Source organism: Lissotriton helveticus, chromosome 7 (genome assembly GCF_964261635.1).
Source record: "Lissotriton helveticus chromosome 7, aLisHel1.1, whole genome shotgun sequence".
NCBI classification, from domain to species: Eukaryota; Metazoa; Chordata; class Amphibia; order Caudata; family Salamandridae; genus Lissotriton; species Lissotriton helveticus.
This window is the reverse complement of record NC_136068.1, coordinates 1,806,011,755-1,806,083,843: the sequence shown is the minus strand read 5'-3', so window position 1 is coordinate 1,806,083,843 and position 72,089 is coordinate 1,806,011,755.

Sequence of the window (72,089 nt, the reverse complement as noted above, 5' to 3'; positions counted from 1 at the left end):
GGAATACCTCATGGCATACAGTTGCCCCCTCCATCTGCGGCGAAGTGCGGCCACCTCCGTCCCGTTTAAGTGTGTTTCCTGTAGGAGCGCTATATGCACCCGTTGCCTTCTCAAATAGGAGTATGTTTGATAACGACGCGCTGGTGTGTGCATACCCCTAATGTTCCAGGTGCATATTGTTACCGCAGCCATTCTAGCAGTGTGAATTCCCCCCCATCATAGCCACGAGCAGCAGCCCAACGGAGGTCCATTGCATCCCCTTTTCCAGCTCTCCCACAATCACCCCCCCCCCAGCGCACTCAGCAAAGTTCAGGAAGACATTAAGGAGGGGAAAAACAAAGAACAACAATAACCAACTGTGGGTAAACCCCACTAAAATACCAAAAGGGCAGTGGCGAAACGGGCCACCGTCCATACTCTCGATCGAGAGGGACAACCTTTCAAGTCCAGGGGGTATCGTGCGCTAAGCACAGTTCTGGCTGTCCAGGTGATCAGTCCAGGAGAAAGATCCAGGTCCCTCCCCGAGCCGCATGGGACAGATAACAGGCAGCCGATGGCAGTGTTCCGGAATGTGGCGCCAATCGTCCCCTGGGGGGCCCCGCTCCAGCCCATCACGGCAGGGGAAGGGTATAGGGAGGTGTAGGGTGTTTCTCGGGACCTAGGCAAGAAGGACTCCCCATTAACCGTGGCCTGTGGTCAGAGGCAGCATAGGAGGGGGAGGGGCCAAAAGACAACCCCACCACCACCACACCCTGCTTCCATCCGCACCGTTGGGGCAGTACTCACTGTTCCGGTTGTCCACTGGTCAGTTGGCAGGCAGGGGGGGAAGATGATTTTCCCTGTAGCATCGGGCACCAGCCGCGCCCCAGCGTCCAGTCGGCTCCCGCCGCCATCCCCCCACCTCGGCGGTCGTCTCACAGATGACTTGCACATAGTCAATGAAACAGATCTGCAGTTTGTGGAGTGATGTCCAGCAGGTCCACCGAGATCTGAGAGTTCGGAATCCCATAAATAGCTTCATAATCATCGCTAGGAGCTGTCCGTTGGCCGTCCCCCAGGGCCATTTCCTGGGACGGCGAAGCACTCAACTGTGAGACTCTCCGGAGTGCATCTTGTTGTTCCTGAAGCATTTGGTCCATCGGGGGAGAATGCCGTGCCGCCGTCTCCGGGCGTCATGTTTGCTGTGCTCTGTTTCTGCGGCGGCGCCGCGGCCCGCGGGAGCGCGGCCTCGCCTCTTCGCCCTGTGTCTTTCTAGGCGCCGTGTCCGTGCCCTCGTCCAGCCACTCACTGACCTCCTCAGGGGTGTTGAAGAAGTAGGTCTTGTCACCTGCCACCACCCTCAGTTTTGCCGGGAAGAGCAAGGAATATTTAAGGCCTGCGGCGCGGAGCCGTCGCTTCACCTCCATGAAGTCGTGCCTTTGACGTTGCACTTGAACAGTATAGTCTGGGAAGAACATTATTGTTGCATTGTCTATTCGAATTTCGCCGAGGCGTCTAGCTTCCCGCAGCACCGTGTCCCGGTCCCTATAATTTAGGATCCTGAAGAGCAGCGGTCGTGGATTAGTGCCGGTGGTATGAGGCCTCGTCGGCACTCGGTGCGCCCGCTCCTCTACGAAGTAGGGCGATAGCGTGCCTTCGGGTAACAGGCCCCTGAGCCAGTCTTCAACATGCTGGGCAGGTTGGTTCCCTTCCCATTTCTCCGGGACTCCCACGAGCCTGATGTTATTGCGTCTCGCCCTCCCTTCCGCATCCTCGGCCCGGTCTTCCAGGAATTCCACCCTGTTCAGGAGATCCTGCACCTGCTTGTCCGTCTGAGTGACTTTGGGTTCGATTTCCTTCACCGCGCCCTCCAGAGTCTTGGTCCGATCGGACAGCTTCCGGTGGTCATCCCGCAGGTGGGTCAGGTCCACGGCGACACTGTCTATCTTGGACTCCAGGGAAGTTCTGGTCTGCTGGAGCGACTGTTCCATGCGCTCCATGGCTGCTAGCACGCTGTCCAGCGTCGCAGTTACTTGGTCGGCGGCCATTTTGTTAAGCAGCTTGTCCGTCTTACTCTTCGGCGGGGCACCTCCAGTCCCGGTGCGGGTCCGCACCCCTCCGGACATGTGCAGGATCGCCCGGTCAGCAGCACCCCCACCTGGGTCACTCCAGCAGCACCCCCGGGATCTCTCCACCGCCAAGCGGGGGGTCCGTCAGCCAGCAGCCGCTCCCCCGGTCAGGGCCGTCTTCGTTATGGCGGGGGGATGTCTGTCAGACGGGCCCTCGCTTCCTTCCAGCCCCAACGCACCGTCTCAGGCGTAGCGGAGGGATCAGGGGGCCAGGGCGGCGTGTGGGTCCACAGGGCCCGAGTTCAATGGGTGGGTGGGTAATACAGATCCGGCTGCCAAGTCCAGGCCCAGGCCACAGCTCCCTGCGTGTCTCCCCTGCTTTTCAGGCAGCCGCCGTCCCCGCAGGGCACTCGCAGGCAGGTCCGGTGTGGAGCGTGCTGTTGTGGGCCTCTGTCACAGGAAGGCGGCCCGTCCGCCGTAGCGCGTGGTGTAGTACTCCAGAGGAAAGGCCGGGCAGCTTCTTCTCAGGAAGTGGGTGCGCAGTGCAAGCCCCTTGCGGCGTTTCCGCACGGGTCCCGCTACACAGGCAGGCGCGGGAGGGACTCACCGGGTGGCACCGTCGTCATTGCAGCATCCTCAGGGGGAGACCTGCCAGCCGGGTCCGCCACTCCATCCGCGTCCCGCCAGTGGCGTCCTCTCTATCGCGCCCTCTCCGGCGCACCGCCAGGCGGCCAGGCAAATCCGCGCCGCGCACGGAGCACCAGGTGCGCGGCGGTTGCGATGCAGGAGCCACGCGGCCACTTCTCCCTCGATCCTGGCCCCCCGCGGGCACCTAGCAGCAGGGCAAGTCGAGTTGGGGGCCACCAGAGGGCTTTCCTCGCTCGGCGGCAGTCGGCCAGGGGGCCGCAATTGTTGGGGCGAGGATCGCCGGTCAGGGCCAATGGAGTGGGCCCAAGCCACGTCCTCCCCTAATGTCCCCGCCGGTCGGGAGGCAGCAGGTCCCGCAGGAGGGCCGTAGGACAGGCCGGTGCCGTCCGCGACGGAGCCTCCAGGACAAAGTTGGCCAGAACGCCGAAAAGTGCCTCGGGGAGGTCCGCCCGCAGTTTCAGGCGGCTACAATGAATTGTGGCGGAGAATCGGCTCAGGGAAGGGGAGCTGAGCACGGAGCTCTACCCTTGTGCGACCTCCGCCATTGCGTGCTTAGCCACGCCCCCATGAGTAACTTCCTTTGTCATCTAGCCAATATTTGTATATGTTTGTGATGGTCAGGTGATGATTGTTAAGGTGCCAGTGGTGTTGTTTTTTTCTTTTTCCAGGCAAAGATAACGATATTCGTTTTTTCATAGTTCATTTTCATCTTGATGGCATGACAGTGAGTATATAACATGTCTAGTAATCTTTGGAGCTTTACCGGTGTATGGTTTAACAGGACAACATCGTCTGCATATAGTTGTATAACTGACTGATTAAGTGTAACTTAGTAAATACTTGGGTTAGCGAGTCATGTTTAAATATGTAAATATCTGTATTAGTCTCTCACTTTGAGTATAAGTGGCTGCATGGGTTGGTGAGTAGCTACATGAGTGACTATATGGGTTATTAGTTGTTTTTTTGAGTATCAGTATGAGTGTCTGAGTGTCTGTATGGTTCAGTGGGGGGTATTACTTAGCGCATAGATGCATGAATCATTGACTCACTGTTTGTATGGGTTTTGAAGACAGCATGTGTGCAGGACTCTATGGGTGGATGAGTGTGTGTATGGGTGTGTTAGTGAGTGAATGACTGTCTCAATAGTGTCTTTATGAGTAACTACATATGTTTAAAACTAGTATATGTGAGTATTGGTGTTTATAAGTGAGTATATGTGAGAGTGAGAGATTGAAAGAGTTCCTGTATAAATAAGTATGTGTTTCTATAAGTGCTTGTTTAAGAGAGTAAGTATGTGTACGTTTCTGTAGAAGTAAGTGTACTGGTGTGTGTATAACTGTATATGCAAGTGAATGGATGTTTTATTCTTTATTAGCAAGAGTGACTATGTGTGTGAGTAACTCTATGAATGAGTGGCAGTGTGTAACAGGATGAATAGGTGTATGAGTACATATGATGAGTGAGTACATGTATGAGTGACTATGTAGGACAGTTGATGAATGAGTGGATGTGTATGTAGATCTTGGAATTACTGAATAGGTTGTTGTAACTGTTATTGGTTTGTCCATTTTTTTAAAAATGTTAGTTTGTATTTTTGTATGGTTATATTTGGGTGAGAGGAGGTCTGTCACTTTATCAAAAGGATGATGTCATCAGTGATGTCATTTGAGATGTCATCAGTGATGTCATGAGTGATGTCACTGACCATGTCATGAGTGATGTAATATGTGTCGCCATCAGCAGTGCATTGCGGGCGCGTGAGTTATAGTTAGCTGAATTAACTATAATGGGTGAATTTATTACGAGTGAAATGTCTAGCTAACTATAACGCCCCTGAAGCCTATGGTGTTTTCAGTGAATTTCCAAGGTTTTTTAAATGCTAATTCCTAACTAAAACGTTCCTGAAACCTATGGTTTTTTCAGTGAATTTCAAAAGTTTTTTAAATGCTAATTTCTAACTACGCCTACAGAGATAGGACATGTGAAGAAAGAAGTAAAAACGCACAGAAAGAAAAAAAAGAAATGCAGAAAGAAGCAACAGAAGTCAACAAAGACGAAGAAAAGTGCAGAAAGAAGTAAATCGTGTAGAAAGAACAAACAGAAGAGCAGAAAGAAGTCTAGTTGCAAAATCATCCTGTACCCTCAACTTTTTCAGACGGGCACTTGTGGTAACTGAGTCTGACTAACCAGTCCTAGAGCCAGTGCTTTGTTAAAAGACACTTAGAATACAGTGAAAACACCTACATACAGTAGGGAACACTATGCTTTGGGGTCTCCCTGTGATTAGCATGACCTCCTCTGTAAGCCCCTAGTATATAATAGTGCAGGGAATTTAAAACTACCTCTTAAAATGGGCCAGAGCGTGTGTTTGCACATGTCACCTCAGGCCCTGTCCCCTCCCTTCCCCACTGTGTAAATGCACCCTGTGGACGTTTTAAGTTGGAAGATTAAGTCCCCTTGAATCCTGAGGGTCCCTAGTGTCCAACTAGCCCACTAGGTACCTCATGTAAGCACCACCTAGCTGCGTTGCAGAGAGGTGTGAAAAGGAGCACGGCCTGGACCACTTTGCTGCAACGCAGCGCAGTTGTGCTTACTGGAAGCACCTTGTGGGTAGTTGGCCCCTCAGAGCCCTCCGGATTGAAGGGGAATTATTTCCCCAACTTAAAATGCTCAAACGTTCCATCAAAAAACAAATGTGTGTTACATCATGCCCCTGGTGTGTGTATGTGCACATTATTGTGCACCCTTTTGGCCTGGGTATTGGTGGCTCTAAGAAGTATCAGGAGCCACGGGCAGAGTGCACATCCTAGATCACATGTGACAAACAGTAAACAGCAATGTGTAGATTTCTTTTGCTGTACGCCCTGTTGTCAGGCTTTACCAATATAGTAGCGTGTTATATATGTGAGACCTTCAGATTCACATTTGACATGCATTGCTTGACTGTAATGAGTGTTATCACTGTGTATGACGTAGCCTCACTGCTGATCCTCCCTCCATCAGAGCACCTTTACATGTGTACGCTTTGCGATAGCAACACTTTCAATATTACCGCACACCATTGACATGCGTGTCTGCGCATATCCAGAACCTTTACAACAACATGTGATGTTCGCCATTCAATCTTTTCAAATACCATCTCATTAGCGATACTTGCCGCCCTCCCGACACATGGTACAGTAACCTAATTTGCACACTCTGCGAGGTCATAACTACAAAAGAAACACACATAAGTACACTTCCTGGCCAAGCAGGAACTGAACAATGCCCAAGTCCCCGGAATAATTATTCACACCCCATTGCTTGCCTGGCGTAAGCAAGCCCAGCCCACTTTGCATACGTATAAATAGGATAACCACAACGCCACATGTCCCTCTTCTTCCACACTGCCTCAGGTGATATGGCCGCATCCACCTCGCGTTTTACAATGCACAATAAAAAAAAGGGATCCATGAGGTGTACACCATCCTGGCAATCAACACTTGCTCTAAATTGTGAGCCTTACTGCCTATCATCTTCGAAAGGGATCCATGAGGTGTACACCATCCTGAAATCATCACTCCATCTGAATTGTGAGCACTGCTGCCAGTGGTGTTTGCTCACACAACAATGACAGCAGGTGAGCAGAGCAACCTGGGTGCACAGGGGCTCTAAATGAGCATGGTGGAGTGGTGGGGTGCATCCGCCTGGCTGCGCAGGTGCGAACAAATGATGTTGCTGTGCGTAATGATGTGATTTCTGACCTGAATCAGTCTCATCTCTGTCTCATTTTAAAGACCTGCTGGACCGTACTGTAGGCCTGAGCCAGCGGGCAGCACTGCCTTACAGACACGTGTTGAGCGTGGTGCTGCGGGAGGGGTGGAGTGCATCAGCCTTAGTGCGCACGTGCGAATAAGCGATGTTGCTGTGCGTAATGCTGTGATCTCTGACCTCATTCAGTCACATCTCTGTCTCATTTTAAGGACCTGCTGAACCGTACTGTAGACCTGAGCCAGTGGACAGCGCTGCCCTACAGACACATGTTGAGCGCAGTGCTGCGAGAGGGGTGGGGTGGGGTGCATCAGCATGGGTCCGCAGGTGCGAATAAGCGATGTTGCCGTGCGTAAAGATGCGATCTCTTACCTGATTCAGTCTCATCTCTGTCTCATTTTAAAGACCTGCTGGACAGTACTGTAGGCCTGAGCCAGCGGGCAGCGCTGCCCTACAGACACGTGGTGTTGGCTTTCAGGGCACTGTAGTGAGCTCGTTACTAAGTGCACATGCACACAGACTTCCGCCACTGCATTACACACTCACATTATGCTTCTACCATGTACTCTGTTGCTTTCTATCCAAACCTTCGTATAACATATTATTATTTAACCTTATGTATTCTTGTGCACTCCAACTCCTCTTTGAACCACGATAACCACTAACAGTTGGTACATCGTACTTCAAAAACGAAGGATGCCCTCAACTCCTGTTTTCAATTAAACTTGAAATAAACCTTCATTTACCTCCAGACAATTCCACCATTAAATTATTTCTCCCTTTTCAGACACTGAATTGATTGGCTCAAGATGGGTGGAGCGGGAGCTCACCCCCCAATGATGCCCTGGGCATTCTGATGCCTTCCATCGTGGTATCAAGACACCATCCCCGACCGGAGATCTGCTCTCCTACCGTACAAATGTACCCCAAACTCGGAGCTTGCACCAACACATCATGGGACACAATGGTGGTGGCAGGTGAGCAGTGAAGCCTCCGTGTGCAGGACGTACAATTGAGCACAGTGCGGGGAAGGGGCTGGGGTGCAGCACCCTGGGCGCTCAGGTGCAGGCAAGCAATTTTCCATTAGCTAATAATGTAGCACCATAGTTTCCTGCTGCTAAAGTGGCGATAATGTTATTTCCGTTCCTTGATAATATTGCCCCTAATCTCTGGCCTCATAAGTTTTATTTTAAGGACTTACTGGACCACACTCTTTCTCGCGGACCCCAGCTTCCTAGACAAATGGGTGACAGGAGGGTAAACACTGAGAGCTGGGCGCAGTAGGCCGACGCTCTGTCTCCTCCTCCCTCTCTTCTTTTGACTCTCCCTCCCCTTCTCCCTTCCACCCACTCCCTCTACCTCCCATTCTCACTATTGTCCTTTCATTCGGACTACCTTTCTTTACCTCTTCCACATAGCACACATGCTTATTTTTCATTTTTGTCTTGCAGGTTTTCTACGCTGCTTCCACTGAAGTCCAACCCATGTTTTTTTTATTATACTGTTTGTTCTATTAAACTTACGTTTCTAGTTATTTGTGTTTTAATAAAGGTTACTTTCTTTTTCAAATAAATAACTGAGTGTATAGGTCTCCTTTTTCGGACACTTGTCTATATTTTATTGTGAAAATAATCTGTTTATAGGAGATTATGTATTTGTAATATCACAGTGCACCTACCAAACATAATCCAACTGACTATTACACAAATGAAGTCTGGGTAATTCTACAACTGTAAGAGTTCTATGAGTGTATCACTTTATAACAACATGAGTACTGCCCGTGTGATTACAGAATCAATAAGGCTCTGCCTAGGACCACCGAGGCTTCAGGTACTGCTGAGGCCAACCCTGCTTATTTAAGTAAAGCCCTAGAGGGTGGAGATCCCCAGACTTCATTTGGCCTCGAATCCCCCGAACAATTAGTAAACAATGCCCGAGAAGGTTATGGTCCCATAGGCTGTGAAACGTCTCTGTGCCCTCCAGCGCCTAATTTACATGTGACATTAAGATCTCCAGTCCTACAGAGGCCTTGCAATATAATAATTGGATTGGCCATGGAACATTAACCACCAGGGGCCTAATTTAAATGAATGGATAAGACTCTGCTTTTTTTTTCTCTCCATTTTTACAATCCGCGTCCCCTCTATTAAAGCGGTACGAGGTTTTCTTCCTCTCAATTCAAGTAGTCAAACAAGGATTTGCTATCACAGGGTGAAGCCACGCACTCGGACATTGTATGAGCTGCGCCTGAGAGGTCACCCTCCCTAGGACCATGATGCATTTGTTAGTATAAACGCATACTAGCACTGCTAACACACTTGTAGTACAATGACCAGAATGTAGTGAAGAAGCAGAGGAAGCGCAAAATCTAAAAATATAACTCCTACCAGAAGTCGGATGAGATAGTTCAATGAGCCGACGACCCTGGCATGAGTAGAAACAGCTACACAAAGAAAACGGGTCTTCAGAACAACGCAAGCAATTCTGAAATATTGGTGAGTGCTGCCTTCTTTTTACCTTCTCCCGCTCGTTGCCAAATTTATGCAGTGAAGAGGCAGATAGAAGTGGATCCGATAAGTACATTTATTACAGGAAAACAAGACACCTAAAACAGCCACCAAAAGGAGCAGACAGCAAGGCAAGCATCTTCTCCAGCACCGTGTACAAACACCACAAGGTTCCCCTCATGACAGCCCTACATTCTAACATTACATACTTACATTCTACTAGAATTGCATACTAATATTCTACTATGACTTACATGCAATGCTGCTGAGTTTAATTTATTTTTCCGCAATGTAAAGGTGATAATAATACTAGTATGGATGGATTACATTAGATAATCATGTATATGCCCACTGGGGCAGGATTTAGTGTAAATAAGATTTGCCAATGTGTTTTTATCAGAGAACTACACTTATGCCCATTGTGGTAGGCGCATGATTTATGCGGTATCCAGAATGTGAAGTTCCCTGTGTAAATAATGTTGCGACGTGAATCATGCAACGCATTTAAAAGTATTTAAAGGTTAGGCCCACTGGGGCGAGATGTAAATCATTGTATTAAGTAGTACAAAATATGTGCAATATCAATGGCTTAAGGGACTTGTGCAATGTTGCCATATGCAATTATCAAATGACTAGGCAATAATGGCCAAAATGTAAACAAAAATCAAGATGGCCGATACTTTTCACTGAAATCACACGGTGTTTTATGCAGTCACCTTTTCACTTTCTATGTGTGTATTTAAAAATGAAATGGTGATGTGAAAAATGTTATTGCCGTGAGCAAGGCGTAAAGCCGAAAAGCGTCGGGATTGTCATTAAATTGACTATTTTGAAATATCCACGAGTGTCTGGACATTCTTTCTTTTGACAAAGCGAGTCCTTTTAAAAGAAAAAAAATATATATATATGTATATGCATATGTATATATATATATATTACCTACTGGCGGTCACCAGTAGGTAGTTATAGTTAGGACCTAGTTTCCATAGGAAATCCGCAACATTCTATTGAGAATAACTTTGGCGCCAGTGGACGAATGTTTGCGAATTTCTCAAAGAAGATGGCTCGGTCCGCTGCGCTCCTTCCCTGAAAGTTTTGGGGGGATTCGTCTAGTGGGGGCTGAGATAAAAGGGGGTCCCAAAACGTGTTTTTCCCATGGTATTTTCCATAGGACGTTTAGACACGGCTACAGCTCGAACGACTGAATGGATTTATAAGAAATTTGGTAGAAAGGTAGAGTCCGGGTTGCAGATCACGCTTTTGTTTAAATGGTGTAAATCCGTTCAGTAGTTGCTGAGATAATTAAAGTTGAAATCAATTATATATCTGTAAGCGCGCTCGGGTGCGCGCACTTATGCGGCTGTGCGCGAGCGGAATTGTGATTTGCTGTTTAACGTCTGTCAACATTCGATTCGGAGGAAATCAGGAAGTGTTGACCGCCATTTTGTTAGTGCGAGTGAATATATTGTACAGAACAAAGGGTTAGAACATGGAAAGGGGAGAAGGTAGAGATTGTCTGGCCGGGTAGGTTTTCTCAGGGGGTGCAGTATGGACCCTGAACGCAAAAAGAACATTTTTTTTTTGTGAAAAAAGTTGCGGGTTGCGCGCACTCGGTTGCGCACCCCTAGTTACAAGTCTGTGAAAAACTATAGGGGAGAGAATGGAAAGGGAGCAGGGTGGAGACTGCTTGATTTCGTAGGTTTCTTCAGGGGTTTATTAAGGATGCCGAAAGTCTAAAAGTAGCTTTTTTTTTTTCACTGCACCCGGCCGCGCACGGCGAACAAAAAACATAAAGAAAGATGGAGATAAATTACAAGTTTGAGTGTTTAGATCTAAGGTGGCTCTTAAAAGAGCCCTTGTGTTAATTGAGTTTTTTCTGCACTTATAAGTAAGTTCCGATGCAGAGTCTCATGTTACAGAGGAAAATTCTATTTCCTTCATCCGTGAAATGAACACCATCTCTCCGATAGTTGCCTTCCATGTTGAAACGCAAGTTGTTGTTGTATATAGAACCCATGCTATATTCTCTGAGGAAAGCAGAAACAGATTTATTTACATGTTTCCTTGCTGTCTCAATCTGTGGACAACGTTGATTGGACCAATTCCATTTTTGTCTTCGGCATATATTGGAATACACCGAGACAGTTTGAGGAAAAAGTGTCATCAATTGACGAAAGGTGTCCTTTAGAAGCATTTCCAAACCTACCCCTGTTAATGTGCCTAGATCATTCCCACCACAGTGCACAATTATAAGGTTAGGTTCAGGGAGATGCATAAAAGTTTTCACCAATGGTATCAATTGGTGACATCTCAATCCTCTTTGGCCAATCCATGTAATGTGCACATTTGGTAAGTCAAGGTTAGAAATTCGTCTGTTTGCAGCATATTTTTCACTCCAGTGAATATAACTGTGTCCTACAAACCAAACCTTCATTTTCAAGGCAGATGCAGTAGTACTCCGATGGGTTCTGGAAGTGGAATGGCAAGTAGATGGTGAAAGTCACGATAAAAAAGTGTATGAGGTTTGGTGTTAATGAAAAACTGAAAATGATTGGTTGATTGTTATACCTCAAGATTGAAGAGTACGTTGTATGTTACTGTTTTTTTAAAACGAAATCTTTTATTGGTTGTGGAAAAAAAAGAAATGTAAAAAAACAGTGGATAGGCAGGTGTGTTTGCAGGGAAATTAGGCTTTTTGCTTTGATTTAGAACGTTGAGATATGAACTTTTGACCTGTGCCTTCAGCCAGGTGTAGAATGAGCTGTTACCATGGTAACAGCCAGAGAAGGCAGAGGGTGAAGGGTGACCTTTATGTGACTTTGAAAATATTGAAAGGGATAACCAACTGAAATGTTAATTTGATTATGAAATTGTGCAGGAACAAATATGATTGGTTGAAGAGACATATATGAGTGTGTATTGACAGGAAATCTATGCCATTATTCTTTGGTTGCAGTGATAGAAGTATTATTGAGAGCTCCGTCAAATGGCTATCGTTTTGCTACTATCATTGTTCTACATCTTATAAAGCATTGGTAAAGGTGAGTGTCTAACTGTTTCTTTTGTGATGTACCGTTAAATGTGGTTTGGTCACTATATTTGATTATTTCCCTTACAGACTCTGAGCAACCAAATTTTTGACTTTGACACGGTTTTATATGTTTTTAACTACTGTTCCATTTCATTATATCACTCTTTTTAAACATTGTTTATTTGTAATTATTAGTTTTAAATTACGATTAATAAATTTGATTAAGGTCAGTGGACTTCAGTCATGTTTTTATGCTATCCTCTACTGTTAGTTCTTTTAATTAAATGTCAGTTAGAGACGGAACTGCAATGAAATTTGAGGGGGGGAGGAAAAAAATTTTTTTTTGCTAGGGGGACATGAACGTTTAATCAGTAGGTAGAGTGAAGCTGGAGGGGCTGTTAGAATGGGTAAAACAAGTGCAAGGCCTAATTAACATTCAAATGGTTCTTTATAGAGATGTGAAACGTTCAGGTGCGGAACTCTGTGTTTATCTGGGATGTATGTTATCTTGGGCTTCCACAGCAGACGTGAGGGGGGAGGGGGCTGAAGTTCTGTGAAGTTAATGGGGGTTGTGCGCCGTTTCTTCACTTTTTTTCAAGTGTGAATTATAGATTTGGAGGTATTTTTGGTATACTGAATAAATGGAATATCAAATATGATAAAATAGACAGAAATTAATTGAGAGATTTGGGAGCGTTTCCATATAATCTGTAAAGTTGGTTACAGATCAAAAAATGGAATTAGCAGAGACACAGATAATGCAGGTAGAGAGAGAAATGGTAGATTATATGTCATGTCGTCGACAAAAAGTGCAAATGCTTTAGGTATTATAAACTTTATGTTGGAGGATAAAATTACAGTGTGGTTTGTGGCCGAGGGATGCACTGGTGGGGGTGGGGTGAGAAGGAGAGGTGTCCCAGTACAATCAAATGAAAACTTGTGAACATGAGGTTGTACACAGGTTCGTGGAGTATATGCCTTCATAAATTGATGTAGAAGACCGAATGTACCTAGAGGTCTCTCTGTATCGCCGTGTGACTCCATTTGAGATGGTTTTTGGAAGCGTTAGTCAGTGAATGTCGAGTTTCAGAATTACCGCTCGGTCGGCTGCACAGAGCAGAGGGTTTGTCGTATTTCACTTCTTGGTTCCTTTGGTTTTTCACTTTGTTCTCTGATGGCTGGCAAAGAAGTGTTTGTTATAGTGGAGATGAAAGGGTGATAAGTAGTGAAATACGACATAGCGTGTGCTCTGTAGAAGCGGGGGAGCAGTGATTATCAGTCTGAGTGAAGCAGAACTGCGGCGGTGCTTGGTTACAGTAATAAATTATTTTTTTTCCAGAGGTACGATTGTTTGCATGGTCCGCGACCCGCTAAGAAAGGCTTGACGGGCCGTCGCAGGCCAGCGGGTTGCACCATGAATAATTCAGGTTGAGAAAAGAAAACATGAACTGAGTACAGCTGAGATTACGTCAAACACATGAATACAGTTTTAGTATACAATAATTTCAGTTGTGAATATGGATTAAAAGAGGAAACGTATATATTTGAAATATTTATTCACTGATGCAGTGCTTTGAAGGCGAAGTTTATTATCTAATACGAGTAAAGATATTATAAAGAAAGTAATCGGTATAGTTACTAGTCCATACAACACAAATGGTGGAAGTATAGTATGATGCAAAATGAATAAGGTTTAAAAAAACATATTCTACAGCTTCCTAATCAAATATATTAAATTATATTGCATGTAAGAAGGAGTCTTTTGATTTTAAGTTCAGTAATCATATATGAAAATGCTAGTGGTTAGACATCACCTCATTAACAATTAGTTTTCTGCATACGAAGCACTATCAAGTTTGTTGTATGGTATTGTGTAAGGAAATAAAAAACGCGCCAAAGTGAGAACTTGGCTGGAGGTGCATGTATGCTATCTGCAGGGACGTTCGAAAATCAGTGTTCAGAACAACTACTGTATTGAGATATTTTTTTGAATGGTTTCAGTACTCGATGTGACATGCAGCTCGATAAGCAAGGGTAATATCAGTGTAATCATATACTTTTCAGTTATGAATCAAAAATATTTCACTAGGCAGAAAACAAAAGCAGCACGTGTGTGTGAGGCGGGAATAAGGAGTAGAAAGGGAAAATGGTGTTTAACCATATAAAAAGTCATTGTAACTATACACATTTATCACGGCACATTTAACCATATTTTACCCAGCCTTGCTTCGAGAATGTTTCTAATAAGATAAGATAACATAAGCCAGTGATTTGTTGAAATTAGAGCATCATGAAATGTTTTGAACAAAATCGAGGAGGTGAGGAAAAAAAATTAACTCCACATAAAACACGAAAATCTCACCAGCACGAAATTGCAATGTCCACTGTTAGTAAAGCCAATAGGTCTGTTTATATAAAAAATAAAATTAAAAAAATAATAAGAAAAATAGGGAGGGAAAAAACAGTTAAGACGTCAATGGCTTGCATAAGAGTCATCCAACCATTGAGTAGGCGAAGTAAGTAGCAACCGCTTCTAAAAGGAAGTCATTGTTATCGTCCGAAAACAAGTCAGCCATCCAATTGAAAAGAGGAAATGAACATACATGCTCTTTAATTACCGGAGGCTCTAGTACCATCAGAGGACAATTTGGTGAATTTTCAATGTAGCTGTGTGCCAAGAAATCTTGCGCCGCTGCGAATATATTCCAATGACCCAGAACTCCTTGTATCGCTGCAAAGGCCATAATCCCTCCGTCGGAACAAAGCTGTTCGTGATCAATTAACGGATTCATGAGATGATTGTAATTCACTTCAGGAGATACCGAGTTGCAGAGACATAAGTCCAGGGCCCACATGAAATCACAGCTCAGGCAATGCAATACAGGCTGCACACAGGTGAAATAGGGAAATCGAAATGATAATCCATATGATGCACTCAAAGTCGCGAGTGGTAGGATGCCATAGTATTCAAGCATCCTGTGGCGAAACAGTTCTAAGTGCTCCAGCTCGTTTGCAAAGACAGGACGGACATCCATTTTGTAATAAAGAAAATAGGAACAGAAAAGTAGCAGCTGCTGGTAGTAGATCAGGAAGTTCAGAAACATAGGTCAGAGAATATGGAGTGAAGAGTAGCAGAATGCCTTTAAATAATTTGGTGCAAAAAAATCACCAAACCATTGGTTAGTAGTTGCAAAAAAAAAAGGCCAGCTGCGAAGTGGAGGAGCGTTAAAGATTATGGGAGTCACCTCAGAAAATTGTAAAGAAAGGTCACTATTTAATAAGGTATGCAGTTCTCTGCGAGTGTTAGCTAAGTGAATGAGATATGTTTGTGAACAGATGCTCGGGTAACTTCATTTTGTGACAATAAGGCTGTTGTTCAAGTCTTGGGATGGAACTTTGAATTCAAGGCCGGATTTCGCGGCCAGATGGAAACATCAAGGTTCCCATGCGGGGGAGGATAAACTACATTTTTATAGAGAGGCATATGCAGAGTGACTATTACAGAGTAAGGCTTGTCGTTTAAAAACTCATAGTAATTCTCATTGCTTGAAAATAAATAATCACTGCTGAGTATTAAGGTAAAATTCGGCATTATTGGAGGTACCGGTGTACCTTTGAAAACACATGCAACATTACAGCGCTTCCTGTTAAATAAGTCATGCAATTGGTAGTGCCTGGATGTGAACGACTAATTCCATGTTTCAGTACGCTGATATCTATACAAATAACATTTTTAGCCGTCTCTAAGGAATTAGTAAGTAAAAGGGAGCGACTTGGTTTCATGTTACTAAGAGGTACTGAGCCGGTGGTGTGTATTTTTGTGAAAAAAATCTGTGGAATTTAAACATTGAAAAAGCGCGAAAGATAGACTAATTAATTCGTAGATTAGGCATGTTGGAGGTGCAGCTTCTGACTAAAAAGGGTAAAGTGTCTAGGCGTTGAATGTGGAAAACCGAAAAAGAATCGTGTGTGATGGAAAGGAAACGTGGTTTGAAAATAAAATTTAAAGGTGGAAAGGGAGAGGAGACATGAAGATAGTTTCAGGGCTTTAAGTTTGCCGGGTCTTTTCGGGTGTCAGTAGAGGCACTTTCTTAAAGCTAGGCTGGGTGTGTATTGGGGTGCACTTTTGAGCTCTGGCATAGGTAGATTGTTTTTTTTGCCGGCCTACCGTGACAGCATGGTGTTGCAGTACTTCAAGAAAAACTGGCAGAGCAAAAACATAGAGTGCAGTACAGACACGTTCAGAAAGTACATGTAGATTATGTGCGGTATTGATATTTTTGACACTGTGTACTTATGAGTAGTGGAGAAGTGATGCAATGAGATGATGGTATGTGAGTGTAGTGTAGTAACGGAACGGAAAATCTCTAAAGAGAGTTATTTTTAGTGTGGGATTCTTTTTTTTTTTTCTGAAACTTAGGTATGAGAATATTGTTGTGGTGTCACCCGGACTGTAAGTTGAAGTTTTCTAAACATTATTGAGAGGAGTAAATTAATCTTTATTTAACTTGTGCAGCTATCAATCTGTGTCAAAGGCAATAGTCCACAGTCTTGTAAATAGGGGTGCGCGACCGAGTGCGCGCACCCCGCAACTTTTTTCACACAAAAAAACTGTTCTTTTCACGTTCAGGGTCCATACTGCACTCCCTGAGAAAACCTACCCGGCCAGACAATCTCTACCTTCTCCCCTTTCCATGTTCTAACCCTTTGTTCTGTACAATATATTCATTCGCACTAACAAATTGGCGGTCAACACTTCCTGATTTCCTCCGAATTGAATGTTGACAGACGTTAAACAGCAAATCACAATTCCGCTCGCGCACAGCCGCATAAGTAACTAAAAAGGGTAAAGTGTCTAGGCGTTGAATGTGGAAAAGAGGAAAAGAATCATGTGTGATGGAAATGAAACGTGGTTTGAAAATAACATTTAAAGGTGGAAAGGGAGAGGAGACATGAAGATAGTTTCAGGGCTTTAAGTTTGCCGGGTCTTTTCGGGTGTCAGTAGAGGCACTTTCCTAAAGCTAGGCTGGGTGTGTATCGGGGTGCAGTTTTGAGCTCTGGCATAGGTAGATTGTTTCTTTTTCCGGCCTATCGTGATAGCATGGTGTTGCAGTACTTCAAGAAAAACTGGCAGAGCAAAAAATAGAGTGCAGTACAGACACGTTCAGAAAGTACATGTAGATTATGTGCGATATTGATATTTTTATGATATGCACTGCTACACAATCTTACTTAGTATATTTGTTACCCAATACATGTAGCTTATGTGCCGGGTCTTTTCTAACAAAATGGCGGTCAACACTTCCTGATTTCCTCCGAATCGAATGTTGACAGACGTTAAACAGCAAATCACAATTCTGCAAACTGAAAATTTTTTGCAATTTTGAAAAATAGGCAAAATTGCAAAACTTAAAGCCCTGAAACTATCTTCATGTCTCCTCTCCCTTTCCACCTTTAAATTTTATTTTCAAACCACGTTTCCTTTCCATCACACACGATTCTTTTTCGGTTTTCCACATTCAACGCCTAGACACTTTACCCTTTTTAGTCACTTATGCGGCTGTGCACGAGCGGAATTGTGATTTGCTGTTTAACGTCTGTCAACATTCGATTTGGAGGAAATCAGGAAGTGTTGACCGCCATTTTGTTAGAAAAGACCCGGCACATAATCTACATGTATTTGGGTAACAAATATACTAAGTAAGATTGTGTAGCAGTGCATATCATAAATATTGCATGTAGTATCCTGGCAATGTGTGGGAGATTAGACTGTAAATGAAGATTGATTTTTAAAAAATCTGGGTGAAAAATTTGATAATTGGATGTGTTTAATAAAGAAATATTAAACTTAGTTAGGCTTTAGGATATATAATGGAGAGAAAATTAGGGAATGTATCTGTTAGGCTTGATATTTGGCACAATGGGTGTATGTTGTCTAATAAATATGTCTGTAATATGTTAACTAAAATTCAGTTGTTTATTTTGAAGTCAACGTGACAGAGTTTACAACAATCAAATTCTTTTTTACAGGTGAGTTGAAATTTTTTTAATGACAATTTATTTTTGTGCAGATTACAATAATAAGCAAGATTTTTTAGAATATTTGCACTGCTTCTCTTTTGCTGGAGGATTTTATCTTCTATTTTTACCATGTCTGTACCTGCTTGCAGTACATATGTATTTTGAGATAGGTTTCCACTGTTTGTTGGTACTATCTTTTTATGGGCCGGGTCCATGTGTTATTTTCTATGCAGTTCTGGTTCATCTATTCTTTGACTGTAAGAGTTTGCTCTTTACGTGGATTAATTCTTGCTAAGTCATCATTATCTCTCTAAAACATGCTGTATCATTTGTGTACAGTCGTTTTTCTTGATTAATAGAGGTGAATTATGATATGGCTGTTGGCGTGATGGGCATCGCTGGTGCATTTCTGTGACTGTACTATCTATTTGCACCCTATTATATGCATTTGCACAGGTCTATTATGATGTGGTCAGTCGGAGGCCGTGGAGGGAGTTACGGTGGGGCAGGGAGGCGGGGAGGGGAGGTGCAGGGTGGAGAGATCTAAAATCTGGCATATGGATAATTGCAGGTAAGTATACAATTTAATTAATAAAACAAATTTTGTAGCATGCACAGCATTGCATTTTGCGATGCAGTGGGCACTACAAAATTTGTTTCAATAAATACATTATGTATTTACCTGTAATTATCCATATGCCGGTTTTTAGGTCACCCTACACCTCCCCCTCCCCGTCTCCCTGCCCCACCGTAACTCCCTCCACGGCCCGCGGCTGGATGTGGTTCCTTATGGTTATGATGAAATGTTGTACATTCGATGAAATTTACATCTTGAGTATGCTGTTTAAAGGTAAAAGCAACTGTCTCTGTGGGAAGTAGCAATATGTTTAGTGAATGTTTTAATAGGTATATTGTGAGTCCCCCGTTCAGTTTGCATACAGTTTGAATCATAGTTTGTAGTGGTGAACTCAGAAAATAGATCCCTAAAAATAAATTAGAAAGTTTATAAATAGTTCTACAGCACACAAATCCTAAAAACAAATTTCACATTAAGATGTGTTTTTACAGCACACTTTCAATTAAAAAATTAAAAGGGATAGTGCTAATGTCTAGGATCATAGTGTCAGTTTCTTTCTAAAATAAAGAGTAAGGTGCTATCTTAATCTATGTAGTTAATGTCTTAAAAAGTATGAAAATGTATGTAGTTTAAAGATTAGTAAAGGTAATTTTTGGTTATCTATTCATGAAAAAGATATAATTTTGTCTTTATATTTTCTTAAAAGGACACAGAAGACAGAAAAGGAGTACTAAAATGGAACATTATTCCAAAAATATAAATGTAAATTTTGGAATTGCAAATGAACTTATAGAAGATTTATTAGAAGGAATATTTGAAGAGGAAAATGGCACAGAAAATGTGGACTTTATGGACCGCACTTTTGATAGTGCATACTTAGAAATGGTGGAAGGGGAAGAAGAAGAGAATTTGGAAGAAGAAAATAATAATAATGAAGTACTGGATGAAATGATGCTACAAGTGCTTTTAGAATACGAATTATTAAATGAATAAAATAATTTTTGTTTAAAAAACTATTCTTGAAGACATTATTGTTGTACTATTCGTCGGTGTTCTACTTTTTGAGAATGAAAATAAAAGTTTTCATGAAGTGTATAACAGATTAAAGTTAAAAAAATTAAAAGCACTAGGAACACCTACAATGCTTGAAAATTAGTATAGTATATATATGTCTGAAAAATTAGATTCATAAAATACCTCTATAATGATGACACAGCTATGGACTGTCATAAATTTAGAACCAATATTCACTATAGGATTTCCTACTCTGTTCAGAGACTGTTTCTTTGTCTTTATTCTAGTTATAAAATGAAGCAGTGGTTATAATTTGTATTTTATATGCTTGTAAGGGTCTATAATATTTTTTAACTTTTTTCCAAACAGATTGTCATTTTTATCACAAACATCAATCACTATGCCGACCAGAAATGAAAAAAGAAAGCTGTATAAAAAGACATACCATTTGAAGAGGAAAGAAGGACAAGAATTACATAATCAACAAAGGACGGAGAAAAACAAGAGTGCTCCTGGTAAGAGCAGCAAGGATTTTAAAAAAAAGTTGTGTCAAAGGAAAAGTCAATTGGATAATGTTCAAAAGGAAAAACTGTTTTCAGTATCTACAAGGAGAAATGGAAGAAAAAAGAAAAATGTGTCTGAAATCAGTGGTGAGGAAAATATGTACAGTAAAAGACGTACTAATCAGATTGCGGAAATAAGGAAGCGTATGTTTCATAACAGAGTAGTTTCGAATTTATTAAAAAAGGAAAAAGTTTCTAAAAGGAAATCTGCTTTTTATAAGAAGAAAAAATATATAGAGGAAGTTGTGGATCATGCGTTTGAGACAAAAATGTTTTTTAATTTTAGTACTTAATAGAATAAATACACTAAATAAGGCAATCAGAGTTTTAAAAGCTAAGAGTAAATGGAAGAGACACATAAATAGAACTAATTTTTGTAAAGTCTTTTCTGGGAAATGAATGCATACTTCAAATTCTGAGCCATTTTTTAATGAAGAGAGTTACTTTCAAAGTAACGAATTGTTGCATGCAGTTGACACCAGTGGTCGAGCTTATGAGGTGAAGGATGGCTGTCCTATTGAGAAAGAGAAAATTGAAGTTAGATATCCAGAAGGGGAAATAGGTGGAGAAGTTTTAGAGGGACGTGTTCATGCTCCTGTTTATAGTTGGAATTGTAGCAGTATTTGCAGTGTACGACAGGATTCAATTGATTTATTTCGCAATTTCTTACGTAAGTCCAGTAAGGAATGTCTAAAAAAAAAATTGTAATGTTGCAAGAATTAGATCGTTGCAGAGTGAGAGAAAAAACAGGTTTGGAAGGCCATTCTCTGGCTTGTCTTTCTAAAAAAATATGCCAGAGTGTTTTTCATCACTTCAGGATGTTAGCAGTGCATCATACCAAAATGAGAAAATTAGTGAGAAAGTTGTATTATGCAAAAAGTCCAGCACTTAAACTTAAACAGTAAAATAGTGCTCTTTTGCATGGATGTGCATTAGATGTGATGAATATTTGTGCAGAAATTGAGGTAAGTTATTTTGGTCGAGATGAAGACAATGCAGAAACTGATATAGTTATAGAAGGAAATGTGTTAGAAAATGTTGGACATTTTAATACTGAAGATTTTGAACAGGAAATAACAAAGTTTAAGGTCATTGCAGGTGAAAAACCAAATTTAACTTGTGTGTGTTGTCGGCGCATTCATTACAAAAGTCAAACTAGGCTAGTTGATTTATATTTAAAAAGTGAAGATGAAGATAATACTCAGTGGAAAGAGTTTGCGACTTATTTGCTGGTAGAAAACTATTTTGATTTGGGTTTTGAGCAACAAATTTGTAAATATTGTTATAATAAATTAAATGAAAATAGAATGCCTGCTAGAGCTGTATACAATAATCTTGAGTTGATAAATATTCCATTGGAACTGAAGGATTTAAATACTTATGAGACTATTCTGATTCAATGTGTACATCCTTTTCAGGCTATTGTTCGTATGGAGCCTAAGACTGGGAAATTAAATCCTTCAGATTTACAAAGAGGATTAAAGGGTAGAGTTGTATATTTGCCACTTGATTAAAAAAAATATGGAGACAATTGGTATTGAAAATGTAGAAGAGGAACCTCTAGTTATTCTAGTTAATGGTGTACCTACAAAGAGTAAGAAAATCTGGCAAGATTTAGTGGATGTTAGGAAAGTCAAAAAGGCAACGTTGTATTTAGTCAAAAATAATAAATACTATAAAAATGTGTACGTAGAAGAAGAGGATGTTAGTGAAGAAGAGGATAATGATTTGTCTATTGGACAAATTGAACAATTTATGAACATTACAGTGTTCATCCACTGCATTCGAAAGAAGCAATGGGGAATGCTATTGAGTCATTTCAGATGAAAAAAGCAGAAGGAAGTCCTATTAGTGTATGGGAAGAATGTTTGGAAGGTCGTTGTTTCTCACAGTTATTCCCAACAGGTGAGGGTGCGCGATATGATGATCGATCTATGCAGATTTCTGCATCTGAGTACCGGACAACAAGATTATATACAGAAGATCCGAGATTTCGTCAATGTATTCCATATTTGTTTCATCTTCTGTTTGAGAGTGACTTATCTGGTCTTTCTTATGCAGTAAACCATATCTTAAAAAGTGGAGTGCATCTGCAAAATGTTTCAGCAAAGGAATTTATGGATAAAGTGCAACAGAAAGATAGTGTTTTGGATTCTCACCTAATTAATTTAATGGCATCTCAGCGTGGTACTAATGAGTATTGGTACCGTCGTCATGGAGATTTAAAATGCATGCTAAGAAACTTAGGAGCACCTACATGGTTTTTAACTCTAAGCTGTGCAGAGTATGCCTGGGAAGATTTACTTGAATTTCTTCGAGAGGCGAATGCAAATATTGAAAATATAAACTACAAGACACCAGGAGAATTGTGTTTGTTGGATCCAGTTAATGTTTGCAAATATTTTAATCATAGATTTAAAGCTATGATGTCTTTTATTACAAACAAGAAAAATCCACCTCTTGGTGAAGTTCTGGATTTCTTCTGGAGAAAAGAGTATCAAGCAAGAGGTGCTCCTCATATTCATATGCTACTATGGATCAAGGATGCTCCCAAAATTGGAAAAGACTCGGATGACACTGTAGTGTCTTTTATTGAACAATATGCCACTTGTGACATACCTAACAGTACAACTGATAAGGACTTAAGAGGAAAAGTGTTACGGTTTCAAAGACATCGTTGTGGAAAATATTGTCTGCGAAAATTCAAATCAAAGGATAAATTCTATACTAAATGTCGTTTTGGATTTGCACGACCGGTGCTTTCAAAAGGAAGAGTCAACAATTTGATGTCATCTTTGTGACATAATATCACAAGAAGATCACCCAAAAATACCTACAATTTAAGAAGAGGTGAAGAGTCCAAATATATAAATGACTATAACCCTGTCATTTTGACCATGTGGAATGCTAACATGGATATACAATATGTTGCGGACAACTCTATTGCTGTGGCTCCATATGTAACGTCTTACATCACGAAATCTGAAAAGACGGAACTGAAGGAGATGTGGGAAGATATTTCTCATGAAAAGAGCCTAAGCAAGAAATTGTATACGTACAGTTTGAAGATGTTATCTCATCGAGAAATTGGAGCATATGAATGTTGTGATCGATTATCATCAGCAAGTCTTTATGCGAAATCTCGAAGTATCCTGTGGGTGAGCTTAGGTCTTGCAGGAACACAAAACCATGTTTTGAAAACTGTGCAAGAAATTGAATATTTAGCACAGAAAGAACCAGGCAGTACAGACATTTTGAAAACAAATATGTTGGATACATACTATCCAAATAGAAGTACTCTGCTTGAAAGATTTTGTCTGTATGAAGTACTTGAAAAATACACTTTTAAAAGGAATATTAGAGAGAATGTTGAAAAAGGTGTATACACTGTAATTGGACAGGAAGGATGTCTGGTGAAACAAAGAAAAGGACACTTGATTAATCACCAAAAACTGAGTTGCGAAAATCCAGACAAAAGAGAATTTTACTATTTAGCTCTTTTGCAACTCTTTAAACCATGGCGTACTGAAGAGGAACTACTTGGAGACTTTGTTAGTTATGAAGATTCCTTTAACGCATCTAAAAGTAGTATAGAATGTCCTGTTTTTAGTAATTATCTCAAAATGTTGAACGACGAAATAGAGCAAGAAGCAACAATTGCAGCGGAGATTGCTAGAGAAAGTTCACAAGACACTCAAAGTTCTGCATCGTTGAGTCAGGATCCACTGGGAGAACCATTTATTCTAAATGAAGCAGCCACTGCCATGGATGAGGTGTAAAGAGCAGTGCAGCAAGCTCAAGAGGATATAATAAACTTAGAAGAATTGGAGAAGGAACTTAATCTTGAGCAAAGACAGATAAATGATGAAGTGACAGAGCACATTGAGCATGGTTTTCGTCATGACAAAAAAGAATGCTCGTGTATGTCATTTGAACCTATTCGACTATATGTAAGTGGAGAAGCTGGAACAGGGAAAAGTTTTCTTATAAAAGGAATTACTACATATCTACAGCAAAGAACTGAGTCACCACTGTCTTGTGTTGTTACTGCTCCAACTGGATTGGCAGCACATAATATTAAAGGTATTACTTTACATTGTTTACTGATGCTGCCAGTTGAACATGAAAATAAATTACAATATCACAAGCTATCTGGAGACGCTTGTTATGAAGTTTCTGGAGTCCTTAAAGAAATGAAACTTCTTATTATTGATGAGATAAGCATGGTATCCAATTTAATGCTTGCTTTTGTACATTTAAGAATGCAACAGATACTTAAAACTGACTATGATGTGTTATTTGGAGGGAAACATGTCATAGTTTTTGGAGATCTACTGCAACTAACTCCTGTGAAAGGACAACCTGTATTTGAAACTGTTACACATGAAGACACCAGAAAGTGCCTCGGCAGTATTGGAAATGTTAATATATGGTCACATTTCAAATATACTGAACTGATTCAAAATATGCGACAGGCAAAGGATACTAAATATGGAAATATTCTTCAAGATATAAGGATTGGAAAACTAACTGAAGATGCGAAAGAAAGAGGTAGAAGATAAGTCAGTCATATGCTTGATGCCAACTCTAAAAGAATGCTCTGTTTTCAATGAGGAAATGTTGAAGTTGGAAAATCAAGAAATTAAGAAACTAAAGATAAAATAGAGCATGAAGGAAGTACTATTATTTTGTCTGAAAAATTGAAGTTAAAATTGGATTCTCTTCAGAAATCTATATCTAAAACTGCTGGCTTAGAGAAGAATCTGTATGTATGTTTAAATTGTCGGATTATTTTACGGAGAAATTTACATGTAGAAAGAGGTTTGGTGAATGGAGCAATGGGTAATATATTTGGTTTTGTAAATTACCCAAATAGAGATGAGATTGCATTTTTACGAAGAAAATTTGATGGAATTGAGGAAGTACAACAATTCAGTCGCTGTTCAACTCGTTTTTTGCTTGTGAAAGACTTGTATGTCCGTCGGAAGCAATTTCCAATTTGTTTGGCATTTGCAGTGACTATTCACAAATCTCAAGGTTTAAGTGTAGATTGTGCTTTGGTAAATATTGGAAACAGTGTATTCAAAGAGGGTATGGCATATGTTGCTTTATCTCGAGTTAGAACTGTATCTGGACTTTATCTAATTGATTTTGATGAGACAAAGATTAGTGCAGATTTAAAATGTGTGAAGGAGTATAATAGGTTAAGAAGATAATATGCTCCAAGTTTACCTCAATATCCTTTAATTAAAAAGAGTATGGTTGGTCAGAAAAGGAGAAATGAGGAACAATGTAGTGAAGTAGTAGAGAAACGAAGAAAAAAAAATGAAGCTGTCATTGGTAGCAGTAAGAAAAAGGTTAGTCCTACAGAGATTGTTGGATATAAATTTGAAAACAGGTCTGGTGTCAACTGCTATGTAAATGTAGTGGTTAATGTGTTTTTTTTTCTACAAAATTTACAGCAACAGATTGTAGAAAATCAGGAGCAAACATTTTGTTGTTCCTTAAATTCTGTGTTTGAAAAATGTAGCAGTGGTAATAGTGAAGTAGCAAGTGTTTCAGAAGTAAGGAATGTTTTAGACATATGTGCAGGACTAAATCAATGTATTATGTATACGCTTACAGTTTTGGAAGAAGTAGGTGTAGGTATTGATAGTCTTTTTGGCCTTTCTTATAAATGGGAACATATTTGCGATAATTGTTCATTTTCAAGTAGTACTGACATACACACAGAAAGATTTATATATTTAACATTACAAGATTGTAAAACAGTGTCCTTTAATAAACTAGTTAAAGATGCGTATCAGAACATGGTCTGCTCTCAATGTAACTCAGAAATGTTGTCAACATTATTTATCTACAGATATGGACAGTATGTAATGTTAATGCTTCAACGATGCAGAGCTGATGGAAGTAAATTGTCAACTTCAATTAAAAATTTTGTGGCTTCTCAAATATCTATTTCTAGAAGAACATTTGTAGCTGTAGCAATTATTTTTCATGAAGGGCCATCAATATCATCAGGACATTACATAGCTTATTTGAAGTGTCCAACTGGTTGGACGCTCTGCAATGATAGTCAATTAAGTTTTAAGAAACGTTTGCCTTTTGACTTAACAAATTCTTATCTGATATTTTTGCAACCAAAATTTCAGTAAAATTACTTGGTCTAGTCAGATTAATACTGTAAAGATATGAAACTGTGTTGTTTAGAAATATCATGTGATTGAGGGTGTTCAGATCTAGAAATGAAACTTTTATGTGGCAAAGTGATAGTATCAGGTAAGGTTTCCTTAATGTTTAATGCTACAGGACACGTTGGAATTAACTCATACTATTTGGCCACGCGGAAAATAATGAGATATCAAAATGTGGACTTGAGATAAATGTTTTTAGAACATACTTACTCGGAAGTTTGTTGAGAGGTACTCAAAGAATAACGAATTAACTCATACTATTTGGCCACGCGGAAAAGAATGAGATATCAAAATGTTGACTTGAGATAAATGTTTTTAGAACATAGTTGCACGGTCATTTGTTGAGAGGTATTTAAAAGTAACTGGTATAGTTTAATTAGTTTGTAACTGTGGAGTATGTGCTGTGCTTACTCAAGAAATTGCGAATTAGAGAAAAACATTTAAGACATGTTTTTTTTCAGGTATTTATATTATGTATAGAGATCTTGTACGGGTTTTTTAAACACAATCATTTTGATTGTGTTTTTTTCCCCCGCTGTTACATGATGATTACTATTGAAATCACTGTTTATAGTGAAAATCAATTTATCTGAGGACAGCAAAAATAAACCATTTAATATGTTGTCTAAGTTATTTTGTTACATTGGATTTAGAAATATGTATTATAACAGATTTCTTTATTGTCTTCCGCAGATATTACATTTATAAGGTCAGTACAACTAATAACATCCGAGAGTTTCTTCTACCTCTCTCTTATCCTTATTTCTTTCATCCTCTTCCTTTGTAAGTGGTGTTTAGTCATGGTTATTCCCTTTAACTCATGCACATTTGCATTTTTTAATTTTCTTTCCTGTTTCTCTTACATCTTTTCTGTCACTATTCTATTCAGTCTATCTAACGCTTCAGTTTGTTACTTACGTTGTTTTATGCTGACTCACCTTTATTGACCCTGTATCACCTTTGTTTCCTGAATCTTAATTTCTTTATCTTACTGTACCTTACAATTTGTTCCCTTACTCTGCTTTCAATAATTATGCTCAATTCCCAAACTTAAATCTATAGTTCAGTTCTCTTACCCTACTTCATTTCTCTTTATCTCTCTCTTACACTCCTTGTCTGTTTCTATCCCGTTCATCTACTGTTACTCAGCCTTTTTCACTCTGTTTCTCTTAGTGTTCTTCCTTTATTTTATCTATCTCTTTAAGACATTTCTGTACTCTTAGTCCGTTTCTTTTACAGACTGTTTGTTTTGTGTATTATCACTGATCATACTCTCATTTTCTCTCTCACTTTACTTTCCTTTAGACAGTCATTCTTTCAGTGCTATTATTTCTTTCAAATAAATCTTTTACTCATTGATTTATATACTACATATTCTGTCTCGGTCTGTTTCTCTCCCTCAGTCTTTTTTTCTTTCACTTTCTGTTTCATTCACTTCTACTTTGTTTTGTTTTATGAAATGACATTATAACCTTATTTTTACTTTTCTTCCACAGATACTATGTTTTTTAAAGATTTTTAGTTTTTCTTTATTACTATTTCTTAGGTAAGTATAAAAAAATAAAAATACTTTTCCATCACTGTGTCATTTCTTTGTGTATCCTGGTCATACCAGTGTTGTGTTTTATGTGAGCACTTACACGGAGGATTGGCTGCACTGTCACAAGGAGCCCCTTAAAAGTTAATTTAAGAAATCAGCAACATTTCACTGAGTCACTTCACTAATGCTGATGTGTCAAAACATTGCAGGTAAATGATGTGTGTTAAAGAACTTTGGGGAAATTATCAAGGAGGTTTTACTCTGCTTTTTTAGCTTTAAAAGCCAAGAAAACGGAGAAAAAATTATCTCTTTAGTACGTAGCTGATGCTAACAGCAGTTAGTGACAACTATTAGCAGATAACGACTATATTGTGACCTGCATTGTTTGTCTGTGATATTTATTACTATTGACATGCAAAGTTAGCGTTGCAAGATGTTAGTGACTGGAAACAGTTCCTAACATTGCTAGCTTATTTTACCCACTTTTGACCACATTTGTGCTAAGGTGGAAAATGTCCAAAACGTAATAGCTGCCCCTGAGCAGTTCTTAGCTATGTCATGTAATGGTAGGTAGATAACATGACTCAGAGCCATAGCTCGGTAATGCATGAATATTGCTGACTTTACAACAATATTTATGTGTTTGGACCGATTTCTATCACTTCGGACAGTGGTTTACAAAGTTTGTTGATCTTTGGTTTCCTTGACCTATTCAGCAGTTTAAAGTGGCTCCCCACCATTTTTTTTAACGGTGGGTAGGTGGTATGTATGTCCTGTTATTTTTCTTAAAGTAATTGGGACACATTCATTCACACATGCAATCATCCGTTCACTGTTCCAGCCATCTGGTCTCTTATCCATCCACCCTTTTAGTTTACTGATGTATCCATGGTTTTGGACATCTACACCCTAATTAATCTTTACAATCACCCTTCCACTTATCCTTTCATCTACCATTTCACTTATCAATTTATCCATCCACGCATTCACTTGCCCATCATCTATCATTTCATTCATTAATCTATCTATCCTTTCACACATCCATCCACTAAATCACTGATCCATCAGGTGGTTTTTGCTCATGCATCCATCCTTTATTACATCTATCCTTCCTTTTAGCCATTTATGCACTCTTCTAGCCATATATCCATCAATGTATCTTTTCTCTCATTTATACTTTCACTCATTCATTTATTCATCCATTTTTTCTTTGATTATCTAACCTATCTCTTTTCATTCATCCATTCATCCTTTTAGTAATCGATCCAGCCATTTAGACATTCCATACTTATTTACTCACCCAGCTTTGTACTTTATAATGTGAGTGTTTGTCTGCAAAGTTGTAGGGAGAAGAGGCCTATGAAGAACAAAGTACAGCAAGGGGTGGGGTGCGGTGGGAGAGAGTTCACAATGCCTCCGTACATAGGCAGACTGAAAACATAGAAGTTATCAGTCACACATGATGTACAGTAACAGGATGTGAGGTTACTGTAAAACGGTGTTGTTTCCACAGCTTTAAGCAGTGTTAAAAAAAATGGAGGGGTCTTTTCAAAGGGGGTGTTGGATGTAATTCTGAGGGCAGTTTAAAACACCTAAGCTACAAATATGCGTTTAGCATAGTGTTGTGCTCGACTGGTGTTATGTTGTATGTGTCATTGCATGCAGATATGTAGAACAGCAAGTATCTTTACACCAACAACAAGCAAAGACTATTGGCTTTGTCAATGGGTGCTAGTTCCTTTAAGTACAAAAGCAGTAACCATGGCATTGTTGAATATAATATTGAAAATACTGCTGTTCAAAAATGATGAGAGAATGAAAGAACGTTACTCTGTTTTTTTAAACATTTTTTCATAGCCTTTTTTAAAGGAAGTGTTTTCTAATATTGCATCGTGATGGTTTTACTTTTTTAATTGAAAGAATGCCTTCTGTTCGTTGAGGCAGGAAGAGTGCTATCTGCTTTAAAAACCTTGACTGCCATATTCTCATTCAGTAAGTGCCAATGAGTTCCATAGAGAATTTCAATGGGCGGCAGGGGCTGCTCCTGGAGGAGTTAAATCCAAGGCCGTTCCAGGAGCGAGTGTGAGCCTTCTCACAGGGGCGGAGCGCGCAGCTCTCTGAGATAGATACAGTTACACATAACAGGGTAGTGATGTCCGTGGAATTTACGGACGGTTGGTCACCCTAGTGTGCACCGTGCCCTTGGCACCACATTACGGCGCACTGGGGAGCCGCGGTGCACAGTTTGGGAATCACAGGTTTTGGAAGTAAACCTTGATAATTGCAAGACTTTTAAGCGATAAAAATCGCCGCAGCTCGATGAAAAAAATATTGGAACTAAACCAACTTAGTGATAATTATTGCTAGTTGTTGGTAATATGCCCCCAGATTTTTAAAGGCAAAAACCGGGACATTTCAGAAAAATAGAAGAAGGACTATGATTTTACTTCCAGTGATGAGAGTGCTCGTTAGCAGAGAATTACAGAAGAGGCAGTCAGAACATAAATAAAATGTAATTTTTAATCCGTGTACGTTGCTTGTCAATTACATTGCATTGTGGAAACAACAGGTAACTTTAACTGCTTTGTAAAACATAAAAAATATTTCTTTCTGTTTTCAGTCGACTCTCTCTAAAAACGGGGACATCAGCAATTTTCATTAAATTTGCTGGGATAGCTGGTTAAAAGAAGGGAAACCGTCCTGGCAAAATGGGGACGCCTGGTGAATCTATACTTGTTGTTAATATGCCCTGAACATCGTACATTTGACTTTCGCCGGCTATCGCCAGAGTTTTCCACAGTGTAACTACGTAATTATTAATTTGAATATATATGTGATAGTACTGCTGTTACAGGCAGCGGCAGTTAACATTACCGCGTGAAAACAAGCGTTGTTTTCACGCACTAATGTGTGCCTTGTAATTAAGAGAGGGGGTTGATTTAGTTTTATTTTCCGCACCCCCATGTTAACGCTGCCAAATGCTTGATCAAAGGAGGCCGTGGCAGTCGTACGATAAACAAGTTTATTTAAACTGTTTTTCTAACAACACCCGTGTTCGTGATAGTATTTTCGCCTCCAAACACATTTTGCTTATAATTTGACGTACGCCTACTATGCATGTCATTAACTATCTGTGCGGCAGACATGCAAAGTGCTCTTACGGCTGGCGCTGTTATGACGTTGTCACAAAGGTGTTGAGGAATATTTACAAGGATACGCAAGACATTATCGCCGCCCTTAACGTCAGGAAGTTGCCGATATAGAGGCGAAAACGGCCTTCATAATATGCTCTATGAATTGCAATCGAACGAAATGTTAGATATAAAGACATCTAACATAAGTTTCGATTGGAATTTGTAAAACATAGGGGCATATTATCAAGGACGGGCGATACATTATCGTCGCTTTCATCGACAGGAAAGTGCCGATAAAGCGGCGATAATGGGCTTGATAATATGCCCTATGGAAATCCTATCGAAGCCCGTGTTAGATGTGAAGACATCGAACATGGGCTTCCCCCCCCCGATACCCCCACTAAACCATATAGACACTCATACTAATATTAAAAAAACATCTAATAACCTATATACATACACATGTGCCTACTCACCAACCCATGCAGCCACTTATACACAAAGTGAAACACTAATACATATATTTAAATATTTAAACATTACTCACTAATATTTATTTTTCAAAAAGACACACATTCACTGGAGGGTGTCATCAGTGATGTCATGAGTGATGTCACTGATCATGTCATGAGTGTTGTAATATGTGACGTCATCAGCAGTGCATTGCACGCGCAAGTTATAGTGAGTCCCACTAACTATAATGTGGGAATTTCAATGGTTTTATGCGAGTAAAACTTCCAGCTAACAGTAACGTGTGTGAAACCTATGGTTTTTTCAGTGAATTTCATAGGTTTTGTAAATGCTATTTCCTAACTATAACGTGTGTAAAACCTATGTTTTTTTCAGTGAATTTCATAGGTTTTTAAATGCTACTTCCTAACTATAACGTGTGTAACACCTATGGTTTTTTCAGTGAATATATATATATATATATATATATTACCTACTGGCAGTCGTCAGTTGGTATATATAGTTAGGACCTAGTTTCCATAGGAAATCCGCAACATTCTATTGGGAATAACTTTGACGCCGGTTGATGAATCTTTGCGAATTTCTCAAAGAAGATGGCCCGCTCCGCTCCGCACCTTCCCTGAAAGTTTCGGGGGGATTCATCTAGTGGGGGCTGAGGAAAAAGGGGGGTCCCAAAACGTGTTTTTCCCATGCAATTTTTCATAGGACGATTAGACACGCCTACAGCCCGAACGGCTGAACAGAATTCCAAGAAATTTGGCAAAAAGGTAGAGTCTTTTGTTTAAATGGTGTAAATTCCTCCAGTAGTTGTTGAGAAAATTGAATTTGAAAAAATGTATATATCTATAAGCGCACGCCGTGTGCGCACCAGGTGTGCGCGAGCAGAATTCTGATTTGCTGTTAGACATCTGTCAACATTCTATTCGGACGAAATCAGGAAGTCTTGTCCCCCATTTTTTGTCCGAGGCAGAGGCCAAAAGTGGAAAGTGTGAAAAGGGGGCAGGGTAGAGTCTCCCTTACCCCTAGGCCTTCTGAGGGGGTCCCTGAAGGACCCCGAAGGGCAAACAAAAAAAAATTTCTTTTTTTAAATCGCGAGGTGCGCGCACAGTGCTCGCACCCTATAGCCGCCATTTTGTGTAGTTTCAGAAAAGAGTGAAAAACGAAAGCGGAGAACGTGGTAAAGGAGGCAGGGTAGAGTCTTCCTGACACCCTAGGCTTTCTCAGGGGGTCCCTGAAGGACCCCTGAAGGCCTAAAATCTTTTTTTTATATAAATAAATCGCATGGTGCGCGCACGGGGCTCGCACCCATTAGCCGCCATTTTGTATAGTTTCAGAAGATAGTGAAAAACGAAAGAGCGGAGAACGTGGTAAAGGACGCAGGGTAGAGTCTTCCTGACCCCCTAGGCTTTCTCAGGGGGTCCCTGAAGGACCCCCGAAGGCCCAAAAAAAATATATATTTTTTTTTTTAAATCACGGGGTGCGCGCATGGTGCTCGCACCCTGTAGCCGCCATTTTGTTTCGTTTCAGAAGAGAGTGAAAAACGAAAGCGGAGAACGTGGTAAAGGAGGCAGGGTAGAGTCTTCCTGCCCCCCCAGGCTTTCTCAGGGGGTCCCTGAAGGACCCCTGAAGGCCTAAAATCTTTTTTTTTAATAAAAAAAACGCAAGGTGCGCGCACGGTGCTCGCACCCTATAGCCGCCATTTTGTGTAGTTTCAGAAGAGAGTGAAAATTGAAAGCGGAGAACGTGGTAAAGGAGGAAGGGTAGAGTCTTCCTGGGGCTAGGCTTCCTCAGGGGGTCCCTGAAGGACCTCCGAAGGCCTACAACATTTATATATATATTTTTTTAAATCACCAGGTGCACGCACGGTTCGGTGCACCCTATAGCCACCATTTTGTGTAGTTTCAGAAGAGAGTGAAAAACGAAAGCAGAGAACGTGGTAAAGGAGGCAGGGTAGAGTCTCCCTGACCCCCTAGGCCTTCTTAGGGGGTCCCTGAAGGACCTCCGAAGGCCCCAAAAATGTTTTTTTCCAAAATAATCGCGAGGTGCGCGCACAAGAATAAAAAACAAAAAAAATTCATTCAAATAACACGTTTGTGTGTTTAGATGTTGATTGGCTCTAAAAAGAGCCGTTGTGTTCATTGAGTGTTTTTTGTACCTACAAGTAAGTACCGATGCAGAGTCTAAAGTTTAAAAGGAAGACTCTATTCCCCTCATCTGTGAAATGTACACCATCTCTCCTATAGATGCCTTGCATGTTGTAACGCAAGTTGTTGTGATATATAGAACCCATACCATAGTTTCTGAGGAAAGCAGAAACAGACTTATTCACATGTTTCCTTGCTTTCTCAATCTGCGGACAATATTGGTTGGACCAGTTCCATTTTTGCCTTTGGCATATATTAGAATATACCAAGGCAGTCTGTGGGAAAAGTGTCATCAATTGCCCAAAGGTGTCCTTTAAAAGCATTTCCAGACCTACCCCAGTCAAAGTGCCTAGGTCATTGCCACCACAGTGCACAATTATGAGGTCAGGGTGTGGGAGATGCATAAAGGATTTTACCAATTGGTGACATCTCAATCCTCCCTGGCCAAATCCACATAATATCCACATTTGGTAAATCAAGGTTGAGAAAGCATCTATTTGCTGCATACCTTTCACTCCAGAAAATTAGCTATGTCCTACAATCCATACTCTAAGCATTCTGAAGGCAGATTTGGTTGTACTCAGATGGGCTCTGGAAATGAAATGGCAGTTTGAAAAGTAGGAGTTTAGAAAAAAATGTGGTTAAGATGCAGTGCACTTGAAAAACATGAAATGATTGGTGGTTTCTGATTATTTAACATTGAAAACTAGGGTGCATATTGCTGTTTTTCAAAAGGAATAATACTATTGGTTTAGAAAAAGTAATTGAAAAGAACATTGCACAGGATAAGCTGGAATATTGAGAAGTCAAACACACTTGCTGCTTTAGTTTGCAACATTGAGAGATGACATTTTCACCTTTTGACTTTAGTTAGGTGGTCTATGGAGAGTTACCATGGTAACAGGCAGAGAGAGCAGTGGGGGAAGGTTGAATATTATGTGAGTTTGAAAGTGTTGAAATGTACAACCAATTAAAATGTTAGTTTGGTTTTGAATTTGTGTGGGAAGAAATTTCATTGGTTATATATAGAGATATGTGTTTAATGAGAGGAAATCAGGGCCATTTGTGGTTGCAGTGTCTGAGGTACATTTCAGAGATTCTGCTTAAGAAAATCTGCTGTGTGATTGACACTGTTCTAAATCTTCAAAAGCATTTTTAAAGGTGAGATATTAATTTGTGAGGGGATATATGTTGTGCATTTTAAGTTAATAATAAAAAGGATTTTCAATGTGGAAGTTAGTCACTCTCCTGCTCTTTCACTCTTCCTCACTGTCTTCCTTTCTCTCCAACACTGTTCTTTTTCCTTCTTCAGTTTCTTTATAAATCCTTCTGTTTTACTTACACCTTTTTCCTTTTTCTTAATATGCTTTTTTTCTCTCACTCTCCTTTCCTTACCCTCATATCCCTTTCCTTCACTCCTGTTTTCTAACTGCTTCTCACCATCTGATTTACTTCCTTTTGTTTATTTCTTCCCTCTCATTTTCTCTCTCTTTCTGTTTCCTTCACCCTTGCTCTCCTTATACATCACTACTAGCAAGGTCCCTTCCTCCCCCCTTTCACTGTAGTAATCATTTGACTGAATTGCAAGGATTTCTGTTATGTGTCTAAGGTCACAGTGTGAGTCTCATGTTTGGATGTAATGCTGGGAAAAAAGTAATGCTGCAAATTGGAAATCTATTTTGAAAATGGCTCAGGTTTCTGCACTGCAATGTAGTCTCTTAATCGTTTTAGTGTGGTAAATGTGTTTTGGTAAAATGTATGGTTTTAAAGTTTTTGTCCAAGATCACACTGTATGTCTGTGTAAATTATAGAATTATATTTGCACCTTTTTGTATAATCTCCTCTGTCTCTCCTCACAGTGTACCTGTCTCTGCTTCCACTCTTTCCTTATATCTTCTTGTCTTTTTTAGCTAAGTTAGCAATGACCCATTTAATATAGATAGAGTGCTGTATACACTATGGGCAGATTTATAATCATATTGGGCCTCTTTCTTCCTGTATTGTGTCTCATGTTTGGATGTAATGCTGGCAAGAAACTAATGGTGCATATTGGAAATGTATTTTGGAAATGAGTTAGGTTTCTGCATTGTAATATAGTGCTCATTTACATAGGCTGTTTTCTGTGTCTTAAACGATTTACTATCGTATATGTGTTTTGGTGAAATGTATGGTTTTAACATTTTTGACTATGATCACACTGACTGTCTGTGTAATTTATAGAAAAATATTTGTACCTTTTTGTATAATCTGCTCTGTCTCTCCTCACAGTGTACCTCTCTCTGCTTATACTGTGTTCTTTCTTCTGATATTGTGTCTAATGTCTGGATGTAATGCTGGCAAAATAGTAATGCTGCAAATTGGAAATGTATTTTGAAAATGAGTCAGGTTTCTGCATTGTAATGTAGTCTCTTAATCGTTTTCGTGTGGTAAATGTGTTTTGGTAAAATGTATGGTTTAAACTTTTTGTCCAGGATCACACTGAGTGTCTGTGTAAAATAAAGAATTATATTTGCACCTTTTTCTATAATCTCCCCTGTCTCTCCTCACAGTCTGCCTCTCTCTGCTTATCTCATTTTCTGTCTGCATAAACCCTCTTCTACTGCCTGCATCCTCTTATGTGCATCTGCAGAGGCCTATTATGATATGGCTGCTGGTGTGTGTTAGACAGCGCTTACATGTTAAATCTTTTCCTTCTCTGCCCGTAGTCTCGCACCCTCTGTGTGTATCGTTTTATCTCTGTCTTCACTATCTCCCCCTCTCTGTGTTCCAATTAGTCTTTGCATGTAACATTTCTCTCACTTTTTCCAGTATTTCTTCTCTGTTGTACTATTTTATTCTCTGTGTGTACCATGTCTGTGTCTGCTTGCACTATCTGTGTTTCTGCTTGAACCATCTCACCCTTTCTCTGCACCACCTTTTCTGTGACTGCTCCATATCTTCCTCTGCCTGTAGCCCTCCATCATTTATCCTTTGATTGTACCAGTTTACTCTCTGCCTGCGGTATCTCATTTTCTATCTGCACCAACCCTCTCCCACTGCCTGTACCCTTTCATGTGCATCTGCACAGGCCTATTATGATATGACTGCTGGTGTGTGTTAGACAGCGCTTACATGTTAAATCTTTACCTTCTCTGCCTCTAGTTTCGCACCCTCTGTGTGTACCATTTTATCTCTGTTTGTACTTTGTCTCCCTCTGTGTGCTAAATCACCTAAATCATGAACTGAGTCATGGTTTAGGTGATGTAGTTGTAGAAAGTCAATCAATCAATCAATCAATCAATCACAGCATTTATAAAGCGCACTACTCACCCTGTGGGTCTCAAGGCGCTAGGGGAGGGGAGGTCCGCTACTGCTCGAACAGCCAGGTCTTGAGCTGTTTCCTGAAGGCGAGGTGGTCCTGGGTCAGGCGGAGGTGGTGCGGGAGGGAGTTCCAGGTCTTGGCGGCCAGGTAGGAGAAGGACCTTCCTCCTGTGGTGGCTCTTCAGATGCGGAAGACGGCGGCGAGGGCGTGGCCGGTCGATCGAAGTTGGCGTGTGGGAGCGTAGAAGTTGAGGCAGCTGTTGAGGTATCCTGGACCTTGGTTGTGCAGGGCTTTGTGTGCGTGGGTGAGGAGACGGAAGGTGATTCTCTTGTTGACCGGTAGCCAGTGCAGATCTTTCAGGTGTCCGGAGATGTGGCTGCGCCGGGGGATGTCCAGGATGAGTCGTGCTGAGGCGTTCTGGATCTGCTGGAGTCTCTTCTGGAGTTTGGCGGTGGTTCCGGCATAAAGGGAGTTGCCGTAGTCCAGGTGGCTGGTGACGAGGGCCTGGGTGACCGTCTTCCTGGTCTCGGTGGGGATCCACCGGAAGATCTTACGAAGCATGCGCAGGATGTTGAAGCATGACGAGGAGACGGCGTTGACTTGTCTGGTCATGGAGAGGGAGGAGTCCAAGATGAAGCCCAGGTTGCGTGCGTGGTCTGTTGGTTTGGGTGCCCTGCCTAGGGCGGGGGGCCACCAGGAGTCATCCCAGGCGGAGGGTGAGGATCCCAGGATGAGAACTTCCGTCTTGTCTGAGTTCAGTTTCAGGCGGCTGGTCGTCATCCACTCGGCTACGTCTTTCATCCCTTCGTGTAGTTTGGCTCTGGCGGTGGCGGGGTCGTTGGTGAGGGAGAGGATCAGCTAGGTGTCGTCGGCGTAGGAGATGATGTTGAGGTTGTGTTGGCGTGCGATGGCTGCGAGGGGGCTCATGTAGACGTTGAAGAGGGTTGGGCTGAGCGAGGAGCCTTGAGGAACGCCGCAGATGACTTCGGTGGCTTCTGAAGTGAACGGGGGAGGCGGACTCTCTGTGTCCTTCCGGCGAGGAACGAGGTGATCCATTCCAGTGCCTTCTCCTGGATTCCGACGTTGCTGAGGCGTTGCACTAGGGTACGGTGGCACACAGTGTTGAAGGCCACTGAGAGGTCTAGGAGGATGAGGGCCGCTGTTTCTCCGTTGTCGAGCAGGGCTCGGATGTCATCGGTAGCTGCGATCAGGGCGGTCTCGGTGCTGTGGTTCGCCCGGAAGCCAGACTGCGAGAGGTCGAGGGATCCGTTCGTCTCGAGGAAGGCGGCCAGCTGCTTGTTGACGGTCTTCTCGATGACTTTTGCAGGAAACGGGAGCAGCGAAATGGGGCGGTAGTTCTTGAGGTCGGAGGGGTCGGCTGATGGCTTCTTGAGTAGAGCGCTGAGTTCGGCGTGCTTCCAGCTCTCCGGGAAGGTAGCGGTGTCGAAGGAGGTGTTGATGATGTCCCGCAGGTGGGGTGCGATGACGGCGTCGGCCTTGTTGAAGACGTGGTGAGAGCAGGGGTCGGTCGGGGATCCGGAGTGGATGGAGTTCATCGTGCGGATGGTGTCTTCGGTGCTGATCGGGGTCCAGGCGCGGAGGGTGGTGGTGGGGGGCGGTGGTTCGGTCGTAGCGTGCGTCGGTTGGGAGCTGAAGCTGTTGTGTATGTCCGTGATCTTGTTGTTGAAGTAGGAGGCGAGGGAGTTGCAAAGGTCTTGCGAAGGGGTGATGTCGTTGTTTCCGGCGTTGGGGTCGGAGAGCTCTTTGACGATGTTGAAGAGTTCCTTGCTGTTGTGGGCGTTGTTGTCCAGTCGTTCCTTGAATGCAGTTTTCTTGGTGGCGTGGATCAGTTGGTGGTGTTTTCGGGTGGCGAGCTTGAGGGCAGTCATGTTGTTCGGTGTTGGGTCTCTGCGCCAGGCTTTCTCGAGGGCTCGGCAGTTCTTCTTGGAGCTCTTGAGTTCGTCGGTGAACCATGGGGCTTTCTTGCTGCCGGTTCTGCTAGGCGGGGTCTTCAGAGGGGCGAGGTCGTCTGCGCAGTTGCTGATCCACTTCACGAGGTTAGTGGCCGCCTGGCTTGGGTTCGTTGTGCTGGTGGGAGGGTTCATGCTCAGGGAAGTCGCGAGCTGGTCGGCTGTGATCTTGTTCCAGCTTCTGCGTGCAACCTGTTGCTGGTGGTGGTAGATCGTGGTCCTTCTGACGCTGAAGTAGACGCAGCTGTGGTCCGTCCAGTGGAGTCCGGTGGCGTGGCTGAAGGCGATGTCCTTGCTGGATGAGAAGACGGGGTCGAGTGTGTGTCCGGCGTAGTGGGTGGGGGTGGTTACCAGCTGCTTGAGACCAAGGTTGGCGAGGTTGTCCAGCAGGGTGGTGGTGTTGCGGTCGTTGTTGTTCTCCAGGTGGAAGTTGAGGTCCCCGAGGAGGATGTAGTCTGCGGAGGCGAGGGCATGTGGGCTGATGAAGTTGGCGATGTCTTCACTGAATTGTGTGCGTGGTCCCGGGGGTCTGTAGATGAGGGTGCCTCTGAGGGTGGTCTTGGGGTCGATGTGGATCTGGAAGTGCAGGTGTTCGGCAGGTGCGAGGGTGTCGTCGGTGTTGGTGTTGGTCGTGATGCGGATGGAGTTCCTGTGGATGATGGCGATGCCTCCTCCGGTCTGGTTGGCGCGTATGTGTTTCAGGCCTCTTAATTTTCCAATTGTGTTGAAGCTGTGCAATTTAGATGCTGGGTGTGCTGTTGAGATGCTAAAGCAACTGTATCTGTAGCATGTAGTAATTATTTCAGTGAATTTGATTTGTACATTCTCAGTCTCACCTTAACTCACTACACTGGCTTAAGTTCACTTCATTGTCCTAAACCCTGAAACTCCATTCCTAGAAATTTTTTCAAAACTCTTGCAACACAACTGCAGAGTTGTAAATCCTAAAAGAATATTCCCAGTAAGACTCCCTTTCATTGTAGTACTCATTTTACTGAATTGGAAGGGATAGTGTTCTGTCTCTTAAAGGTTTTTCTGTGGTATATGCGTTTTGGTGAAATCTATGGCTTTAACTTTTTTGACTTAGATCACACTGAGTGTCTGTGTAAATTAAAGAATTATATTTGCACCTTTTTCTATAATCTCCCCTGTCTCTCCTCACTGTCTACCTCTCTCTGCTTATCTAATCTTCTGTCTGCATCAACCCTCTCCCACTACCTGCATCCTCTGATGTGCATCTGTAGAGGCCTATTATGATATGGCTGCTGGTGTGTGTTAGACAGCGCTTACATGTTAAATCTTTTCCTTCTCTGCCTGTAGTCTCGCACCCTCTGTGTGTATCGTTTTATCTCTGTCATCACTATCTCCCCCCTCTGTGTTCCAATTAGTCTTTGCATGTATTTCTTCCCTGTTGTACTATTTTATCCTCTGTGTGTACCATGTCTGTGTCTGCTTGCACTATCTGTGTTTCTGCTTGAACCATCTCACCCTTTCTCTGCCCCACCTTTTCTGTGACTGCACCATCTCTTCCTCTGCCTGTAGCCCTGAATCATCTATCCTTTAATTGTACCAGTTTACTCTCTGCCTGCAGTATCTCATTTTCTGTCTGCACCAACCCTCTCCCTCTGCCTGCACCCTTTCATGTGCATCTGCAGAGGCCTAATATGATATTACTGCTGGTGTGTGTTCGACAGCGCTTACATGTTAAATGTTTACCTTCTCTGCCTGTAGTCTCACGCCCTCGATGTGTACCATTTTGTCTCTGTTTGTACTTTGTCTCCCTCTTTGTGCTAAATCACCTAAATCATGAACTGAGTCATGGTTTAGGTGATGTAGTTGTAGAAAGTCCTATGCAGTATGTGTTTCAGCCCTCTTAATTTTCCAATTGTGTTTATGCTTTGCAATTTAGATGATGGGTGTGCTGTTGAAATGTAAAAGCAACTGTGTCTGTAGCATGTAGTAATCATTTCAGTTAATTTCATTTGTACATTCTCAGTCACACCTTGACTCACTACACTGGTTTAAGTTCACTTCCTTGTCCTAAATCCTGAAACTCCATTCCTAGAAAAATATTGTAAACTCTTGCAACACAACTGTAGTGTTGTAAACTCTGAACTAATATTTCCAGCAAGATTCCCTTTCATTGTAGTAATAATTTTACAGTGTGAGTCTATTTTCATTTAAGAGGAATGTGGCAGAATAATTTGTGTAGTTAGTGTGTTTAAAAATATGGGAATACATGTACTTATAAAATTGATAAAGGTCGTTTTTTTTATCTATTAGTGAAAATGATATAATTAAGTGTTTATATTTTTTTGCAAGGTGCAACAAAATTATCATATTGGTGCAATGGAACAGCATCAGGAGAGCTTTGCTTTAAATTTTGCCATCTCAAATGAACTAATAGAGGAGTTAAATGGACCTTTTGCAGAGGAAATTAATAAAGAAAATACAGATTTCTTTGATGAGACTTTGGACAGTGAATTTATGAAAGTGGTGGAAGATATTGTATTTGAAGATCAAAATTTTGAAATTGAGGAAAATCAAAATGAAATACCAGATGAAGTGATGTTGGAGGTTTTATTGGAATACGAAAAGTTTGATGAATAAATGTATAATTTATAATTAAAAATTATTCGAGTGAGTCTTTTTGTACTATTGTAATAATTTGGATTGTTGATGTGTTTAAAAAATCTGGGAATACATGTTCTGATGAAGTGTGTTAGGGTTTACGGTATGTAGTAGTAGAAACTGCTATGCAGTATGTCTGTTAGGGCTCTTAATTTGCAAATAGTCTCCATGCTGTGTACTGAAGATCCTGGCTGTGTTGTAGAAATGCCATAGCAACTCTCTCCGTAGCATGTAGTAATCATTTCACTTCTTCGGTGTATGTGTTTTAAGACATGTGAATACATGTACTCATGGAGTGAGTTAGACTTTAGGACATGCAGTGCTTTATAGTCCTAGCCCGTGCATGATACCATACACTGCCGAAGCACAACTGTATTGCTCTAAAGTCAGAAATATATATCCCACCATGACTCTCTACACTGGCTAAACACTACTGCACTGTTCTGAACCCTGAAACACCATTCTTAGCAAATTACCCTAGAATTTTAAAACACCACTGCACTGCCATAAACTCAGAAACAGCACTGACTGCATGATTTCCTACTCTGCTCAGACACAGTTGCTGTATCTTCATCTTACTTATGAAGTGAATCAGTGTTTACATCATATAGTTGTTGTAATTGCTATGTATTATGTTAGTAGTGGTCTATAACATATATTTTTTTCTTTATATTAGATTGCTATTATCTACAGAAAGAAAAACCAAGATGCCTACCAAGGATGCTAAAAGAAGAAAATATAAACAGGCTTACTTTTCCACCACAACACAATTGCAAGATGTATCTAAACAACTTTGTACAGAGAAAAAGAAGAATGCTCCTGGTAAGACAACAAAGGATTTTATAAGGAAATTAACTGCAAGAAAATAAAATGTGGATAATGTGGAAAAGATTAACAAAACATCTGTAAGAGGAAAGAAGAAGGACTTAAAAAAGAAAAAATGTTCAAAAGTGTCTGGCGATGAAAATGGCTATAGTAATAAACGCAGAAATCAGTTTGTTGAAATTCGTAAGAGAATGTTTTATAACAGAGTAGTAATAAGTGTATTGAAAAGTGGAAAGACTTCTAAAAGGAAAACAGCTTTTTATAAGCAAAAAAAAGAATAGAAAGTATTGTTGATCAGGCGTTTGAATTAAAAAATAAATTGTTTATTTTAGTAATCAATAGACTTCATACACTAGACAAGGCAATTAATCTTTTGAAAGCGAAAAGTAAGTGGAAAAGAGTAATCAATAGAACTAATTTTTGTAATGTTTTTTCTGGAGAATGGAAGCATAGTTCAAGTTCTGAGCCATTTTTTAATGAAGAGGCTTACTTTCACACTAATGATTTATTGCATGCAGTTGACACCAGTGGTCGAGCATATGAGGTGAAGGATGGTTGTCCGATTGAAAAAGAGAAAATTGTCCCAAGGAATTCAGAAGAGGTGTTAGCTGATGAAGTTTTAGGGAGACGTCCTAAGGCTCCAGTGTACACTTGGAATTGTAGTAGTATTTGTAGTGTACAACAGGATTCAATTGATTTTTTTCGCAATTTCTTACGTAAGTATACTAAGAAAAGTATTAAGTAGAAGATTAAGATGTTGCAAGAATTAGACCCCTGCCAAGTGAGAGAAAAAACAGGTTTGCAAGGTCATTCTCTGGTTTGTCTTTCTAAAAAAGTATGCCAGAGTGTTTTTCACCATTTTAGGATGTTAGCAGTGCATCATACTGAAGTGAGGAAATTAGTGAGAAGGATGTATTATACAAAAAGTCCAGCACTTAAACTAAAACAGTTAAACTGTGCTCTTTTACTTGGATCTGTTTTAGATGTAAAGAATATTTGTGAAGAAATTGAGGTTAGTTACTTTTTTGAAAAAGAGGACAGTGCAGAAACTGATACAGTAATAGAAGGAAATGTGGAACAAAATGTACCAAAATTTAGTACAGAAAATGTTCACAAAGAAATTACTAGGTTTAAGGTCATTTCAGAAGAAAGGCCCAATTATTCTTGTATTTGTTGTAGAAGAATTCATTATAAAATTCAGACCAGATTAGTTGATCTATATTTAAAAAGTGAAAAGGAGAATAATAATGAGTGGAAGGAATTCGCAACTTATTTGTTGGTAGAGGATTGTTTTGATTTGGGTTCTGATCAACGTATTTGTAAATATTGTTATAATAAATTAAATGAAAACAAAATGCCAGCAAGAGCTGTACATAATAATCTTGAGTTGGTAAATATTCCTTCTGAACTGATGGATTTAAATATTTATGAGTCTATTCTGATTCAATGTGTGCATCCATTTCAGGCTATTGTTCGTATGGAGCCTAAGACATGGAAATTGCCTCCTTCTGATTTACAGAGAGGATTAAAGGGAAGTGTTGTATATTTGCCTCTAGATTTAAAGAAAAATATTGAAACAATTGGTGTTGAAAATGTGGAAGAGGAACCTCTAGTTATTCTAGTTAATGGCGTACCTACGAAGAGTAAGAAAATCTGGCAAGAATTAGTGGATGTTAGGAAAGTCAAAAAGGCAACGTTGTATTTGGTAAAAAACAATGAATACTACAAAAATTTATGGAGAAGAGGAAACAAGTATAGAAGAAGATAGTGATTTGTCAGCTGAACAAATTGAAAAAGTGGATGTGTTCAGAAGTGAACAAATTTATGAACATTACAGTGTTCATCCACTGCATTCAAAAGAAGTAATGAGGAATGCTATTGAGTTATTCCAAATGAAAGACGCAAAAGGAAGTCGTATTAGTGTATGCGAAAAAAGCTTGGAAGCTCGTTGTTTTCCTCAGTTATTTCCAACAGGTCGAGGTGGACGATATGATGACCGACCTGTGCAGATACCAGCATCTGAATGCCGGACATCAAAATTGTATACAGAAGATCCAAGATTTCGACAATGTATTCCATATTTGTTTTATCTTCTGTTTGAGAGTGATTTGTCTGGACTTTCTTATGCAGTGAACCACATACTAAAAAGTGGAGTACATATGCAGAATGTTTCGGCTAGGGACTTTATGAATGAAGTTCAAGAGAAAGACACTGTTTTGGAATCTCAGCTAATTAATCTCATGGCATGTCAGCGTGGTACTAATGAGTATTGGTACCGTCGTCATGGGGAATTGAAATGTATGCTAAGAAACTTAGGAACTCCTACATGGTTCCTTACTCTAAGCTGTGCAGAGTATGCTTGGGAAGACTTACTTCAATTTCTTTGGGAGGCAAATACAAACATAGAAAATATAGAATTCAAGACACCTGGAGAACTGTGCTCTTTGGATCCAGTTAATGTATGCAGGTATTTCAATCATAGATTTGAAGCTATGATGTCTTTTATCACAAACAAACAAATCCTCCTCTTGGAGAGGTTCTGGATTTCTTTTGGAGAAAGGAGTATCAAGCAAGAGGTGCTCCTCACATACATATGCTGCTATGGATCAAAGATGCCCCCAAATTTGGAACAGATTCGGATGACACAGTGATGAGTTTTATTGAACAATATTCTACATGTGCTGTACCCAAAAGTACAGTAGAGAAGAATTTAAGACATCAAGTCTTGCGGTTTCAAACCCATCGTTGTGGAAAATACTGTTGTCGAAAGTACAAATCAAAGGACAAGTTCTACGCAAAATGTCGTTTTGGATTTTCACGACCAGTAACATCAAAAGGAAGAGTAAACAATTTGATGTCATCTTTGCGACATACTGTGACACGAAAATCACCGAAAGATACCTATAACTTAAGAAGAAATGAAGAGTAAAAGTATATAAATGACTATAACCCAGTCATTTTGTCCATGTGGAATGCAAACATGGATATTCAATATGTTGCAGACAACTCCATTGCTGTGGCTTGATATGTAACTTCTTACATTACAAAATCTGAAAAGACAGAACTAAAGTAAATGTGGGAAGAAATTTCTCATGAAAAGAGCCTAAGCAAGAAATTGTATAGCTACAGTTTAAAGATGTTGTCTCATCGAGAAATTGGAGCATATGAATGTTCAGATCGCTTATCATCTGCAAGTCTATATGCCAAATCTAGAACAATCATTTGGGTGAGTTTAGGTCTTGCAAGAACACGAAACCGAGTTTTGAAATCTGTACAAGAAATTGAGTATTTAGCAGAGAGAGAACCAAACAGTACAGATATTTTGAAGACAAATATGTTGGATACATCCTATCCAAATAGAAGTAATCATCTTGAGAATGTTTGTCTCTATGAAGTACTGCAAAGCTATACTTTTAAGAAGAACATTACAGAAGCTATCAATAAAGGAGTATATGCTTTGATTGGATCTGAAGGATGTCTGGTGAAACAAAGATAAGGACATTTGATTAATTATCGAAAACTAAGTTGCGAAACTCCTGACAAAAGGGAATTTTACTATTTAGCTATTTTGCAACTCTTTAAGCCATGGCGTACAGAAGACGAACTACTTGGAGATTTTCTCAGTTATGAAGATTCATTCAACGCAATCAAAAATACTATAGAATGTCCTGTTTTTACTAATTATCTCCAAATGTTGAACGAGGAAATACAGCAAGAAGCTATAATTGCAGCAGAGATTGCTAGAGACATTTCTCAAGACAGTCAAGTTCAGCTTCATTGAGTCAGGATCCACTAGGAGGACCAATTATCCATAATGAAGCAGCCACTGCCATGGATGAGGTGGAAAGAGCAATGGAACAAGCTCAGGAGGATGTAATAAACGTAGAAGAATTGGAAAAACAACTACATGTTGAGCAAAAACAAACATATGATGAAGTGACAGAGCAGATTGAGCATGGTTTATGTCATGAGAAAAAAGAGTGCTCATGTACGTCATTTAAACCTGTCCGACTGTACGTGAGTGGAGAAGCAGGAACTGGAAAAAGTTTTTTAATTAAAGCAATTACGACTTATCTACAGAAAAGAACTGAATCGTCACTCTCTTGTGTTGTTACTGCTCCAACTGACATTAAATGGATTACTTTACATCGTTTATTGATGCTGCCAGTAGATCATGAAAACAAATTAGAATACCACAAGCTATCTGGAGAAGCTTGTTGTGAAGTTTCCAGAGTCCTGAAAAAAATGAAACTTCTCATTATTGATGAGGTAAGCATGGTATCAAATTTAATGCTTGCCTTTGTGCATTTAAGAATGCAACACATTCTTAAAACAAAGTATGATGTGGTATTTGGAGGCAAACATATCATCGTTTTTGGAGATCTACTACACCTAACTCCTGTGAAAGGACAACCAGTGTTTAAAACCGTTACACATGAAGATACCAGAAAGTGCCTGGGAAGGATTAGAAATGTTAATATATGGTTATATTTCAAATATACAGAACTAAATATGCGACAGGCAAAGTATGCTGATTATAAAAGTATTCTTGAAGATATAAGAATTGGAAAAGTGAGTGAACATGGCAAAGAAGCTTTACACGCACGATTACTTTCAAATTTGTTTCCAAAGGAAAATGTTGGTGCAGAGAATATATAGTAAGAAAGAGTACTCCCAGTTGATTTAAGGTCCAGAGGGGGGAGAAACAACCAAGCAATAAGTACAAAAACCTCAAATATGGACCTATATTTCTTTTAACATTGAGTAAATCTCAAGTTGGGCATTTGTTTTTTGCGTTCTAATAGCAGACTTGTGTTCAGAGAGTCTGATGCGGACTTCTCTGGATGGCTCACCTACATATCCAATGTCACAAGGGCACTTGATAAGGTATATGACATTTGTAGTTCTGCAGTTGGTCATTTCTTTTAAATTTCCTTGTTTTTGGCCATAGGTCCATTTCTCTCCAAGGATAATCTGGTCACAAGCATGGCAGCCACCACATTTATGGTTGCCCTTTGGAAGGGGCTTACCATCAATGGTTTTCTGTTTGTATCTTTCTGTATTTTTCCACCTGCTGTGTACCAGCTTGTCACGGAGAATTTGGTTTTTGGTTCCTTCTGAAAGCTAGAATTGGTTTATCTAGTTTACTTTCTTGGTCATTAGTGTTTAAGATCTTCCAGTTGTTATGGATCACTTTCCTTATCTTGTTGTTGATAGTGTAGTGATTTAGCACGCATACAAGTTTCTGTTCCTGAGGTTTTGGTGTAGTATGCATGTATGAGTGGTGAGAATAGTTATTATTAGAGGGCATACTTTTAGGATCATATTTCATAGAACTTTGCGAAATAATTATGTTTGTAAAAGTTATGAATTTCTTACTGACGATAAAATGATTTGATATGCACAGATGTATTAATGTTCCTTTTAAAGAAATAATTTTCTAAAAAATTTAATAAATATATATGTTTTGATAACACGGTGAAGTTTCTCTCTTTGGCATCCGCTTCCAAGTACCTTGGAGATTTACTCAATGTTAAAAGAAATATAGGTCCATATTTGAGGTTTTTGTACTTATTGCTTGGTGCAGAGAATATATATAGAAAAATTGCTGAAAATAAATCAGTGATATGCTTAATGCCAACTCTGCAAGAATGTGCATTGTTCAATGAAAAAATGCTGCAGTTAGAAAATGAAGAAATTATAAAATTGGAAGCTATTGATAGAATAGAGCATGAAGAAGCTACTATTATTTTGTCAGAAGAGGTAAAGTCAAAATTAGATTCTTTAGACAAATCAATATCTAAAACAGCTGGTTTAGAAAAGAATCTATATGTATGTTTAAATTGTCGGATAATTTTACGACATAATTTACATGTGGAAAGAGGTTTAGTAAATGGAGCAATGGGACATGTTGTTGGTTTTGTGAATTACCCAAATGGAGATGACATTGAATTTTTATAAATCAAATTTGATGATATTGAAGAAATAGAACAATTGAGTCGTTATTCGACTCGATTTTTGCTAGTAAAAGATTTATATGTCCACCAAAAACAGTTTCCTGTTTGTTTGGCATATGCGGTGACTATTCATAAATCACAAGGTTTGAGTGTAGATAGTGCTTTGGTGAATATTGGAAGCACTGTGTTCAAAGAGGGTATGGCATATGTTGCTTTATCTCGAGTTAGAACTTTATCTGGATTATACTTGATTGATTTTGATGAAACAAAGATTAGTGCAGATCAAAATTGTGTGAAAGAGTATAATAGGTTAAGAAGAGAATATGCTCCAAATTTACCTCAATATCCTTAATTTGAAAAGCTTGTGGTACGTCGTAAAAGAAGATATGAGAAAATATGTAGTGAGGTTGTAGAGAAAAGAAGAAAACTAGATGAACCTGTAATTGTAAGCAAAAAGAAAAAGGATACTATTGAAGAGGTTGTTGGATTTCAGTTTGAAAACAGTTCTGGTGTCAACTGCTATGCTAATGTAGTGGTTAATGTTGTTTTTTTTCTTGAAAGTTTACAAGAACAGATTGCTGAAAATCGGGACCAAAGATTTTGTAGTTTGTTGAATTCTGTCTTTGAGAAATGTAGCAGTGATAAAAGTAAAATAGAAAGTGTCTCTGATATTCGAAATGTTTTAGACATATGTTCTGGTGTAAATCAATTTTCACAGAATATTCAGCAAGATTGTCAGGAAATTTTAATGTATATACTTGTTATATTGCAAGAGGAAGGTGTAGACATTGAAAATCTTTTTGGTCTTTCTTATAAATGGCAAAATGACTGTGACAATTGTCCATTTTCAAGCAGCATCGAAAGATTTATATATTTAACGTTACCAGACTGCAAATTAGTGTCTTTTAATAAACTAGTTAGAGAAGCAAATCAAAACATGGTCTGTACGAAATGTAACTCACAAATGTTATCAACATTATTTATACGAAGATATGGACAGTATGTAATTTTAATGCTCCAACGATGTAGACCTGATGGAACAAAATTGACAACTTTTATTAAAAATGTTGTGGCTTCTCAAATATCAATTTCAGGAAGAACTTTTGTAACTGTAGCTATTATTTTCCATGATGGTCCTTCTACAACATCAGGACATTACACAGTTTATTTAAAATCTCCAAAAGGCTGGACACAATGTAATGATACTCAATTGACTTTTAAACAACGTTTGCCTTTTGACTTACCAAATTCTTACCTAATGTTTTTAAAACCCAAATTTTAGAGGAAATAATTGATGTAGGCAGTTTAGTCCTGTTAAGAAAGGTTAATCTGCTGTTGAGAATAACTTTGTGAGTAAGGGTGATGAAGTGGAAAAAAAAGACAGGCATAACCATTGTTGGATGGTACAAAACATGTTGGTGCTTTTTATTCAGATAGTTGGGAAACGGATGGATAAGAGTACTATTGAGTATCTTTCAAAGTAAGGATTTCACACATACTATTTGGCCATGAGGAAAGGTATTTGAAACAAAAAAAGACTATCGCAGGTAACTGTTGTTAACCATTGTTGGATGGTACAAAAGATGTTGGTGCTTTTGATTTCAAAGGTTGGGAAATGGACGGAAAAGAGTACTATTAAGTAACTTCCAAACTAAGGATGTCGCACATACTATTTGGCCATGTGGAAAGGTATTTGAAAGAAAAAATGACTCTCTCGGGTAAATGTTGTTAGCATATTTTTGTACATAACTTTATTTAGAGAGTATAAATAAGAAGTAATAATGTTGTTGTTGATATTGCGTACTTATGAAAGAAATTGCTGATTGAAAGAAATCATTTAAGATATGTTTTTTTCAAATATTTACATTACTAATTGAAATGTTGTATGGGTTTTTGAAACACAATCTTTTTGATGTTTTTTTTTTGCCCGCTGTCATATGATGAGTAGTATTGGACTCACTGTTTTTAGTGAAATTCAATATATTCTGGGAACAGCAAAATAAAATATATAACATTCTTTCTTGTCTTTCACAGATATTATATTTATAAGGTAAGTACGACAAAGAAAAAAAACTCTCTTACCTCTCTTTCTCTCTTTCTTTTTTTCACTCTCTATTTTACTCCGTTACCTTTCCTCAACGTACTCTTCTTCTCTCATTCTCCTTATTCCCTCTTTCCTCTGTCTGTCCCTCACTTCTCTTTTCTATCTTCCTCTATCACTACCCTTGTCTTGCTGTATTGCCCTCTTATTCTCTTTCCTTCACATTATCCCTCAGTCACCTTCACTTATTCCACTCCTTTCATTTTCTCACTCCCTTTTGCTAACTCCATTTCTCCTTTTTTTCCTCCCTCATTTCCCTTTCCTCCATCCGTTTCTAAGTCTATTCCTCTGTCTAAGTCACCGCAACTTCACGCAATGGCTGAGAGCCTGCGCCGATGACCTCGCACCACTGAAGAACCCTCGCAGCAAACCCAGAGGCAAGAAGGCCCCCTGGTTCACCGACGAACTCAAGGACTCCAAAAAGACCTGCCGCACCCTCGAGAAAGCCTGGCTACTTGACCGGACCACTGACAACATGACCGCCCTCAAACACGCAACCCGCAAGCACCACCAGCTCATCCGCACCACCAAGAATAAATCTCTGAAGGAGAGACTGGACAACAACGCCCACGACAGCAAGGAACTCTTCAGCATCGTCAAGGAGTTCTCCAACCCCAGCACCGGCAACAACGACATCACCCCCTCACAAGACCTCTGCGACTCCCTCGCCTCGTTCTTCCACCGCAAGATTGCCGATATGCACAACAGCTTCGGCACACCATCCTCGCACCCAACCGTCGAACCAACGCACCCCACCACAGCCCTCCGCACCTGGACCGCAGTGACCACCGAAGACACAGCCCGCACGATGAACACAATCCACTCCGGCTCTCCGACTGACCCCTGCCCCCACCACATTTAGAACAAGGCCGACTCCACCATCGCACCCCAACTCCGAGACGTCATCAACACCTCCTTCGACACCGCCACCTTTCCGGAGAGCTGGAAGCATGCCGAGCTCAGCGCCCTGCTGAAGAAACCAACAGTGGACCCCACCGACCTCAAAATCTTCCGCCCCATCTCGCTCCTCCCTTTTCCTGCCAAAGTCATCGAGAAGATCGCCAACAGACAGCTTGCCGCCTTCCTCAAGACAAATGGATCCCTCGACCCCTCGCAGTCCGGCTTCAAAGCCAACCACAGCACCGAGACCGCCCTCATGGCAGCCACCGACAAAATCCAAGCCCTTCTCGACAACAGGGATACAGCGGCACTCATCCTCCTGGACCTCTCCGCCGCGTTCGACACGGTCTGCCACCGCACCCTAGTCCAAAGCCTCAGCAACACCGGCATCCAAGAGAAGGCATTGAAGTGGATCATCTCATTCCTCGCTGGAAGAACACAGAGAGTCCATCTCCCCCCGTTTCATTCCGAAGCCACCGAAGTCATCTGCGGCGTCCCGCAAGGATCATCACTCAGCCCCACCCTCTTCAACGTCTACATGAGACCTCTCGCAGCCATCGCATGCCAACACAACCTCAACATCATCTCCTACGCCGACGACACCCAGCTGATCCTCTCCCTCACCAGAGACCCCGACACCGCCAGAACCAGCCTCCACGAAGGGATGAAAGACGTCGCCGAATGGATGAAGAACAGCCACTTGAAACTGAACTCAGACAAGACGGAAGTCCTCATCCTTGGACCATCACCCTCCGCCTGGGACGACTCCTGGTGGCCCCCAGCCCTGGGCACCGCCCCCAAGCCGACAGACCACGCACGCAACCTGGGCTTCATCCTGGACTCCTCCCTCTCGATGACCAGACAAGTCAACGCCGTCTCCTCTTCATGCTTTCACACCCTCCGCATGCTCCGCAAGATCTTCCGATGGATCCCGATCAAAACCAGGAAGACGGTCACCCAGGCCCTCGTCACCAGCCGGCTGGACTACGGAAACACCCTCTACGCCGGAACCACAGCCAAGCTACAGAAAAGACTACAACGAATCCAGAACGCCTCCGCCCGACTCATCCTGGACATCCCTCGGCGCAGCCACATCTCCAGCCACCTGAGGAACCTGCACTGGCTCCCCGTCAACAAGAGGATCACGTTCAGACTCCTCACCCACACACACAAGTCTCTCCACAACCTGGGCCCCAAGTACCTCAACGACCGCCTGACCTTCCACACGCCCACCCGCCAACTACGATCCGCCAGCCTCGCCCTCGCCGCCGTACCACGCATCCGAAGAGCCACCGCTGGAGGCAGATCCTTCTCCTACCTGGCGGCCAAGACATGGAACTCCCTCCCCATCCACCTTCGGCTGACCCAGGACCACCTCGCCTTCAGGAGACAACTCAAGACCTGGCTGTTCGAGCAACAGCGGCCCCCCTCCCCCAAGCGCCTTGAGACCCTTCCGGGTGAGTAGCGCGCTATACAAGTGTCATGATTGATTGATTGATTGATTGATTGATTGACTATAACTGACTTTGTCCCTCACAGTCCCTCAATCTCCATTTGTTTGTCTTTTTTACTGTCTCCCTCTTACTCTCTTACCATAAATGCTTCTCTATCACTTACTTCTTTTTACTTTCTCTTATTTTTTTTCCATCATATCTCTTATCTCACCCTTATATCACTTCCCTCACTGACACTGTGCTTCATTCAATCTTAGTTTTTTCCACTTCATGTTCTCCTCTCTCTGTATCACTCTAATTCCTTTTGTCCTTCTCCCATTCCCTCACTCCCCCTCAATCTCTTTTGCTCACTCCATTCGTAAATCCACTTCTTTTATTTCTGTTTCCTCAATCTTTTTTCTTTACTCTAATTCCTTTAGTGTCTTACTCCTTTCACTCCCTTTCTCTCTCCCTCACTCCCTTTGTCTCACTCAGTCTAACCTATTCATTTCCTGTCAGTCACTTGTTATCCCTCTCTCTCTCTGTCACTCTCTCCCTCCCTCTCTCTCTCTCCCTCACCCTTACTTTCTTTCACTTTCTGTTCCTTCACTCCTATTTTCTGTTGTATTGTGAAATATATATTATAACTCCATTTTTTCTTGTCTTCCACAGATACTATATAATTTGTCATTATTTATAAGGTAAGTATGACAAAAAAAATATCTTTTCATCACTCTATTATTTCGTTTTCTCCTATTTCCTTTCTTCACTCTCTCTCTTAGGCACCTTCCTTTTGTTTATGTTAGTCCTCTTCCATCATTGTCTTTACTCCTCTATATTCACCTTTACATTCCTTCTCTCACCATAAGTACTCTTCCTTCACCCTGAAGTACCTTATCCAACTCCCTCTTTCCCCTCTCTGTCCCTCACTTCTCTTTCCCATCTTCCTCCATCACTACCCTTGTCTTGCTGTATAGATCAGTCTCTTCTAACTCTCTCGTTACTCATCATCCATCACTCTCTTTCACTCTCTGCACTTCTTTCACTCTCTTTCCCTCAATTCATCCGTCAGTCCCTTTCCCTTACTCCTCTTTCCTCATTTACTTTTGCTAACTCCCTTTCCTTTAGTCTCTCACTTCTTTCACTTCATTTCTCTCTCTCTCTCTCCCTTTGTCTCACTTGCTCTCCCTCTCTTTCTCTCTCACTTTCTCTCTCCCTCACCCTTCCTCACTTTCCGTTTCTGTTTCCTTGACTTCTACTTTTATTTCTATTACGAAATATATATTATAACTAAATTTTTTTCTTTTCTTCCACAGATAGTATATTTAAAAAAAAATATACTATAAAGTTGTCATTATTTTAAAGGTAAGTTTGACAAACAAAAAATACTTTTTCATCACTCACTTACTTTTCTTTGTGTCTTTCCCATTCTTTAATCTCTCTCCTTCCTTTACTCATGTTACTCACCTTTTCTGTTTGTGATTAGTGCCCTTCATTCACCTCTACACTCCTTTTCTCACCAAAAGTACTCTTCTCTCACCATAGCTGACCTTGTCTAACTCTCTCTTTCCACTGTCTGTCTCTCACTTCTGTTTCCTATCTTCCGCAATCACTACCTTGTGTTGGTGTATCACTCAATCTGTTCTCACTCCTCCTTACTCTCTTTCAAATACATCATCTCTCACTGACCTTCAGTCACTCTACTTCTTACACTCCTTCACTCCTTTTTGCTCACTCCCCTTCCTTTATTCCCTCTTTGACTCCCCTTTCCTCCATCATGTCTAAATCTCTTCCTCTGTCTTAGTCACTATAACTGTTTTATTTTTTCACACTCCCCCAGTCTCCTACTCTTTGTCTCTTTCACTTTCTCTCTCTCTCTTCATTTTTTCCCTTTTCTTTTGTCTCTTTCCATAGATACTTGTCTTTCACTTACTTCTTTTTTGTTTCTCTTAAAATGTTTCTTTTTCAATCTCTGACCTCCCCTTACACTTATATCTCTTCTCTCACTGTCACTGCTCTTCACTCAATCTGAGTTGTGTTCTCCCATTTCATGTTTTCCTCTATGTGCATCACTGTCATTCCCTTTCTCCTGCTCCCATTTCCTAGCTTTCCCTCATTTTCTTTCGCTCATTCCATCTGTCAATCCCCTTCCCTTATTCCACTTTCCTCAACCTCTTTTGCTAATTTTTATTCTTTTACTCTCTCACTTCTTTCAGTTCATTTCTCTCTCCCTTTGTCTCACTTAGTGTAATCACTTCATTTCCTGTAAGTCACTTGCTCTCTCTCTCTTTCTCTCTGACTCTCTTTCTCTCTTTCTCACTCCCTCACCCTTCCTCTCTTTCTCTTTCTGTTTCCTTCACTCCTACTTTCTTTTGTATTATGAAATATATATTATAAGTACATTTTTTCTTTTCTTCTATAGATAGTATATTTAAAAAAATATATACTATAAAGTTGTCATTATTTATAAAGTAAGTTTGACAAATAAAAAATACTTTCTCATCAGTCTCTTACTTTTCTTTCTCTCTTTCACATTCTTTAATCTCTCTCTTACTAACCTTCCTTTACTGATCTTACTTACCTTTTCTCGTTGTCATTACTGCCCTTCATTCACCTCTACACTCCTTTTCTCTCCAAATGTACTCTTCCTTCACCATAACTGCTCTTGTCTAACTCCCTCTTTCCACTGCCTGTCTCTTACTTGTCTTTCACTACCTTGTATTCCTGTATCACTCAATCTCTTCTCACTACCCCCTTACTCTCTTTCTATTACAATTAAAGAAAGTGTTCCCTTTATCTAGGGAGCGACCCTCTGGGCGCTGCTGTGTTGGATCGACACTGCGATCTATAAAATGTTGAGAACCATATTTGTCATACAATTGACAAAGACTTCAATGAAAAAGTTCATCAGTTTTGAATTTTAATGAAGTCGTATTCATCAATTTTCAATGTTGTAATTCACATCGTAGAATTTATCATATTCATAAATCCATGAAAATACTTATAAATGCTTTTCCCAATGCATTTCGTACCCATGACAGGTACTTTGTCAGGGGAATCTGTTGAAATAATATATGTGTATAAGGGTCCACTACTAAATAATACAATCATCAAATATCACAATACTTCAACATGCAGTACCATTAAAGGCATTATGGTCAGTGCATAGTATTTCTTAAAGAAAAGTGACAAAATTGTTGTCAGATGGTGTATATACAGATAAACAGATTAAGGTGAAGAACATACTAGGTAAACTGATGGTGGCAGAAGCGTAAACTTAAAAAATCTGAACACCTAATGTACCAATTCATCATAGCGCGTGTGTCAGAAAGGAAATGGGAAAACCTAAATTCACTAGAAAGGCTTAAATGGAAGGTTACGATACAGAAAAGGGGGTGGTGATGAACAGAGTGTCTGAATTAAGCAGACCACTCTTACCCAGTCCAAAGATCAGGGCTTGATCCATCACCGTTATTTATCTCACTGCCCCATCCCAGCTCAGAACCTGGCTATATGCAAATTAGTCTGTCCCTGGCCCAGTGCATCATGGGAACAGGGCAGACCAAACTACCAAGCCAATTCTTCACCAGAAAGGAGACAAGCTACCGGGGACCGGTTTCTGGCATTTCAGCCTCTTCGGCCCGGCTTGCTTGAATCCTGATGGAGCAGTGAGAAAGGGACTCATGTCTGAGTATACCCTGCCACACCTATAGTGGCCAAAAACGATACAGAAAAGGGGGTGGTGATGAACAGAGTGTCTGAATTAAGCAGACCACTCTTACCCAGTCCAAAGATCAGGGCTTGATCCATCACCGTTATTTATCTCACTGCCCCATCCCAGCTCAGAACCTGGCTATATGCAAATTAGTCTGTCCCTGGCCCAGTGCATCATGGGAACAGGGCAGACCAAACTACCAAGCCAATTCTTCACCAGAAAGGAGACAAGCTACCGGGGACCGGTTTCTGGCATTTCAGCCTCTTCGGCCCGGCTTGCTTGAATCCTGATGGAGCAGTGAGAAAGGGACTCATGTCTGAGTATACCCTGCCACACCTATAGTGGCCAAAAACGATACAGAAAAGGGGGTGGTGATGAACAGAGTGTCTGAATTAAGCAGACCACTCTTACCCAGTCCAAAGATCAGGGCTTGATCCATCACCGTTATTTATCTCACTGCCCCATCCCAGCTCAGAACCTGGCTATATGCAAATTAGTCTGTCCCTGGCCCAGTGCATCATGGGAACAGGGCAGACCAAACTACCAAGCCAATTCTTCACCAGAAAGGAGACAAGCTACCGGGGACCGGTTTCTGGCATTTCAGCCTCTTCGGCCCGGCTTGCTTGAATCCTGATGGAGCAGTGAGAAAGGGACTCATGTCTGAGTATACCCTGCCACACCTATAGTGGCCAAAAACGATACAGAAAAGGGGGTGGTGATGAACAGAGTGTCTGAATTAAGCAGACCACTCTTACCCAGTCCAAAGATCAGGGCTTGATCCATCACCGTTATTTATCTCACTGCCCCATCCCAGCTCAGAACCTGGCTATATGCAAATTAGTCTGTCCCTGGCCCAGTGCATCATGGGAACAGGGCAGACCAAACTACCAAGCCAATTCTTCACCAGAAAGGAGACAAGCTACCGGGGACCGGTTTCTGGCATTTCAGCCTCTTCGGCCCGGCTTGCTTGAATCCTGATGGAGCAGTGAGAAAGGGACTCATGTCTGAGTATACCCTGCCACACCTATAGTGGCCAAAAACGATACAGAAAAGGGGGTGGTGATGAACAGAGTGTCTGAATTAAGCAGACCACTCTTACCCAGTCCAAAGATCAGGGCTTGATCCATCACCGTTATTTATCTCACTGCCCCATCCCAGCTCAGAACCTGGCTATATGCAAATTAGTCTGTCCCTGGCCCAGTGCATCATGGGAACAGGGCAGACCAAACTACCAAGCCAATTCTTCACCAGAAAGGAGACAAGCTACCGGGGACCGGTTTCTGGCATTTCAGCCTCTTCGGCCCGGCTTGCTTGAATCCTGATGGAGCAGTGAGAAAGGGACTCATGTCTGAGTATACCCTGCCACACCTATAGTGGCCAAAAACGATACAGAAAAGGGGGTGGTGATGAACAGAGTGTCTGAATTAAGCAGACCACTCTTACCCAGTCCAAAGATCAGGGCTTGATCCATCACCGTTATTTATCTCACTGCCCCATCCCAGCTCAGAACCTGGCTATATGCAAATTAGTCTGTCCCTGGCCCAGTGCATCATGGGAACAGGGCAGACCAAACTACCAAGCCAATTCTTCACCAGAAAGGAGACAAGCTACCGGGGACCGGTTTCTGGCATTTCAGCCTCTTCGGCCCGGCTTGCTTGAATCCTGATGGAGCAGTGAGAAAGGGACTCATGTCTGAGTATACCCTGCCACACCTATAGTGGCCAAAAACGATACAGAAAAGGGGGTGGTGATGAACAGAGTGTCTGAATTAAGCAGACCACTCTTACCCAGTCCAAAGATCAGGGCTTGATCCATCACCGTTATTTATCTCACTGCCCCATCCCAGCTCAGAACCTGGCTATATGCAAATTAGTCTGTCCCTGGCCCAGTGCATCATGGGAACAGGGCAGACCAAACTACCAAGCCAATTCTTCACCAGAAAGGAGACAAGCTACCGGGGACCGGTTTCTGGCATTTCAGCCTCTTCGGCCCGGCTTGCTTGAATCCTGATGGAGCAGTGAGAAAGGGACTCATGTCTGAGTATACCCTGCCACACCTATAGTGGCCAAAAACGATACAGAAAAGGGGGTGGTGATGAACAGAGTGTCTGAATTAAGCAGACCACTCTTACCCAGTCCAAAGATCAGGGCTTGATCCATCACCGTTATTTATCTCACTGCCCCATCCCAGCTCAGAACCTGGCTATATGCAAATTAGTCTGTCCCTGGCCCAGTGCATCATGGGAACAGGGCAGACCAAACTACCAAGCCAATTCTTCACCAGAAAGGAGACAAGCTACCGGGGACCGGTTTCTGGCATTTCAGCCTCTTCGGCCCGGCTTGCTTGAATCCTGATGGAGCAGTGAGAAAGGGACTCATGTCTGAGTATACCCTGCCACACCTATAGTGGCCAAAAACGATACAGAAAAGGGGGTGGTGATGAACAGAGTGTCTGAATTAAGCAGACCACTCTTACCCAGTCCAAAGATCAGGGCTTGATCCATCACCGTTATTTATCTCACTGCCCCATCCCAGCTCAGAACCTGGCTATATGCAAATTAGTCTGTCCCTGGCCCAGTGCATCATGGGAACAGGGCAGACCAAACTACCAAGCCAATTCTTCACCAGAAAGGAGACAAGCTACCGGGGACCGGTTTCTGGCATTTCAGCCTCTTCGGCCCGGCTTGCTTGAATCCTGATGGAGCAGTGAGAAAGGGACTCATGTCTGAGTATACCCTGCCACACCTATAGTGGCCAAAAACGATACAGAAAAGGGGGTGGTGATGAACAGAGTGTCTGAATTAAGCAGACCACTCTTACCCAGTCCAAAGATCAGGGCTTGATCCATCACCGTTATTTATCTCACTGCCCCATCCCAGCTCAGAACCTGGCTATATGCAAATTAGTCTGTCCCTGGCCCAGTGCATCATGGGAACAGGGCAGACCAAACTACCAAGCCAATTCTTCACCAGAAAGGAGACAAGCTACCGGGGACCGGTTTCTGGCATTTCAGCCTCTTCGGCCCGGCTTGCTTGAATCCTGATGGAGCAGTGAGAAAGGGACTCATGTCTGAGTATACCCTGCCACACCTATAGTGGCCAAAAACGATACAGAAAAGGGGGTGGTGATGAACAGAGTGTCTGAATTAAGCAGACCACTCTTACCCAGTCCAAAGATCAGGGCTTGATCCATCACCGTTATTTATCTCACTGCCCCATCCCAGCTCAGAACCTGGCTATATGCAAATTAGTCTGTCCCTGGCCCAGTGCATCATGGGAACAGGGCAGACCAAACTACCAAGCCAATTCTTCACCAGAAAGGAGACAAGCTACCGGGGACCGGTTTCTGGCATTTCAGCCTCTTCGGCCCGGCTTGCTTGAATCCTGATGGAGCAGTGAGAAAGGGACTCATGTCTGAGTATACCCTGCCACACCTATAGTGGCCAAAAACGATACAGAAAAGGGGGTGGTGATGAACAGAGTGTCTGAATTAAGCAGACCACTCTTACCCAGTCCAAAGATCAGGGCTTGATCCATCACCGTTATTTATCTCACTGCCCCATCCCAGCTCAGAACCTGGCTATATGCAAATTAGTCTGTCCCTGGCCCAGTGCATCATGGGAACAGGGCAGACCAAACTACCAAGCCAATTCTTCACCAGAAAGGAGACAAGCTACCGGGGACCGGTTTCTGGCATTTCAGCCTCTTCGGCCCGGCTTGCTTGAATCCTGATGGAGCAGTGAGAAAGGGACTCATGTCTGAGTATACCCTGCCACACCTATAGTGGCCAAAAACGATACAGAAAAGGGGGTGGTGATGAACAGAGTGTCTGAATTAAGCAGACCACTCTTACCCAGTCCAAAGATCAGGGCTTGATCCATCACCGTTATTTATCTCACTGCCCCATCCCAGCTCAGAACCTGGCTATATGCAAATTAGTCTGTCCCTGGCCCAGTGCATCATGGGAACAGGGCAGACCAAACTACCAAGCCAATTCTTCACCAGAAAGGAGACAAGCTACCGGGGACCGGTTTCTGGCATTTCAGCCTCTTCGGCCCGGCTTGCTTGAATCCTGATGGAGCAGTGAGAAAGGGACTCATGTCTGAGTATACCCTGCCACACCTATAGTGGCCAAAAACGATACAGAAAAGGGGGTGGTGATGAACAGAGTGTCTGAATTAAGCAGACCACTCTTACCCAGTCCAAAGATCAGGGCTTGATCCATCACCGTTATTTATCTCACTGCCCCATCCCAGCTCAGAACCTGGCTATATGCAAATTAGTCTGTCCCTGGCCCAGTGCATCATGGGAACAGGGCAGACCAAACTACCAAGCCAATTCTTCACCAGAAAGGAGACAAGCTACCGGGGACCGGTTTCTGGCATTTCAGCCTCTTCGGCCCGGCTTGCTTGAATCCTGATGGAGCAGTGAGAAAGGGACTCATGTCTGAGTATACCCTGCCACACCTATAGTGGCCAAAAACGATACAGAAAAGGGGGTGGTGATGAACAGAGTGTCTGAATTAAGCAGACCACTCTTACCCAGTCCAAAGATCAGGGCTTGATCCATCACCGTTATTTATCTCACTGCCCCATCCCAGCTCAGAACCTGGCTATATGCAAATTAGTCTGTCCCTGGCCCAGTGCATCATGGGAACAGGGCAGACCAAACTACCAAGCCAATTCTTCACCAGAAAGGAGACAAGCTACCGGGGACCGGTTTCTGGCATTTCAGCCTCTTCGGCCCGGCTTGCTTGAATCCTGATGGAGCAGTGAGAAAGGGACTCATGTCTGAGTATACCCTGCCACACCTATAGTGGCCAAAAACGATACAGAAAAGGGGGTGGTGATGAACAGAGTGTCTGAATTAAGCAGACCACTCTTACCCAGTCCAAAGATCAGGGCTTGATCCATCACCGTTATTTATCTCACTGCCCCATCCCAGCTCAGAACCTGGCTATATGCAAATTAGTCTGTCCCTGGCCCAGTGCATCATGGGAACAGGGCAGACCAAACTACCAAGCCAATTCTTCACCAGAAAGGAGACAAGCTACCGGGGACCGGTTTCTGGCATTTCAGCCTCTTCGGCCCGGCTTGCTTGAATCCTGATGGAGCAGTGAGAAAGGGACTCATGTCTGAGTATACCCTGCCACACCTATAGTGGCCAAAAACGATACAGAAAAGGGGGTGGTGATGAACAGAGTGTCTGAATTAAGCAGACCACTCTTACCCAGTCCAAAGATCAGGGCTTGATCCATCACCGTTATTTATCTCACTGCCCCATCCCAGCTCAGAACCTGGCTATATGCAAATTAGTCTGTCCCTGGCCCAGTGCATCATGGGAACAGGGCAGACCAAACTACCAAGCCAATTCTTCACCAGAAAGGAGACAAGCTACCGGGGACCGGTTTCTGGCATTTCAGCCTCTTCGGCCCGGCTTGCTTGAATCCTGATGGAGCAGTGAGAAAGGGACTCATGTCTGAGTATACCCTGCCACACCTATAGTGGCCAAAAACGATACAGAAAAGGGGGTGGTGATGAACAGAGTGTCTGAATTAAGCAGACCACTCTTACCCAGTCCAAAGATCAGGGCTTGATCCATCACCGTTATTTATCTCACTGCCCCATCCCAGCTCAGAACCTGGCTATATGCAAATTAGTCTGTCCCTGGCCCAGTGCATCATGGGAACAGGGCAGACCAAACTACCAAGCCAATTCTTCACCAGAAAGGAGACAAGCTACCGGGGACCGGTTTCTGGCATTTCAGCCTCTTCGGCCCGGCTTGCTTGAATCCTGATGGAGCAGTGAGAAAGGGACTCATGTCTGAGTATACCCTGCCACACCTATAGTGGCCAAAAACGATACAGAAAAGGGGGTGGTGATGAACAGAGTGTCTGAATTAAGCAGACCACTCTTACCCAGTCCAAAGATCAGGGCTTGATCCATCACCGTTATTTATCTCACTGCCCCATCCCAGCTCAGAACCTGGCTATATGCAAATTAGTCTGTCCCTGGCCCAGTGCATCATGGGAACAGGGCAGACCAAACTACCAAGCCAATTCTTCACCAGAAAGGAGACAAGCTACCGGGGACCGGTTTCTGGCATTTCAGCCTCTTCGGCCCGGCTTGCTTGAATCCTGATGGAGCAGTGAGAAAGGGACTCATGTCTGAGTATACCCTGCCACACCTATAGTGGCCAAAAACGATACAGAAAAGGGGGTGGTGATGAACAGAGTGTCTGAATTAAGCAGACCACTCTTACCCAGTCCAAAGATCAGGGCTTGATCCATCACCGTTATTTATCTCACTGCCCCATCCCAGCTCAGAACCTGGCTATATGCAAATTAGTCTGTCCCTGGCCCAGTGCATCATGGGAACAGGGCAGACCAAACTACCAAGCCAATTCTTCACCAGAAAGGAGACAAGCTACCGGGGACCGGTTTCTGGCATTTCAGCCTCTTCGGCCCGGCTTGCTTGAATCCTGATGGAGCAGTGAGAAAGGGACTCATGTCTGAGTATACCCTGCCACACCTATAGTGGCCAAAAACGATACAGAAAAGGGGGTGGTGATGAACAGAGTGTCTGAATTAAGCAGACCACTCTTACCCAGTCCAAAGATCAGGGCTTGATCCATAACCGTTATTTATCTCACTGCCCCATCCCAGCTCAGAACCTGGCTATATGCAAATTAGTCTGTCCCTGGCCCAGTGCATCATGGGAACAGGGCAGACCAAACTACCAAGCCAATTCTTCACCAGAAAGGAGACAAGCTACCGGGGACCGGTTTCTGGCATTTCAGCCTCTTCGGCCCGGCTTGCTTGAATCCTGATGGAGCAGTGAGAAAGGGACTCATGTCTGAGTATACCCTGCCACACCTATAGTGGCCAAAAACGATACAGAAAAGGGGGTGGTGATGAACAGAGTGTCTGAATTAAGCAGACCACTCTTACCCAGTCCAAAGATCAGGGCTTGATCCATCACCGTTATTTATCTCACTGCCCCATCCCAGCTCAGAACCTGGCTATATGCAAATTAGTCTGTCCCTGGCCCAGTGCATCATGGGAACAGGGCAGACCAAACTACCAAGCCAATTCTTCACCAGAAAGGAGACAAGCTACCGGGGACCGGTTTCTGGCATTTCAGCCTCTTCGGCCCGGCTTGCTTGAATCCTGATGGAGCAGTGAGAAAGGGACTCATGTCTGAGTATACCCTGCCACACCTATAGTGGCCAAAAACGATACAGAAAAGGGGGTGGTGATGAACAGAGTGTCTGAATTAAGCAGACCACTCTTACCCAGTCCAAAGATCAGGGCTTGATCCATCACCGTTATTTATCTCACTGCCCCATCCCAGCTCAGAACCTGGCTATATGCAAATTAGTCTGTCCCTGGCCCAGTGCATCATGGGAACAGGGCAGACCAAACTACCAAGCCAATTCTTCACCAGAAAGGAGACAAGCTACCGGGGACCGGTTTCTGGCATTTCAGCCTCTTCGGCCCGGCTTGCTTGAATCCTGATGGAGCAGTGAGAAAGGGACTCATGTCTGAGTATACCCTGCCACACCTATAGTGGCCAAAAACGATACAGAAAAGGGGGTGGTGATGAACAGAGTGTCTGAATTAAGCAGACCACTCTTACCCAGTCCAAAGATCAGGGCTTGATCCATCACCGTTATTTATCTCACTGCCCCATCCCAGCTCAGAACCTGGCTATATGCAAATTAGTCTGTCCCTGGCCCAGTGCATCATGGGAACAGGGCAGACCAAACTACCAAGCCAATTCTTCACCAGAAAGGAGACAAGCTACCGGGGACCGGTTTCTGGCATTTCAGCCTCTTCGGCCCGGCTTGCTTGAATCCTGATGGAGCAGTGAGAAAGGGACTCATGTCTGAGTATACCCTGCCACACCTATAGTGGCCAAAAACGATACAGAAAAGGGGGTGGTGATGAACAGAGTGTCTGAATTAAGCAGACCACTCTTACCCAGTCCAAAGATCAGGGCTTGATCCATCACCGTTATTTATCTCACTGCCCCATCCCAGCTCAGAACCTGGCTATATGCAAATTAGTCTGTCCCTGGCCCAGTGCATCATGGGAACAGGGCAGACCAAACTACCAAACTACCAAGCCAATGGAAATGGAAGGTTAGTTAGAACGTGCACTGAGCTTATAGTTTGATCAAAACCACCGCGTTGTGCCGAACACAACCTGTCACTCGCCTCAGATTAATTACGATGTAGCAGACTTACCGCTAATCAGTGTGTGGTCTCAGTCTAACCCCAAGGTGAGATAACGTGTACAAACGCGGCGAACCTGCCGGTATAAGTGAAATGTTGGCGTGGTGTCGGCGTGGTGTTCCTGAAAGTGATGATGGACTAAGGCACATCAGACGAATCAGTTTGGCCATATTGGAACGGAGTACTCTTCGTGTGCACAATCCCAACTATGTTGAGAAGTGATGTTAATCGTGGAAAAACTGTAAAGCAAAAGCGAGTGTTGAAGGGTGATAGGAAACATGAATGGTATATCTCAATAGAAAAAATAAATAAACTTATGAGTAATAACAGTACTAAATCAAAACTGGCAGTGTAAATTGTTGAAATGTTTCACTTAATACTAAGTCTCTGTACATGACACTGTTCACAAGTAGCACAAGAGTTCCACACGGTCATTGAGCCCATGAGGCTTTAAGGAATCAAGTCTAAAAATCCATTGATTTTCTTTTTGTAGTAGTCTTCTGTTCACGTCCTGGTTACCAATGTTAGTGATGGTTTCAAGTACCATGAATTGCAATTGAGAAATGTTATGTCTGTTCTCATTAAAATGTACAGCAATGGCCGATTTCTCATTTCTAGTTCTTATATTGCTTTTCTGTTCTGTTAAGCGTGTTTTGATCTTCCTTGTGGTTTTGCCCACATAAACAAGCCCACATGGGCACTTGAGGAGATAAATTAGATTCATGGAATCACAGGTTGCCGTTACTTTGAGATGTATGGGAGTACCTTGTCGAGGTTGGTTAATTGAGGTTCCCTTGATGATAGCATGACAATTGTTGCAGTTATGGCATGGAATTGTGCCCTTGAATGTATCTTGAATAGTGGCCTGTGGTCGTTTTTTGAGCATGTCTTGGATGTTTTTGCTGCGAGTAAATGCAAATCTAGGTTGATTTTGAAAAAAACCTTTAAAATCTGGTTCATTAGATATGATTTGCCAATGCCTGACAATATATCGTTTGCATGACTTTTGGTAGAGTATGTGGATACTACTACTGAGCGTCTCTCAGAAGACTTAGAGGTGCTTTTCAACAGGTCTTTGCGTGATTTAGCATTACATTTGTTAGTTGCAATCTCCAAAACTTTTGTGGGATATCCTCTCTCTTGAAAACGATGTATCATACTTTGTATTTGTATCTGAAATTCTTCAGGTTCTGAAACAATTCTCTTCACTCTGTACAATTGAGATAATGGTAAATTGTTTTTGAGAGAATTCTGGTGGAAGCTGCCATAATGTAATAGATTGTTACGGTCTGTAGATGTTTTGTATAATGTCGTCTTGATTATGCTTTCTTCAATTTGAACTAAAACATCTAGATACGCAATGGTCGTTTAATCGATGAGACAGGTAAACTGAATCCAGTCATTGATTTTGTTCAGATCTTCCAATTGTTGTTGTAGTGTGTGCTTTGGACCTAGCCAAAGAACAAAAATGTCTTCAATAAATCTGTAAAACACTCTTGCGTGTTTCTTCCAGTGATCACAATTCAAGATAAAATTGTTTTCAAAGTTTGTCATAAAGATATTCGCGTAGCACGGCGCTGCACAATTTCCCATACTTGTACCTGTGAGTTGCAAAAAGTGACAATCTTGCCATTTAAAGTAGCTTTAATATAGTGTAAAGTTTAGTAGCTCCAATAGAAAAACTTGAAACTTCTGATCCAAGGTAGATTCGAGGAACATCGCTTCTACTACTTCAATGCCAAGGTTGTGGGGGATGGACGTATATAACGCCTGAACGTCAATGGTGCATAGCCAGACTTCTTGGTCCTCTGGGATGTTGATTTGAGCTAACTTAATCAAAAAATCTGTGGTGTCTTTAATGAAAGTGGTATCTTTAGTCACAAAGTCTTTAAAAAACAAATCAAGGAATTGTCCTACTGGTTCATGTATGCTTCCTCTAGTATTGACAATTGGACGGAAAGGAGGTCGATATAGGTCCTTATGAATTTTGGGAAGCATTTGAATGGACGGAGTTGTTGGGAATTGTTTGGTTAAAATGTTTTTGGTTTTTAGTGATATGGTTCCTTCATCAAAAGCCCGTTGCAAGAGAGTCATCAAGTGTGCTTGAAACTTGTCAGTGGGATCATTCTCCAAAAGAGCGTAAGTTTCCATATCGTTTACATGAGCGTTGACTTGTGAAATATAAAAGTTGGTGTCCATTAATACCAGGGCTCCCCCTTTATCAGCTTTTTGAATTATGATTGCGGGATTGTTGGACAATTTCTTCAGAATGTTAAATTCTTTCTTAGACAAATTCCGGAATTTGGTGCGATGTTTGAAATCCATCTTATTAATGTCGTTCAACACTAGTGATTCAAAAGTATCTAAAGATTTATGACTAAGTGGTGCTTGAAAGTTGCTTTTGGATCTTAGATGTTTTAATTGGGGATGAGGTTCTTTGACTTCATCAGAGTTAACAATAACTTTAAAAAAGTGGCGTAGTCTTAAATTGAGCATGAATTCATAAAGACTGATGTTCAATTCAAGTTTATCTGTGTTGTGAGTAGGAACAAATGATGTCCCTTTTTGTAACACTCTGATTTTGCTGTTAGACAAATGATGTGTTGAGATGTTAATCACCAATTGCTTGTCTATTTATTCCTTCTGTTGGTTCTGCTGTTCTGTGCTGGAGCCTTCGGAGCTGATATTACTGGTCCGCTTTCTTTTGCCCCTCCAGGGTCTCCGTGGTCTGTCGGGCCCTCTTCTAAAAAAGGAATCCGAGTGGTGGGTTGTGAATTGTTGCGAGATTGTGTCTCTCTTTCTCTCTGTTGAGTTGGTCTGTTATCTCCTTCTGAAGATGAAGTTTCCATTTCCGTAGTGTTAGTCTGTGGTCTATTTTGGCGTCTTCTGGCGTATACCTCAGCCCAGGAGTACACCTCCCCCAGCTTATAATCAATGGTGTCTCTCTTAAATTTGCGGACTTTGCGCACATTGATTTCCTCTGTGTATTTGTCAAGTTGTTGGTTGATGTCATTGATTACCTGTGCCCAATCTTGCTGTTCAGCATTTCTAGAAGTTCTGCTTTGGTTAGTGAAATCTACTTGTTAAGTTCTTCAATCACTTTAGATAATTCCTCAATTATGAGCAAGATTAAGTCTAACGAACATTTATTCAGTATGGCATACCACCGTTCAACGAATTTTTGGTTGTTCTTGCATAAAAGTGGTTTGAGTGGTACTCTTAGTCCTCTTGGAATTCTCTGTGCCCGGTGGTACCGGATGAGTGTACTGGCATGTAACCGTTGGTTCACCTCACGTTTCGTGAGGTAGAGTAACTGTTTCATGTTGTTCTCTTTGCTTTTCTTATTCTTTCTATTACATCATCCCTCACTGACCTTCAGTCACTCCACTTCTCTCACTCCTTCACTCCCTTTTGCTCACTCCCCTTCCTTTATTCCCTCCTTCACTCTCCTTTCCTCCATCCGTCTCCAAGTCTCTTCCTTTGTTTTAGTAACTGTAAGTGTTTTACTCCTTCACACTCCCTCAGTCTGCTTCTGTTTGTCTCTTTCACTGTCTCCGTCTTTCTTCTCTATTTTTCCTTTTCTTTTCTCTCTTTCCATAAATACTTGTCTCTCACTTACGTCTTTTTCCTTTCTCTTAATATGCTTCTTTTTCCATCACTCCTCTCCCCTCACTCTTATATCCCTTCCCTCACTATTACTACCCTTTACTCAATCTCATTCCTCTTCTCCCACTTCATGTTCTCTTCTCTGTGCATCACTCCCATTCCCTTTCTCCTGCTCCAATTCCGTCAGTCCCCCTCAGTCTCTTTCGCTCACTCCATCCGTCAATCCCCTTCCCTTATTTCCTTTTCCTCATTCCCTTTTGCTAACTCCCTTTCATTTACTCACTCACTCATCTTCTCTACATTTTTCTCTCCCTCTCTTGCTGTGTCTCACTCAGTCTAACCTTTCCTCCTGTCTGTATTTCACCCCTCTTGTCTTTTCCGCTCTCTTTCCCTCACTCTCCCTTACTCTGTTTCACTCATTTAAATCCTCAGTCCCCTTCCCTTTCTACGCTTTGCTAAGTCCCTCCATTCCCTTACTCAATTTTTCTCCCACTCACTCCCCACTTCTCACTTTCACTTTCCTCGCTTTTATCATCCTCATACCCCTTCCCTCACCATCACTCCACTTCTCTTACCTTCACTCCCCTTACCCTACTCTATTTCCCTCTCTCCGTCCCTTACACTCCTTCCCTGTCTCTGCCCCCACTCTCCTTCCCTCACTCCCCCTCCCTTACTCTCTTTTCCTTAGTGCCCTTCCCTTACTTTTTCACTCCCCTTAACTCACTCCCCTACCCTTAGTCCCTTTCTTTTAGTCACTCTTTGACTCACCTTTCCTTACTCACCATACTCTCCTTTCTTCACTCATTCCCTCAGTCCCTTCCTCTCCTACATTTGGTCATTTCAGTCATTCATTTATACACGACACATTCATTCAAACAAATAATGACACATTGTGTAAGAAATACAGCTCTTTTTGGAGACGTGAGTTAGTTTTTTTCGTTTTTGAAGGTTTTATATATATGTATATATTTTTGAAACGGGAACAGGAATCTTCAACTGCAAAACGCTTCAACAGGAAAAAAATAAATCAAAAATTTAAAAAAAAATCATCTTCTTCGGGAGCATTGGGTTTCATTAATTCTCCGCTCAATCAGAGTGAGGCTCTGCTCCCCATACAAAATAATGTCAAAGCACTTGTTGCATCTCATGTGCACTTTTCTGAAGAATGGTCTTAAGTCCTTTTCTGCAGTGGATGGAGATGCAGGTGTCGTGCTGATGATGTGCTGGCTACAGCTGGTGGCATTTGTGTGGCCAGGGCTCTTGTTGATGCCTGTGCAAATTGCACAGGGTGCACTTGTCTAACATGCCTTATCATTGTGTGTATAGAGGAGTATTTTTTTGAAGGGTTTCCCCTTGAGAGAACAGTGTCACATATAGTGCATGTCACTTTGGGGGAATTAACTTTTTTTTGCCCTTCTGGTAAAGTTAAAAAAATCCAAATGAATGATTCCTTCCCTTTTCTTTGAGGTAGCCGATATTCTTCCTCAGAATCAGAAGATGAATCCTGTCTTTCTGCCATTTCTGAAAATTCTCTGGAAAGCTGGAAAGGCTCCTTCTCCCACGAGAGTGAAACAGATAGTGAGGGAAGTGGGTGGGGTTTTTGAAGATTGTAGGACAGAAACTACTATGAAACAATGAAAAGTGTTGTTTTCGAGTCACATGACTTGACGTGCGCCCTCCGGTGCGCGCGCCCGGGCGCGCACGTCGCTTCAAAATGGCGTTTTGCCCAATTTTCATAAAAGTTTCAAAACGTGAAAAGGAGGCAAGGTAGAGACTCCCTGACTCCCTATACCTTCTCAGTGGGTCCCAGAAGAACCCCGACGGGTAAAACCCCCACCTTTTTTTTTTTAAATCGTGAGGTGCGCGCACCCGGGCCCGCATGTCGCTTCAAAATGGCGTTTTGCCCGATTTTCATAAAATGTTTCAAAACGTGAAACGTAGGGACTCCCTGACCCCCTAGGCCTTCTCAGGGGGTCCCTGAAGAACCTCGATAGGCAAAAAAAACCCTTTTTTTTAAAAAATCGCGAGGTGCGCACACGGTGCGCGCACATTTGAGAAACACAAAAAAATAACAAATTTGACCGTTTACATGTGGATTGAAGATGTAGAGTATACTGATCAACTTTATGCAAATCATAAAAAATATATATGCTGTTACATATTACATAATACAGTCAATGTATTACAATATATAAAGGTAGTTTGTTGAAAAAAAAATTATAATTAAATAATGATTTACAAATTAGCATTTTAAAAATATTGAAAATTCACTATAAAATCATAGCTTTCACACACATACTTAAGATTTAGCATTTCAAAATTTTTGAAATTCACAAAAAAAAACATAGGTTTAACACACGTTTTAGTTAGAAATTAGCATTCAAAAAACCTTTGAAATACAATGAAAAAACCATAGGTTTCAGGTCTGATATAGTTACGAATTAGAATTTTAAAAACCATTGAAATTCACTGAAATAAACATAGGTTTCAGGCGTTATATAGTTAGGAATTAGCCTTTAAAAAACCTTTGAAATTCACTGAAAAAAACATAGGTTTCACTATAATTTGCGCGCCCGTGCCCGCAATTCACTGCTGATTTTGTCACATATTACATCATTCGTGACATGGTCAGTGACATCACTGATGACATCACTGATGCCATCTCAAATGACATCACTGATGACATCATCCAAGTGACAATCACATACACCTTTTCATACACTAGTAAAATCTTTCATCATTCTTTGTAAAATACAGAGTATCATATTTAAATCCATTAACACAGCAATACAAGTATATTAACCCCTTCCATGCTCATGACGAGCTCAGCTCGTCATGTAGTGAGCTCGTCATGAACCATGGAAATCTGAAAAGTTCAGCACCCAGGAAAATCTCCTGCAGCATTGAAGGTGTTAAAACCCACTTAGAGATTCCTAGATGTATACACACATCTAATCACTTATCTGTGGATTCACTCATACATGCAGTCAATGAACAATAGAACACTATCAATTAAGGTCAGGACAGCAACAGGGCGTTTCCTTTAGAAATTATAAATACCATCATAAATCCAGAATTTACTTTGTCCTGATAAGTCAGAGACTGACGGATGCTGTCAAATCTATAAGTTATTTCCCTTTACATCTGTCTTACCACTCTGCAATACTCATGGAGTATAAGGGGACTCCCAGCATCTCCCCTAGAGGTTGGTCTTTTGATCGTTCTCTTCTTTCACATCCTGATGATGTCTCATATCTTAAGAGCGAGATCCAAAGTTTTATCATCATAAATATTGGTTCGGCAGCATCTGGAGTAGTCTGGGACTCCCTTAAGGCGTGCCTAAGGGGGCATATTACAGGCAAAGTTTCCTATCGCTCTAAACAACATAGGCAGGAGGTTGCTTCCATTGAGATAGACATTGCTGAAACTCAATCAGATATCGAAGTTTTGCCCGCTTCTATGGAGGCAGCCTCAAAACTACTCCAGGATAAGCTGCTTGGCTTAAAAGCACACTAGGGTTTAGTTTTGAGTAAGAGAGTTCAGCAAAGATTGGAAGCCAGCAAATTGGCCCACTTCCAATATAGGGAAGGCGCAGGGAAGCTGTTGGCCTGGAAGGCAAAAACAGATCAGGCTAATTGGACCCTAGGGACCCTCAGGATTCAAGGAGACTTAATCTCCCAACTTAAAATGGCCACAGGGTGCATTTACACATTGGTGAAGGGAGGGGGCGGGGTTTGTAGTAACATGTGCAAACACGCCCTGTGGCGCATTT